The sequence below is a fragment of the Rosa chinensis genome, chromosome 3 (assembly GCF_002994745.2).
Source record: "Rosa chinensis cultivar Old Blush chromosome 3, RchiOBHm-V2, whole genome shotgun sequence".
NCBI classification, from domain to species: domain Eukaryota; kingdom Viridiplantae; phylum Streptophyta; class Magnoliopsida; order Rosales; family Rosaceae; genus Rosa; species Rosa chinensis.
Window position 1 is genome coordinate 44,239,970 of NC_037090.1, and position 71,862 is coordinate 44,311,831.

Sequence of the window (71,862 nt, forward strand, 5' to 3'; positions counted from 1 at the left end):
GAAGAAGAGGAGGAGCAGAGCTCGGAGAGGGAGAGAGAGATAGTGAGATACCTGGAGCCTGGAGGCGAAGCTCGGAGACTGCAGAGGCGAACTGGAGGAGACGGGTTCCTGGTTGTAGCCTTGCAGGTTGCTATGTTCGGTGTTCCATCTTCCGTGTTCGGGTCGGGACTCAGGAATGCTCCAATTCTCCAACCGAGTTCGGTGGTGGGCCTTGAGTCCTACCCAGTCTGGGTTGAATCCTCCCCTGCTCTATGATTTAGTTCTTGGGAAGTGAAAGACTTATGGTGATGGACAGGTCCCCGTCCCCAAATAGAAGAAAAACCTAATCGAAATCAAACCCTAAAATCAAAACTAAGAAGAAGAGGGAGAGATTAAGAAGAAGAATCGAGAGAGCGAGAAGACGAAGGAGAAGGTGAGAATCGAGATCTGAGAGAGCTGAGTGAGAAGGAGAGAGGCTGGTTTTTGAGGTTTTTAGTTTCGCGAGTTCTAAGTTGAGCTGAGAGAGCTGATCGAGTGAGAAGGACAGAAAATGATTTAATTGCGAGGGATTTCTATCAAAAAGCAGAAGTCAAAATAACCTAGAATATTTTAAAACAAGCTCTACACTCGGACGACATTTAAATGCTGTTTGAATGTCACAACATTTTCTAGTCAACCAGAGCTTGGCTATTTGAGAGGCAAAAGTACTTGATCAAATTTGAGATAGGAAATCACTATCTTTTACAACAACAAAAATGTGTTGTTTAAATGCTGGCCATTTTTCCAAATTGAACTGGTATGGTTTTAGCCTATATTCAGACGACATAAAAAAAAATCATGTCATCAGAAAACAATACTTGTGTCTTCTAAAGGCCTTTTTGGCATAGTGAAGCACAAGAATGAATTTTAGTATTCTCTAGTCCATTAAACTTAATCTATGGCAAGCAATCAATCAAATGAAAGAATGATGAGATCATCAAAACATCGCCAAGAAAATAAGAATAATTTTTTTTTTATCACTCCAAGAAAAAGGGATATGGGCTCAAATATCTCACATAGGCTTTTATGAATCAAAACTCATCTTAACATGCTCATATTCTGTACCAAGGTCACGAATCCATATCCACTACTCAGGCACATGCTTTTCATATATCTCAATTAACCAAAGAATACCCTTTAAAATCATCCCAATATTGTGATCCCCTTTTAGCCATAATTTCAGAGATATAGACTCATCCTAAATAGTTAAAAGACATCCTACAACTCAAAAAACTAGAAACAAAAACATTTTACTTTTTGACATTTTTTTAATTTTTACTCTTTTTGACATTTTTCCTTCTTTTTTTTTTTTTTTTGTACTTTTCAATATATAGAACTCAAAATAAAAGACAAAAATTATAAATCTCATCCCCCACACTTAAATATTGCATTATCCTCAATGTAATCAATTATAAGCATGCAATAAAACAAATAAACATAGATAGAAGGCATTTATGAAAACAAATCCTAAAACAAAAGAGAAAAATTGAAAAATAAAAGAAATAAGGAAAGAGAAAGCAAATCTGCATTTGTAGGCTCCTTCATGACTACTTCTGAATTGGGTTTCCTCCCAAGCAGCGCTTGAATTTAATATCTTTCAGTCAAACAGTACCTCCACTAAATAAAATTAGTGACTATTATTAACAAAGAAATACAAAATATAAACAAGTTTAACTATGAATTATGAAATACAAGTATATTGTACATAATTTCACACACAAGGCACAAGTTAAGTACACAAGTGAGTATAAAACGTGAAAAGTATTTTTACGAGTGTACATTAATAGGTTTTTTTTTTTTAGAAAAGAGTTCAATTTATTTTCAAAACTTAGGCATGGGAACAGGGAGTCTCGATGTGCAATGGGACTGAAACAGATACCATTTTCAAGGCTATGTTTTATCCAATATACCTTAGTGTATCACAACATTTTCTTTTGTTATAAATATCATTGATATCGAATCTAATTCCAAGCGGTAAATCAAGTGGACATGCGGCCCAAGTATAGTCGTCTAGACACAAATTCCCTTCACATCCTTTGGGCAACCGTACTGAAATGGCCAGGTAGGGGAGGGCGAGCACGAGAGGCATAATCCATTTTGGCATGAGCTGCTCCCACATAGTGGTTTAGCCCCATTTGCAAGCACTTCTAGATCCAAAACCCATCATGAACGTTGTCCCCTTCATAGACACCAGCCCATATAGGCTATACTTACTTAGATGATAAAGGTCATAAGTGTGAAGACAGTTCAACAAGTGTTAATAAAGGCCGCTGACCTAAACAAAATTAGTGCACAATTTAAAACCCTATCAACGTAGTAAGAGTAAGTAGGGATCGTTCTCAACCGAGGATTAGGGCATAATTAATTCCTGAAAAATAAAACATTAGGAAAATAAAACTATATATTATAAACAATATTTACAAAAATTACAATGTAAAGGGAATTAGGATTTTTATTTTCTAATTTAACAACTAAGTAAATATATAAATGTGACACATCAAAACCAGAATCAAATAGAAATATATGAATGGAACGAAATTAGGTAGAATTAACTACTACAAACACGTTGGCAAGGTTTCAAACATCAAATCACGAATCAAAATATGTCAAGGCATAGAATCAATCAAGAATAGAGATGAATGCATACAAAGTTCTTTTTACTTCCCTTAATTAAATTAACTAGATGAACGCACCATAGTTAACCCTATTAATCATGCAATCACTAGTGGTAGCTAATCACTAACAAAAACACTTTCAACGCATTAAGAATCATGGAAGTTTGATCAATTCAAGTCAAGAATACAAGTTAGAACGCTAATCATGCATGCAAGACTCATTGTTAATTTACCTAAGTATTTATAGGTTTTCCATCGAAATTATCAAAGCCTAGAACACTAGTATCTTACTTGGATTCAATTACATGTTCATCAACCTAAGTATGCATGCAAAGATCAATTTACACATAAAAGATAGGATTGAAGCTCGAAATTAACAATCATGCAAGAACATACTCAAATCGCAATTTTTCAATTTAAAAACCTAAAACCTAAAACATACTTCATAGTATTCGAAAATCACATATCTAAAATCAATACTTCATCATCACAAGAAATCACAAATTAAAGAACCAAAACAGAAAACAAAATCGCAAATTCATAAGAAACCGAAATTATTTTACATTCAAAAACCGAAAACAAATTATGGGGTTCGTGGTTACACTTTTTGATCTTCAAGGACACAAGAAGCTTCAAAAGGTGGTGGAATGGATGAGGATCACGGAAAGGATGCTTAAATGGATGAATGGATGATGCTTCACGGCCTTGAACTTAGAACTTTTTAAAATTGCCGAAACTTGGAAGAGAAGGGGAAGTGTTTGTAGCTTTTGATTCTGAATTTTGTAGTGTGTAGAAGACCTTCACAAACCTCCTTTATATAGTGAACGGCAAGGGCTAGAGAATCTAGGTCGAAATCTACTTGCGACATCATCCAACCAATGAGAAAATTCCTTGAGAAGTAGAGAACAGGTCACCTTAGTCTTTGCCGAATTCTTCCATGTACTTAACCTAATTTCGGCCTCCTCTATATGTAGAGTCATAATTCAATACTTATTCCTTTATTTTATTCTCATAAAATCCCAAGCAAAATCCAAGAAAAATCCAATAATACATTTGCCAAAATCTTCTAGTATTCCTTGTATATGTCACGGAAAAAAACAATTAGAATGGCCAATGGACTTCTCTAAGACGTCAAGAAGGATCCAGAGTCTCATGTGTAAGTCACATGCTTCAAAATTCAGGCCAGACTCTCCCAAAATGGGCCAATTCGAAATCCATATTATGTATTGCCGAAATTCTTCATTATTCTAGAACAATCTTGAACTATCTTGAGTCATCTTCAAGACACAGCATCTCCTAGCCTCACCAGGTCTCCTAGCAGCATCAGGACTCCTAATGTCTTCGGGTTTCCTAGTCCAACTAGGACTCTGTCATTTCTTCATTTCCAAACATCATTTTTTCAAGCTCTTTCCTAGTTGCATTAGGATTCCTACTTCAACTTGGATTCATTTTCCTGGTAGGACTGGGAAAACTTCATTTCTCCATTTGTTTTCATTTCTACACATATAACTCCTTGCCTTCCATTTCCAGACTCAAAACTACCTAAAAACATAAAACAAGTTAAAAATGATTTTGTTAAGGAAATAACTAAGAAAAATGTAGAGAGAAATGCACTAAAAATGTAGTAGAAATTAGTCTCAACAACCGCCCTCAACCCTAAGGGACCTGAACTAGGTACCATTAAGGGGTTTAGGCCAATATTAACAAACGCAACTTCACCTATTCCCCTCAATTTACAACTTACAATTAAAATTCGTGTTCAATAATATAAATAACATCCTAGTTAATTTAAACTAAGTATCAAATAATTTATATACAACAATTATAAACAAAAACAAGTGATTTTTCAATCCCCGACAAAGGCGCCAAAAATTGATACGCTAAAAGTAAGCGTACAATTTAACCTTGCAAAATGTAGTTGTTAGTATAGAATAAGTAGGCATTGTTCTAGCTGGGGATTGAGGGTACACCTGTAATTGCAAAAATAAATAAATAATTAATAAAAATATAAAGTATTATTTACAAAAATAAAACAAAGAATGAAAATATATGCAAGTTAACGTAAAAAGGGGGTTTTAGGATTATTAAATCAAAAATTAAAATAAATAATACAAAGAAAATGTACAAACATATAAACAAGGGTGGAACGCAAGGAACAAAGATCAAAACCACATCCATATGCAAGAAATCCAATTACAATTCCTATAGTTGATTTTCTATATCATGAGAAAGAAGTTGACCATGTGAAACGTTAATAATAAGCAAACGATTTCCCATATTTTACTTTCCTTGAATAGTTAATCTAAGTGAAAGCACCTAAATTAATCCTATTGAACATGCAATCATATTCTAGAAAACTAGCTACTCAAGAACACATTTAACGCATTAAGAATAAAGAAAAGATGTCAACCAAAGTGCACAACCTAGTATGAGAAAGCTCATCTATTTGCAATCCTCCTTAATTGATTTCGACTTTTGTCCAAAGCCTTTACTACTTATGATTTAGGTTCACAAAACTATTAGGTGAATGGTTAACCAAAATCTAGCTCCAATTACAAGAATATATCCTAAGTTGGCCACAAAAGAACACAAACATGCAAAAGTTTTCTGTAATTCAAAATCAATTAAGCAATCTCACATAAGCAACATAGAAATCAACACATTAAAATCACAACTTTATTTCAAAACATATAAACAGGCTTTAAACTTGGCCCATAACGTCATGTTAACTAGAATTCAAAACTCTATGAATCAAACAAAAGAAAACAAAAAAAAGTATGAAATACACCGTGAAAGATGAATGACAAAGCCTTGAAATGAAGAACTTGAAGATCCTTGAAAGCAAGCAATCTTCTAGGGACCACACAAAGTGGATGGCGGGTAGGATCTTCATGTATTGCATAACTTCTTCTCCTCCTTGGTTGAGACGCAGAGCTTCTGAAGACTAGAGAATGGAGAGAATTTTTGGTGTGTAGAATTATGGGAGAGGTATGTGTAAAACATCCAAGGAGAGGGGGTATATATAGGGGGATGGCAAGGCTTCATAAATCTTCTTTTAATTTCCCCAAGAATTATCTAGTCATGCCACACAGCTTCAGCCAATCAAATAATGTCACGTAAGCCCTGCTGCTTCATCCAACCAATCAGAGGCTTCCAAAATTAAGTTAATTAAGTCCAAAATTCTTCAAAAAGATATTATTGCCGAATTTCTCAAGATTTTATCTGATTTTTCTCTTAATTTTCGGCCAAAATACTCTTAAGTGAAAATATGAATGAATCTGGACTTGTTTGAATCTTTTCTCCCTTAAATCTCTCCATGGCGTCATTATCCTTGATCCTCTCTTGATTTTCGACGTTAACTCCATGATTTCCATCCATTTTTCACGGTAGAATATATATTCTCCCCAAAAATATCTCTTTTACGTCCAAAAACTCTAAATCAATTGGGTTTTTTTTCCCATTTTGCCGAATTTCTCATTTAATCTAGAAGGATCTTGGGTCTTCATGCATCATCTTCAAGCCATGTGGTCTCCTAGTGCCTTCAGGACTCCTCACATTTCGCCATTTTTCTTCATTTTTCCGACAATGCTTCCTAGTTGACTCAGGAGTCTTGCTTTGACAAAGTTTCCTATTTTGAACAGGATTTCCTGGCTAGACTAGGAAAACTTCATTTCTTCGTTTTAGCTCATTTTTGCAGCCCTTGTGCCTTGCCCTAGCCAGTTCCAATGTTTTCTAGCTTTTCTTTCTCCTTTGAGCTCATTTCAGCTTCATTTACTCCATGAGACCTAAAAATAGAAACTTTTATTAAAATTACTAAAAATGGAAACTTTCTAAAAATGAAAACTTTCCTAAACAAGAATGATTTATTTAAGGAAATAACTAAGTAAAATATGAGGAAATAGGGAGAGGATCCTCTCCTAAGCTCATTCCCCTCCTAACCTTCCTAAGCTTTTTATTAGATGCCGACACGTGTTTTTCTCAGATCTAATGGTCTACCTCTTTTCCTTCCCATCCACTTTGTTTCTTTCCTCTCTCTCCAGTTCTTCTTTTCCTTGGCCATTTTTCTTTTCTTCCCCTTTCTCTCGCCTGTTCTTCTTTTCTTTATGTTCTCCCCTCCTTATCAGATGAATTGCACTTAATCAATCTCTCTCCTTGCCACATGGGTTTCCTTTCTCTCAAAATCAAAACGTTGCAATCCCATTCCTCCAAAAAAAAGCCACAAAAATTTTTGTTCTTTCAATTTTCCTGCAATACCCAATTAGCAAACCAGTTTTCCGACGGACCCAATTTACCAAACTACACTTGGAATTAGTTTGGTTTTAATTTAGTTTTCCATCGATGTAGCATTTGAAATCTCTTTGTAGTGCTATTCACAGCTGTAGTTTGCTGCAATTCCTCTAATGACTGCTTATCAACTTCTTTGAGGGCTTAATCAAATTGGGTTGAGATAGTTGTGGCAATAGAAGGGATGAGATTGGGTGGCGATGAATTATAAACAAAATCTACCTAAGCTAGATTTTGACTTGGAGTACCTTCATTTTCCAGGTGCATACAATTTTAATTATTGTTCATAGCTGAGAACAAAGGAAGGTGGAGACTGGAGATAGAGAGAGTTGGCATAGGAGAATAAGACAAAAATTATAAAGGGTTCTTTTGTAAAATCAGTAATTTTTTTATGTTAAGAAGAGATGTAGACCATTGGATATGAGACTTGACAAGTGTCTTAATCTCTATAAAAGCTTAGGTAGGTTAGGAGGGGAATGAGCTTAGGAGAGGATCCTCTCCCGATGAAATAACAATTAAAACGTCGCATTAAAATGCTCCTATCAGGATTAAGGATACATGTAACGAATTGAGCTTGAATTGTGGTGTATTAATTGTTTTCATAATTTCCATTCATTCATCTTTCAAATTAAAATCATTTTTAGGTTTCTTTATAATCTGAAAATTTTCGTTTTAAAATCTCAAAACCCCCTTCTTGTTTGCATTTTGAGTTCTTGTATAGGTGTAAATCATTTCAGGGTTTAGATTTTTAGAAATCGTAAATACTACTCTGAAATTCCCTTATTAAATCGTAAATAATCTGTTTTAGGTTTGTTAAATCGTAAACTTTGTGGTTTGGGATTTGTTTTTGACATTTTTGTTATGTATTTGTGTTAGTGTTGTGTTAGGTTTGGGTGTAGTTAGAGTTTGTTTAGGATTTGTGTTTGTTTTTATGTTTGATTTAATTTCTAATTTGTGTTTGTTTAGAATTTGTTTTCTATTTTTATTTGGTTTCCTACTTTGTATATAATTAGTATTACTTTGCATATAATTAGTATTCCTTGTGTGAATAGGATTCCTAGTTTGGCTGTGGGTTTGTATTCCTTATCTGCTTTAGTTTAGGATTCCTAATTTGTGTGTAATTTGGGTTCTGTGTTTGACTTGGATTCTAACTCTGGTAATTCAAAAACTTTGTCGATAAATACTTGTAAATTTCGTTATTTCTCTATATTTGTATAAATACTTGTTATTTTCATGATTTTATGTGAGCCCCATCAATCTCCAGCTTGAACGATCCCTATTTATTCTATACTAACATTTGACATTTTTCAGGGTTTAAATTGGCACTCATTTCGAGCATATCAATCCTAGCTGGGGTCATGGCCTGTAACGCTAGAATGCCACTCTCTATGACATCGGTGTCATGCCTACCTCCGTTACACTATGTCCTCTCATAAGAACCTCCATCCTTGCAGGCATGTTTGCATCAGATATGTGTGATCTCGTCACTTTAGCTGGGATCGAGATGAGACAAAATGGGGACAGACCACGACAATTCTTATCATTCCTGTTGAACATCCGTGTTCTTATCTCCCCCTAACGACGGGAAGACTGTCTCATCAAAGTGACAATCCACAAATTTAGCGGTAAAGAGATCGCCTAGCAAGGGTATTAAGTGGCGGACGATTGTTGGAATCTCAAATTCAACGTATTTGCCCATTTGTTTGTGAGGACTCATCTTAGTGTGTTGTAGCAGCGCAAGAGGCACGTAAATGGCACACTCAAATACGTGTAAGTATGAGATACTTGTACCCAGTCACTAGTTGTAACGCATAGATAGATTGAGTGGTTGTGAGTTATAAACAAATTAGCATACCTGCAAGCGATATTGCATAAGCCCAAGTGGATATAAAGGGATTGAAGTGCATTACCAATGTCCGGGCAATCATTGTAGTAGTGATAGGAGCAAAAAGTGCGACAATATTATTGAGTATATGCCCTATTTTAGCCTTGTTTCTCCCTTAGTTTCGTGTTTTGACTCATTGAGTCATTTTCAGAGTCTTGTTGAGTGTTTGGCTTGAAATAGGCGGAAAAAGCAAAATTCATGAAAAATCCTAGTTGGATCAGGATTCCTCACCGTTGATGTTTTTGTGGTCTTTACATTTTAATTCCCTTTTAATTTCTCTCAAAAAAATCTGATATTCTCCTTGTTGTTGTAGGAAACCTTACCTGGTGGAACTCTTGGAAACAGGAATGATGGAGTCATAAAATAAAGCATTTAAGACATTTGACCAAGCAATGAAGAAGGGAAATAAAGGAGAAAGACATTTTCAGTTAGAGAATAAAGGAGAAAGACGTTTTTCAGTTGGGGAATAATGGAGAAAGATGTTTCAACTGGAAAATAAATAAGAGAAAGACGTTTCAGCTTGTGAAAAGACCCAATTATGAGTGAAATTAAGGCCATAAAGGAGACGTTTCAGCTGGGAAATTAAAAGAATTATGATGCAATCCCATCCGTCCAAATGATGAAGGGTATGATGGACAAAAGCCAACCAATGCTCCCCAATAAATAGGCAACGTCCAGACCAGAATTATCATCACTTCCTTGCCTATCACTTCCTTGCCTATCACTTCCTGGCCAAAAACTATTCTAAGACTCTGCCCAATTCACTCCTCAAACCTCCAAGACCTACAAGACCGTGACCACCATCCATCCATCAATCTACGAAGTTCTTAGGCGATGAGTCAAGGACGCTCCACCACCATAGTAGAGACGAGTTCATCACCTTGTTGCCAAGTTGCTGAGGAAAGCTTCAAAGTGTAACTATGCTCTACTTACAATTTTTGTTTCTGTTTTGTGTGTTTGGATTTGCGAGTTGTGTAATTGGAGACATGAAATTTTCAGAATATTTTTATTAATATTTTTGAGATTTTCAGTTTATTATTGACTTGATTTTGAGAATTGTTTGATGATGCATGTTACAATCTTGTGCCCTTTTACATGTTTAGGTAATTTTCAGAGTTAGGTTCATAAGTTTGCATGCTAGAATAACGGTGAGAGTTCTTGTGTGTTTGCTTTCCCAAGAGTAATTGTTATTTGTTAAGACATTGAGTAAAATAATTAGTAATTAGTTCTAACGAGTGGTAAAAATCATGCTTTAATGATTAAACGATTTTGGAAATTACATGTTAAATTCTATGTGTAATGGTTAATTTGCACGTGTGAGTTGATTCGAGGGTTAGATAATACTACTAGTTAAGAGAATTACGCTGAGTGTTTTCGAAAATTAGTAGTATTAAGCTTGGTAAGGACTTTTCCGATCCAAGCCTACATTAGAACGAATTAGATAAATGGATTGATCCGCTGAGGCTTTTCATTTGAGCTCTTATCTAGGCATTTAAGATGGGCACATTTTTGTAGCATGTTGAAATGAATTTTCTATTTTTACACTTAGTAATTTCCGAGTGGTATTGGTCTAGGTTAGGGAAGTCGATCATTGTATATATGTTTATTTGTTTTGTTTTTATTTTAAGTAGATTAGGAACCAACTTTCAAAACCCCTATTTTATTCTTTTATTTGTTAATTGACCTTTTTGTGTATGTGTACTCTAAAATCCCCGGACTGAACGATCCTTGCTTATCCTATACTGACAACTACATTTTGCAGGGTTAAATTCACTACTAAAATAATGTTAATAGACATCATGTCATAGACATCGGTCAGGAATTCACGTGATGTAAAAGAGATTTCTAACATCAGTTCTTGGAAATCCGATTTCTATTTGTATAATTAACATCAGTTATCATTTTTGACCGATGTCTATGTTTTTTTACAAAATTTTGAGAAAGCGCGGAAACGACTAAGTTAAAAAAATTGATGAGGCGGGGGAACAAAATTTCATTTGCCTCCAACACCTAGTCAGTTTCCCACGTGACAATTCTCTCTCAAACCCTAGACACCACGACACCCGACGAACACCCGTCCTCCTCTTCCTCATCCTCCACCTCCGACCAACACCCGACTGCTCTCTGCTGCAGCCACCGCCTCCACTCTCCTCCTTCTCCGCCTCCGCCTCCGCCTCCGCTATCCTCCTCCTCCTCTTCCTTTGGCACACCTATTCTCTCATCTCTCTTCTCAAATTCACCAGATCCACCAAAGACGCAGTCCACGCCGGAGCTCCGCCTTGCCCCTCCTCCTTCTCTTTTCTCCTTCCACCTTGACGGTATCACTTTCATTTTTATCCTCTCAATTTTGCTTGAAATTCTCTTCATGTTCAGTGCGTTTTAGATTCCTTCATTGTTGGATTTCGATATTACAATGGGTGTTTGTGTAATTTGGAGGTGATGGAGTGATGGGTATTGGGTAGTCGATGATTTGCTGATAATCTGGTAGTTGTTGATGGAGTGATGGGTATTTCGTTTCTGGATTGTGTTTTTTGGTTTTGGGGGTTGTGTTTAAGGTATATGTAATGGGTTTTGAGGTAGCTGTAATGTGTTTGAGAAGCTAAGTGCCTTCTTCTTCTTCACAGAGAACTAGAAAGAGAACGGGAAGCTCTCAAGGCCTCAATCATCTTCTCCAGGTAATAATCAAGCCTCTCTTTCAGTTTTTCTATTCAATTGGAATTGATTTTCTTGCAACAATTGCAACCAGAAACCGTCATTGTTTTAGTCACTGATATTATCTCTGCAACCTCTTTTTACTCAATATGGTTTGGTTTGTAGGTCTCTTTACTCAATGTGAAATTTTAGGATGTCAATTTTATGTGCATTAGTTGAAAACATAATACATGCAGATGACAAGATTTTTCTGCAGTAAATATATTTGCAGATCACAAGGTTTCCCTTCAAGTAGATACTGATAAACAAATACATTTGGACAATCTTTTCAGGAAACGTTTCCTGATTGTCCTAAAAATCATCATACAGTTGTTAGAATGGGCTAATTCTCATATCCCTGGTTACATTTCATAGGCCAATATTTTGTTCCATGATCATCAATCCTGAAATGGATGGAAGATTTGAGAATGAAGCTCTGAATTAGGCTTCTATTAAAGAATCTGATGGAAGATCTATTGGACATACATTTGTAAGAAACTAAGAATACAAGACTACGGTGACTTAAGATCCATCATATGATGCTATTATGACATTTATTTCTTCCATATTCTTGACAGGTTTGGGCTTCAAAATGGAATCAAAGAGCTTTTATTAAATGTAGTAAAGCTAAACTAGATCATGAGAATATATCCATGGATGTATTGATTCAAGAAATCATCTGTGCTGATTATGCTTTTATTATTTCCATAAAGAATCCCTTATCAGGGATACCGCAGAAATTTACATGGAGGTATGACTTGTCTCTGAGTTTGATATCTCTCCCACCCCCATCAAATGTGACCAACTGACCATCAATCTTATTTTTTTCATGCAAATACAGAGTTAAAGGGAGGAGTAAAATACAGTCCTTTTGTAAATCTGGAGTAGCTCAATCATGTGGGTGTGATTGTCAGGACCCACCCCGGAATTACCCTCCTAACTCCAAGATGGACCTGCGGGGCCCACTTTTCGGGAAAATTTGACAAAACTTCCCCTAAAAGTGGACAACCCTAAACCTGCTGAAACCACTTCTAAGTATAGTAAATTTCTATGCTTGAAGCCACCCTGCTTCCTAGCAACAATCCGCAAATTTCCAAGTATAAACATCATACTACACAAACATACCCTTTATATAAATTACAACCCAGCAAATCAAATCTTTCAACTTCCTCCAATGTTATACAACTCTCATACACTCATAATTATACAAATGTATAAATCAAACCTTTTAAGGTAATCAGAGCAATCTATAGAACACACTCGAAATATAATACAAATGGTAGGTTAATAAATAACCTACTGAGGATAGATGGCAAAGGTGGTGCTAGCCTCCACTCCTAAGTCGGTCAACAACGCTGCGATCTAGGCAATTGAAACCAAAGGGCCTAGGGGGAAAGTACATAAAAACGTTAGTGTGAGTGGACAAAATAAATAAGTATAAAGGAAGAAAAGTTTATACTTTCCCACAAATTTCAATTATAAAATCTCGATGCATGCAACGTTTATAAAACGTATTTCTTTAAATTCAAAAACTCGTGAAAAACATACCAGCCCCGCTGGTTAAAAGAAATCGGACTAGCCCCGCTAGTCAAGTAATGATAAAATATGGGGAAGAAATTTCACCATACAAAAGAAGGGAGCCTCCCAGGCTCGGGTCGGAGTGTCCCACACTCTGGAGCATCTCATGCTCTACTCATACTCACCCACAAACACATAGTAAGCAGGGAGGAGTGCTAATAGGCTAGCTAGCAATAAAATATAGCGACCCAGGTATGGTGGGTAAAAACTATTAAAATCCAATAAATCCTTAAGGCTTCCCCATGTCCCACGAATAAAGAAAACGCGGGTACGATTCCCAACCGTACCCGGAAATTCTCGTAAAAAGTCATATAAACCCACAGCGTATCCCACACGCTAAAAGGATAAATAAATTATCAATAAGGCATTCCCAATGCCAAAAATCGTAGGTCGATAAATAAATATGAAAATTTACTCCAACAAAACTCAATTCGCAAATAAGGTCTCAAATCGACGAATATAAATATAATATAAATAGTATAAATCCGGAAATCACATCGAAAACAATTCGTCGAAAAATCAACATCAATTATAAATTCGAATCCGAGCATAACAACTTAATAACTGAAACTCACAACCAGTATAAATCATAAATATTTCATGAGAATCATTATTGAAAGCAAATCCACGAGATAAATCGCAATGATATTCATATGCTCGGAAAATAATATGTTAATTAAATAGAACATACTTTAGTAAATAAATGCATGCATCACTTATTTAAAAACAAAAGTCCACTCACAGTGTACAGCTAAGCTTGCTGTCGATCCGAACCCTCCTCGAGGGAATCCTCCTCACGTCCTGTACAATATAACGTCCGTAAACCCATAATTACAGGATGGAAACTAAATTACGATAAGTAAAACCAAACCCTAACATTATCTTTATATGCCTAAAACCTCCCACTCTTATTCACCAATGTCATTCCCTTAAGGTATAGGCTTTAAGGCCGAATCAAGGAAATCCGATGGGTGGATTTCTCGCAATTCAATTAACAATTTCCACCTTTGAACAAACATCAAATTCATATTCATTCCATCTCCAATTCTATCCCAAAGATGCAATTATGAAACTAGATGTATAATTGACTAATTATCTCAACAACAGAAGTCAAAGTCCGGCCAAATACAGTCTCACGCGCCACCAACAGTGGAGGCGCGTGGCACCCACGCGCCAGTACCAACCTCCACCACCGGCTACCAAATTCCATGTATAGCTACAATTCTACCCACTAATTAATTTTCTCAACTACAACACATCCCAATTTTACCTGGAAATGGTCGAATTCGGCCGGCGAAGATAACCCAGAAATTCAAGAACCCTAGGTTGTCGATTCGGCCTCTACACAGCAAATCTTGGCTCGACGCTAGGGGCGAAATGATCTCCGTCGAAAACCGAGCCTTCGATGCCGGTTTGGTGACCAGAGATGGCCGGAATCGCCGGAAATCGACAATAATGGCGAACTGCTACAGTAACCTTCCCCGATCAAAATCGAGCTCCTCCGGCCAAATCTTGACAAAATACCACCACAGATGCGTCAAGGGGGAGGAGACGAGCTTAGGGATAGCCGGATTTCGTCGTGGGTCGGCTGGAGGGGGAAGAAATCAAAGGAAGAAAATTCGGGCCGAAAGGGAGGAAGGGTCGGGGAAGGAGAAGAGAGAGTTACCGGGGGCTAGGTAGATTTTCCGAAAATGGGAATCTACCAACAGTAACTTCCATATATATATATATATATATTAATTACCATGAACAGTAACTTTTACAATTTTGGCCATAACTCTCACATACTAAGTCCAATTTTTACACATCACATATGCACGCGCTTGGTTTAAAGTCCTCTACAACTTTCATGAAGAACATTTCCTCAAATTTTGGCCCGAACAAAAAGTCAACTTTTAGGGCCACTAAAATATCGATAAAAAGTAAAAATTGAAAGTATTCGACAATTACCGTCCAAATAGTGAGTAAATCGTTAATTCTAGGTTCGGGACGTAACAGTGATGACCAACAAAATACTGTCCTTTTGTAATCCTGATTTTTTTCTTTATCTTCGCTACCTTGTGATTCAAAATCAAAAGTCTGAGAATGGATTTACTATATATGCTATGCAGCGCATACATACCTGAATTCTGGTTTGATCTTTTTGCTTGACTGATTCCTAGTTATCTCTGTTTCTAGGCCTCAGAGCTTCAAAACAATTTAGAAAATTGTGGTGAAAGTAAAAGTTAAAGAACTTCAAGGTCAATGACATTCAGTGTGTAAGTGTATGCATCACTATTGAACTCCTGAACTGCTGTAATGAAGTGTCTGTCCTTAATTCATGCTACTCAGTTTTCAGGACATTGATAAGAAGAACACTGAGATTGACGAAGGTGATTGAAGAATCAAAGAATGGGATAGAAAATTGTGATATGGAAAGGAAATATTGTGTGCTAAATTTGAAGAGATAGAAGAGAAGGCATTTGTAGTTGAGGAGAACTATGAGGTACATGCAGAAGGTATACTTTCTTCACTGTGGTAAAAATTATACTGAGAAGATTCTGTATACCTACTATATGATTTGTTTTGTCTTTGTGCAACTAATGATAATGATGAGGGTCTTTTATCTTTCTGCAAACTGCCCTTATAAATCATATGGAATAGTATGTGTATTTGAGAAATATACTTGTCTTGGAACAGTGTATTGAAAATTATCACACTTTTAATACTCTAGTGTAAGGAACCAACCACATGCTTATTACCTGTTTAGATAGAAATTTATAGAATGTATGAGAACTGTTTTGTTTATCATCATGACAACACAGGTAGATCAAAAACAAAGCTGGGACTGTTAGTTATAAACGAGTATGCTGAAAATACAAGTGTTGGACTCCCTTTGAATTGCACAATATCGCGTTTTTGCAGTTGGATATAGAACTCAATTTGAGTAAAGCTCAATCTTACTATTAACTAAACATCAACCATAAACCTTGTTGATTGTCCAATGGTACTGCTAGATCTTAGCTTATAATCATTTCTAGGAATTATGTTTGCTCTTGTTGTGAGATTGGAGTTTGCACTGCTCTATCCTTTTTAAAAATGTTAATTGTAACCAACACTAACCCTTTCTTTCATTATATCCAACTTTTCTTTATCCAGCAAATTTTTTAACCAAATAGATGACCTGGGATTTTAGTCAAAGTATTATGTTGTGACTAGTTCACTTTCATTTATGCCAATATGCCTTGGTACAACCTTGCAGGTTGAGGAGTTGTATTCATTGGACATTGATTCTCTTAACAATCTGAGGTATGTCAGTAGCTGTTTAAGCTTTTGCCATCCTATTAGATATATTTATATAATCTGTTTTAAGTTTATATCTTACTGCCACTGATTTAGTTTTTACCCTTGCAATATTATCAATATGGATTGAAAAATTATGTTTCATTCATTGTAGTATTTTATATTTGTTTCTTCAACTTCAACCTTTTGTTGAAAAAAAAAAATAGTGATTTTGATATATGGTGATTTACTGTGAGTTTTGCTATTTGAACTAATTGTGGATTTCCACGTTCTTGATATTCTTGATGTTGTGATTTTTAATTTGGTTATGCAGTTTTTGAGCCCTACAAGGACAGCAAAGTGGATCTTCTTGGCCCAAAGTTGCCAATTTGGGGACTTGGCACTTGGTGTGTGGAAGGTGAATTATTCTTCAGCTTTCTTAATTGCTTTATCCCTAATGATATCTATAAAGGAATCTAGTTTGTTAAATATTCATTGTTCCTGGCAGCTTAACACATTGGGGTTGCTTCCTACACATGCATCCGACTGGTTTTCATCCTTACCCCCTGCTCAGGTACTGTTTATCCTTCCCTAGACAATTAAATTTCTTTTGGAATGTGTTCTTTGTTCCATTCCTGAGGGATGTGAACTAAATATTAGGTAATACCTCCTGGAATGGAATTTCATCATATTATTCCACCTGCAGATGGTGATGCAGATCGGAAAGGGGAAAGAAATGATGATAGTAATGTTAATCCTGACCTGCCAATTTGGTCAAGAAATGATGATAGCACTGCTAATCCTGACCTGCCAATTTGTAAGTTAATCTTTGTTGAGTTTTTATTCTAAATAAATTGTTTGAATTTTCATCGCTTTATTTAATTATGCGTAAGATAATTACATGTCTGGATGTGTTGAACGTAGCTTAGTTTGCTGCTTTTATTGCTTACCAAGTTTTTGATTCTGTGCTCTTCATCCAGGATATAGAACTTAGGGGACTATAAAACTGGCCTCTTTCTTATATGTTTGAAGTTTTGCACCAAGTTATTGCATGTCTATTTGGTTTTGGTTTTGGTTTTGAAATTTGAAATTGGCCTCTTTGACAGTGCCTTGGTATTGATAACATAGAGTTGAGTTCACCAAATGTTACTTGTACCGAGTCCACTCTTTGTCAAAATTCTGATTTTTTTGAGTGACCATTAAAGTACTCTATGGGTAGTATGAGCTTAGACAATGCATTTCTGGTAGTTAATTTCCTCAATGCAGCTTTAGTCCTCATAGCTTAGTTAAATGATGATTAATGTCAAGGTTGAGTCAGTGGAATTTCAAACTTTCTAGTTTTCAATTGTGATCCAATATTACAGGACCTTTTATAGTTAAATTTTGCGATCCAATATTGCAGGACCTTTTATATACCAAGTCAGAAGCCAACTGACGCCAACCAAGTCAAGACCAATGTAACGTCTCGAACCTGAATTTACCGGTTCACTAGTCATTTGGACGGTAGACGACCTTTACTTTCACTTTTACTGTCGTTTAAGTACTTTTAGTGGCCTTAAAGGTTGACTTTTTGTTCGGGTCAAAATTTGAGAAAATTTTCTTCATGGAAGTTGTAGAGGACGTTAAACCGAGCACGTGGATATGTGGTATGTAAAAATCGGAGTTCGTATGCGAAAGTTATAAGCAAAATACTAAAGTTACTGTTCATGTGGTAAGTTTCTATAAATAACCAAGTTACTGTGGTAAGTTTCCATTTTTGGAAACCTACCGGCTTTTCTCTCTCCTCTCCCCCGATCCATTCTCCTCTTCGGCCCGATTTCTTCTTCCTCCGATTTCTTCCTCCTCCGGCCACCCCACGATGGAATCCGGGCACCGGCAAGCTCGCCTTTTCATCCTTGTCACTCCTGTGGTGGTGTTTTGCAGCGATTCGACCAGTGGAGCTTGGATTTGAGCTGTGAAGTTCATTGTAGCAATTTGGGAGTTTTGTCGATTTCAGGCGATTCCGACCGTCTCCGGCCACCAAACTGGCGTCGAAGGTTCGGTTTTTGCCAATGATCATTTCCCCTAAGGTTTTTCATTTCAATTTGCAGTGTGGAGGTCGAATTAACGATTTCAATTTCTAGGGTTCTTGGGTTTTTCTGGAAAACTTCACCTGCCAAATTGGAGCCCTTCAAGGTAAAATTGGAACTTCTTGTAGTTGTGAAAACTGTTGGGTCTGTTGTGTAGGTGGTGCTGCCAAAATTTGGTGGCCATCGGAGGTGATGGCCGCCGGCGCGTGGGGCCCACGCGCTGCCACTGTTGGCGGCGCGTGGAGGTGTGTAGGGCAGTGTTTTAATTCCAGTTTTTAGCCCAATAAATTATATAAATGTTGTAGTGCTTGTATGTGAAGTTTGGTGAATTTTGGAGGAGTTTGGAATTGTTTGTGAATTTCCGAAGTTCGGAGTTGTGTGATTGAATTGTGGGAAATCCGGCCGTTGGATTTCCCTCGTTTTCATTGGGGAATATGTCAATTGAGGAATTGGTGTTGTGGGAGAGATTTGGGTTGAATCCGAGAAGCAATGAAGATAGGGATTTTCGAGGTTTCATTTAGGTTCGTATTAATTTTATCGGATTGCCGTTTACGGAAATATAATTGTCTACAGGGCAATGTCGCGAGCTACGGCTAGATGAAGGAACTCGTTTGCGTGGTCGCCCAATAGTACTGTGAGTGGACCTTTGCTTTTAAATATGGATGCATGCAAATGTTTTTCTTGAATTAATGCTTTATTTAATTATCATATTACATTTCGAGCATATGATTTGATTTCGGAATTTGATTTCGATTTGGGATTTCGATGAAGTTATTTCTTATTTATCTATCGACTTTCGATTTTGGCATTGGGAATGCCTTAATGATGATCTAATTATTCTTTTAGCGTGTGGGACATGCTGTTAATTTATGTGACCTTCTACGAGAATTTCAGGGTACGGTTGGGAATCGTACCTGTGTTTTCTTTATTTGTGGGACTTATGGGGAAGCCTTACAGTTTTTTTCGATTTTCGTATGATTTTAACCCACCATACCTGGGTCGTCATATTTATTGCTAGCTAGCCTATTAGTACTCCTCCCTGCTTACTATGTGTTCGTGGGTGAGTAAGAGCAGAGCATGGGATGCTCCAGAGTGTGGGACACTCCGACCCGAGCCTGGGAGGCTCCCTTCTTTCGTATGGTGATATCTCTTCCCCATATCTTATCGTTGTTGACCTTATTTTCACTGTAGCCAGCAAGGCTGGTCTTATCTTTTTGAGAAACGAGATTTCGGTTTTACAATATATTTTTCGAATGTTGTGACTAGCGAGGCTAGTCTGTTTATCGTTTTGAAATTCTTGAATTTAGAGCTAAATGTGTTGCATGCATCGGTTTTTAATGAAATAAATGTGGGAAAGTATGAAATCCTTTTTCTTTTAAATTGTTTATTTTTGTCCACTCACGCTAACGTTTTTCGTCTACTTTCCCCTGGGCATTTCAGTTTCAAATGCCCAGTTTGCAGGCGTTATTAGTTGAGGTCGGGCGTACATGGCATTTGAGGCATAGTTGTCACTACTTCCGTAGTGTAGGATCCCTTGATCCTTTCCTCTTCTTTTTATATCCCTGTGTATAGTAGTATTGCTCTGATAACCTTTGGGATTAGTATTGTTGAGTTTTATGAAAGCGGAGTTGTTGGTAATTGGGAGCAGGGTGGCTCCAGGAGTATAAGGTTGGTTTGTTTGTAGTGTTTTTGTGTGTTTTACAGGTTTTTGGGTAGTCCATTTTAGGGGTGACCCTGCCAAATTTTTGGTAGAGCTATCCTTAAGGTGGGCCCCACAGGGCCACCTCGGATTTCAGGGTGAAATTCGGGGCGGGTCCTGTCAACCAAATTTTGAGATGCATTGCAGTACCTCTCTTACGACTTCAAGTTTTCAATTGTACCCTTTATTTTCTTCATAACTACCATAAGAAAAAAATATTAGTTTACGGCCTTTTTGGTTGGGAGTTGATGCAATAGACATGATCACATGAATATAGTTTGGAACACCTGTAAAAAGGAAAATGGAGCACTAGAAATTGTTAGTTTCTGGTACCGTGATAATCAACTCAAGCAAACTAGGATAATTTTTGTGCTGAAAATGATTATTTCCATGTTTCAACTTTCAAGGTAAAGAAAGTTGGTTGTTCTGTTTTATTCCAAATGAAGTAAACTATGTAGCTGAATTTGATAATATAAGATGGAAATCCAAATGTTCTGTTTAGGCTAATTCTTGACGATGATCAGGTCTAAACTATCCTTTGGAATGTGCTAACATATAAGATGAAGTGCATGTTTATGCAAGCGGCATTTCTCTTTTTGCTGACAGCCATGATTTTATATGTTACCCCGATCAGAATGACAAGGATTTGGATCGGGCGAGTGAGAGGCAAGATCTTGAAGGAAAGGAGCTAAAGCAAGAAACTACTTTGCATGAACTGGAGCCGGTTGCCGTCCATGCTCTTCATGAACTTGTTTCTTTAGTTCATAGTCATGTCAATGCTGCAGATCTAGCAATATGATTTTGAGTAAGGCTAGATTTTGCTGACCATTTTGTAGTAGATGTAGTGATATCAGGATGAATTATGAACAAATTATACTGCATGTAGTTATTGCAGTAGTGGTATCTTCTAGACTAGCCTTCAAGTAGGTTAGGGTTTATTGTGCAAAACTTTTGAAGCTACCTCAAGCTCTAATTTTGGATAGAAATTAATGCAATTCCCTAATATTTGAATTTCATTTGAATTTCATGTTATTTGTGGATCAGCTTTCTAGTACCAAATACAGCACGAAAGGGATATAACAGTAGTTTGAATTCACAGACTGATGTCAAGAAAAGAAAAAAACATCAGTTACTGATGAAGAATTGATGTCAAAAAACAGAAATTACATCAGTTTGAAAATAAAAACCGATGTCAGAAAAGAGAAAATACATCAGTTTGGAAACAAAAACCGATGTCAAGAAAGAGAAAATACATCAGTTACTAAATAAAAACCGATGTCAAGAAAGAGAATGGACATCAGTTCTTAAACAAAAACCGATGTCTAGCATTACTATGGACATCGATATATAAACAAAAACCGATGTCTAGCATAAATATAGACATCGATATAGACCAAGGAACGATGTCCAACATAGCATTGGACATCGTTCTTCTTGAGGAACTGATGTGTAAAATATTATCAGACATCGTTTCTAAATCAATAACGATGTTAAAATGGATAATTGTGTTGTTAGACCTATATTTCATTAAGCATCTAATGCCAAAATATGAAGGTTTGACAATAGCTAAACACACCAAAATGGTGATCATATTAACGTTCTTACATTACTTCTGAACCTTAAATTGATGTCTCGTTGTAAACTAGACATCAGTTATGAACCGATGTCTTAGTTTTGGCGATCTTTAACATCACCCACTAAGACATCGGGGGTTTTTTTTTTTTTTTTTAACTTCAGTTGTGGACTGATGTCTATGAACTTTATCCTAGTAGTGATTGTGAGGCTATTTTAGCCGCATCAAGTAGTTTTCGCGAGACTATTTGGGTGTGTACATGGGAATATGATGTCCAACATCAGTTCCAATGCAATAATTATCGAAAGTCTTTGATGTAAACTTTCTAGCATTGTCAAGTCGAATTGACTGAATGGGATGATCCGGGAAGTGAGTCCGTTCCCATATGATCTGTGCTAGGAGTATAGAATAAGCAGCATTACAAGTGGACAATGACACAACACGTGGCCAGCGTGTTTGCACGTCAACAAACATCATGAAATATTTAAACGTCTGCAAGTTGGTTGAATCAGTCCTTAGAATCCCCTCAAATTCTATGTGAGAACAAAATTAGTATTTTCATATTATTTGCGTAGGATGGTCTGAGTCCTAATTTCCCTAAGGAACAGGGTTTGTAGAACGAGCGAGAAGCCTTAGAAGCAACCAATGATGATTTTGGTTGGGCCGGAGTGTTTGAAATGCTATTGCAAGTAAAGTTGGTGATTGCAGCATCACCTGAGGCGCTATCACCATGATGGATCCATGACGTCATGGATATGGACTGCCCCAGCCCTAGGCTGGTAGTAGACGGCGACAGTGCCAAGGGCAGCGGCGGTGATCATACTTAGTCCATGATTCAACCTTTGATTCTTGCTTCGCTTCGCTCGAAAGAATGGATATCGTGTGAAGTTTTTAGTATACGAATCATCATATTATGACAATGATAACCTATCCTATCGTGGCAAAGCCAATATGTGTCTAAATTCAAGAGATCTTCTCTTATAACTTTATTGGATTTAATAGTTAGAATATTGGTGACATAAAATCCACTAGAGAGACACATAAGTTTTTTTAAGATGCGCGTTTATTCGCAATCATTAAAGGTAGTGCAAATGAACTCTTTTTCAGGATTTTAAAAACCGCATAGTCCCCGCTTAGGAATAAAAACAGTCTAGTCCCCGCCTTAGTGTTTGGGAGCTAGTCCTCTGACCATCGCCCGACTAGCACCTAACGATTTTTTTAATCTTACTTTTAACATTGGGAAATTTGGTATTTTGTATGGGTCTTACATACTGTTGCCAGGCCAGCCTTACTTTGGACGGGTTTTGGGTTTATTTTGGGCCAGCCTCGCTCTACTGCTCTGGTGAATCAGGAGAGAAGTTGCAGTCGCAAATGTTACGTCAGCAATGCAATTGTAAAAGTCAACGAATTGATTTAGTCGATTGTTTTGATATATTCCAATTTCCAAAACTGCGGTCTGTCACCAAAAAAAAAAAAAAACAAAAAAGGTTGGTGAGAAGATGGTAGACCCCTCAATCCGGATAGGCAAAGACAGACAGACTACAGTTCTCACCAACCTTTGATTCCTTGCAATACACTCGTCCATTTTTTGCTTAAAAGTCGCCATCGCCAGTGGTTCTAATCTCACCCACCCCATAAAGAGTAGAAAAGGCTTTCCCCATCACGCACTCACCGGAAATGGTACAGCACGCGCCACCCTTATATACTAAAAGACGACTATAAGTGGCATCGCGTTAGTGGTTGGGACATTCCAATTGCGCAACCCAGCTCCAAAATCATTACCGTCCGCACTCACCAACCCCCTCCATCCATCCCTCAATCCCTTTCCTTATATATTTTATATATATTACTCGTCATGCACCAACTCCTTTTTTTTTTTGGTCATGGGTCATGCACCATGCACCAAGTCACCAACTCCTTTATTTTATATATTTAAAGCTGGCTCCTTCCGGCCTCTGCCAATTTCGAATATGACAATGGCTCTTCCTCCTCTCCCAGTTTCCATCTCATTCTCTGTTGTGATCCTGATCGTTGCATACAAGCTGTATCAGTGGCTCAGATTCAAGCTCCCCCCGGGTCCGCGTCCATGGCCGGTCGTCGGCAACCTCTACCACATTAAGCCGGTTCGGTTCCGGTGCTACGCCGAGTGGGCTCAGTCCTACGGACCCATCATATCGGTCTGGACCGGATCCACGCTGAACGTGGTCGTTTCCAACACAGAACTGGCAAGACAAGTGCTCAAAGACCATGACCAGAAACTGGCCGACCGGCATCGCAACCGATCAGCCGCAAAGTTCAGCAAGGACGGTCAAGACCTCATCTGGGCCGACTATGGGCCCCACTATGTCAAGGTCAGGAAGGTCTGCACTCTTGAGCTTTTCTCTCCCAAGAGGATTGAGGCTCTCAGACCTATTCGGGAAGACGAGGTCACCGCCATGGTCGAGTCCATTTACAAATACTGTACCGATGCTGGTATGTCCATTTTTATGTGTTGATTCTTTTCCATGCACTTTCTTTACAACATTTCTCACTTTTCGTTTTTTTGCAATTAAGTTAATAATAACCCAACGCACATCGACAATTTTTAGCACTATGAGAAATAAGTGAATGTTCTAAACCCATAACCCCGCGGGTATCAAATTTCGGGTTTGGGAAATAAGTGGATGTTCTAAACCCATATCCCAGGATATCAAATTTCTGACGGTTCTTGACAATGAGGTGGGGCCCATATTTATTTCAATAATACTTGTATCAGTTAATAAACACATGGAAATTCTGAAATCATTTTCTTTAATTTCATTCACATTTTAAGTAAGTAAAATAAGATAAAGTTCCTAAATAAGCAGGACTGATCTGTAGCCCCAATCACTTCGTTATTGATATTATTGAAAATAATTCTAATTAGTGGTGTCAATTATAGCATGTGGCCACAAAGGGTAAGGGGGGAAAGGCTAATCAGAGATTTAGGGTAATGCTTTAATTTTGAAATTTTGAAATTTTGAGTATTAATGGTTTAGCCCAACTATTATTATCACCAAATTTTCTCTCATTAAATTGTGATATAAGCGTTTCCAGCTATTCATTTTAAACCCAAAATACCATTAACAAGTTTCCTTTCTCTTTTCTTTGACTTCTTATTTTTGCCAATATCCTCGTTTCTTTATTAGGTTTTACAACAATTAGGTAGATTTCGTAACAGATATGACTGCTTTGTTTGTTAGGTTTGAATTCTTTATCATTTCAACCAACATTTTTCTTTTTGTTTTTTTGTTCTTTTCTTTGGGGTCTGTTATTTCAAAAAAATTTGGTAAATGGAAATGAGGCAATAATCGGTGGCGGATATGAAACGACTCTTTTATCTGATTCTCCCACTTTTGATGTAAAGATGAAAGGCGATCCCACCCCAAAAAAACAAAAAACCAGAGAGATGATTATTCTCAAGTTAATTTCTTGGGTGAAGGAGCAGATAATGAATTACTGCTTTTAACTCCTATAATATGACACCTTTATTTACAAGATCATCATAAAAAATAATTTTCAAAAATTAATCATACTAGAAATGTATGTCTCACATATTTGAAAATTTTAATTGTTATCAAAATTGTCTATTTGTTTAATACACGCGCATAACTGATGATTTCCAATATAATTATTATGATTTTTAAACAACTATTTATAAAATTAAATTCAGTGCGATGTAAGGTGTGAATTTTTATTTAACATTACACGTGATGAGAAAAAAGAAGTGGAAAATTCTACAATGTGTTAACGTATGACATGCATACAATTGCCTTAAAAATGGTAAAATAAGTCATCAAAATAGTAATATTAGTCCTCAAAGTAGTAACATAAGTCCTTAAAGTGATAAATTTTCTTAATTACCACATGAGTCCTTAAAATAATAATAGTAGTCCTCAAAGTGGTAACGTGAGTCCTTAAAATGGTAAATTTTCTTAGTTTACCGTATGAGTCCTCAAAATAGTAATATTAGTCCTCAAAGTGGTAACACGAGTCCTTAAAGTGGTAAAAATAGTTGATGTATGAGAAATGTTAACATACCATAACTTTACCCAAAAGAAGTTACCTATCACTGTTTAAAAAAAAATCATATATACAATTGAAGTGGTGTTAGCTCAGTGGTTAGAGCACCCACTACCTAATGACGAAGTCATAGGTTCGAGTCACCATGGGGGTAGGAGTGAAATCTTTTGATCCTCTTTTTAAAAAGATGAAAAAAAAAAAAAAAACATGGAGGTTTAATTTGATTTTCTTCGGATCAAATGATGGAACATTAATTGCAGAGTAACCATACATTTTGGGAATGTCTGAAAATTCATAATGGAAATGTTACTTTAAATTTAATTAGTAATCATTTTGAGTTGGTACCAGTGTGGGCCTACTGCAAATTTCCACATAATGACTTCAAGGTTTACCTAAATCACTTGTACCTGAATTTGACTGTACCGTGCAGAAAACTATGGAAAGGCCTTGTCGGTGAGGAAGTATGCGGGAGCAGTGGCTTTCAACAACATAACAAGGTTAGCATTTGGGAAACGATTTGTAAACTCAGAGGGTGTGATAGATGAACAAGGGCTAGAATTCAAGGCCATTGTCGCCAATGGGCTCAAGCTCGGTGCATCGCTTGCCATGGCCGAGCATATTCCATGGCTGCGTTGGATGTTCCCACTGGAGGAGGAGGCATTTGCCCAGCATGGGGCACGGCGAGACCGACTCACTAGGGAAATCATGGAAGAGCACACAGAGGCACGCAACAAAAGCGGTGGTGTTGCCAAGCAGCATTTTGTGGATGCCTTGCTTACCTTGCAGGACAAGTACGACCTTTCTGAAGACACTATTATTGGACTGCTTTGGGTAAGTACCAAGGGATAATAATATATTCTGTAATTATTAGAGTTTTAACACTAAATGATGTATTGCATTTCGCAGGATATGATTACTGCAGGCATGGACACAACGGCGATTTCTCTTGAATGGGCCGTGGCAGAGTTGATTAAGAACCCAAGGGTGCAACAAAAAGCCCAAGAGGAGCTAGACCGGGTCGTAGGGTTCGAACGTGTCATGACAGAAACCGATTTCTCGAGCCTCCCGTATCTACAATGTGTAGCCAAGGAAGCGCTACGGATGCACCCTCCAACCCCATTGATGCTCCCCCACCGAGCCAATGCCAATGTCAAGATCGGCGGCTACGACATCCCCAAGGGTTCAAACGTACATGTGAACGTTTGGGCCGTTGCCCGTGACCCAGCGGTATGGAAGGATCCCCATGAGTTCAGACCCGAAAGGTTCCTAGAGGAGGATGTGGACATGAAGGGCCATGATTTTAGACTGCTTCCATTTGGAGCGGGACGACGGATATGTCCCGGAGCCCAACTTGGTATCCAATTGGTGGAGTCCATGTTGGGCCATCTATTGCACCATTTCTGTTGGGCTCCTGCTGAAGGGGTGAATCCACAAGAGATTGACATGTCAGAAAGTCCAGGGCTTGTGACTTACATGAGGACCACATTGCATGCTGTGCCTACGCCAAGGCTGCCATCGCACTTATACAAACGTGTGGAAGCTGAAATGTAATCACTCTTTGTTTCTTCTTACTCTTCTTATTTCCTTTAAGCCAAACTTGAGAGGTTATGTTTTATCGAGATTTACACCCATCACAACAATATTTGGAAATTGCAACATTGCATACACCATGCACAAGATATGATTCAAATTTGGGGAATGCAAATTATTTCCTTTTTTCTTTCATTAAAAAAAAAAAAAAAAATGAGAGAGCGTGCCATCCAACACAATGCTCTCACCATCATATTCATGCAAGGCAATCCAGCAAGAAAACTTAGACAAAATCCAGCAGAACCAATTTATTTGTACGGTATCAAATATACATGGTATGGACTAGTATGATTTTGTACAAGGGATTACAAAAATCAAGTCATAAGCAGTAAGCCTTACAATTCACATAAGAAACACCGGTCGCTTAACACGATCCCTTTTGGTATTAAGTGTAACATAATAGTAGATCGAACCATCAACCAACACATTGTTTTACCATGCAAGGATATAAACTAGATTCAGCGATCTCTTTCCATCCCACTCGAATAAAACCTTCCTTCAATGTTCTTATTTACTTCAACCCAGAGCTTCTGTTCTTGGATTCCCCTCTTCACCTTCAAAAGCAAATGAAATCTGGCATAATCTTCAATAACCTGAAATAAGACAACAGTTTCCTTTTAGCTAGCTAGCAGTCATGCTTCTAGAATATGAAGACAGACCCTGATTCAGTGTGACAATAGAACAACAATCTGTAGACAACGCCAACCTTAGCCTTAGCTAGGAGGATCTCAAGAAGTTCATATGGGTACAACGAATTTGATCGGAGCTGAAGGGACTGAACAGCATGAGTTGCTGCATCTTGGACCTCGGGATCATGAATTGGCACTGGTCGCCATCCTGGTCCATGGCCATCTGAGTTACAGATTGGGCAAGACGGTAACTAATTGTATTCATCTCAAACAAATAAACGAGATAGAAAAAAGAGCATTCCGGAATCTGAATATCCGAATTCCAGTTTTGGACAAGATGGTTCTAGGGGCAATGCAGGATGAGTGTGGCGGTGGCCTTACATGTTCCAATTACTTAGTAACACGGAATGGAAAAAATCATTGACCAAGAGTAAATGGACTGCTGATCCTAAATAAGTGTTCTCTGGAAAGTACTTCGAAAGTAGTAGCATTATAATGATCATTTGGTTCCACTAGTTCCCATTTTCCGAGATGGAAAAAGAAAAAGAACAATGAATGTTTAATTTCATGAAGAAAGGTTCCTAAAATTTTCTAATGAAGTTCCCAAAACTTGTGTTTGGTAGTATTATTTAGCACCACTTTTTGATTCAAGATTTTGGCAAGAGATGACTGCTTTTATTTAAAATATAAGAAACCGGAACCATATTTCATGACCACCTTTTCATAAAATGGACTATTTGACAATGGCATCAGTGATCACCTGGTCACGTGAGACCAAGAAAGTCATGGTGCGGGTGACCAAGAAAATGCTTCTGTTGACGATAAATGGTAAATACTACCTAGCAAGTCAATACCTAGATTAATAAAGCTTAACATCATTAATACTAGGAAAAAGGCCTAGATATAATAATTAATAAAACTTGATTGCATAAAAGTAAAAATTGGCCAAGCATGTCATTTTATAGGAAGAAATGAAATAGCATATCACTTTTGAATAATTTCCAGTTGTATATTAGAATTGTTGCTTTTCTCTTGAAGCAACAAAATTTGATACTACTGATTATGGATGCTTATCAGTGTGAAAAGTGTTACAATGGTAGCTTGCAAACAGGCATTTCAAATATAACTGTCAACAGAATGTCACTCATCATGCCAAAACCCAAAATGGAAGACAAACGGATAATCTATGTGTACACCAGGAAAAAACCTACAACACATTTATGAAATGAATCAGGCTTAAAAAACATAATCACTTTTTTTTTTTTTTTTTAACAAGAAACTGCCTGTTTTTGTACCTTTCATTCATGCATGAAACAGTAATATTCTCATTACCAGAAAAGAAACAAAAATGAGTACATTCTATTATGTTCAAAATCTAAATTATTGTAGATTCATTGCTGCATATTGTGACTGTAGACAAAACCAAGATTTTGAGGGTAATAGCATATCCATATCATCTACTTGACACTATCTTCTCTTGCAGGTTTTCTGGCTATTGGTGGGGATATAGACACCCAAAAGAGTGCACAAATTTGAAAACACAGTATGAGAGTGCAGTATGGTATAAAGCACAGCCTAGTAAGTTGTATTAACACATAAAACATTTTTAGATCAAATAATTAGAACAAGGCCAGAACATTTTTCTTATTTGTTCCCTATCTAGTAAAAGACTGAAAATAATTAAAATACTTCTATTGTTGCATGGTCCACATATTCCAATCACAGATGAAATGGGAAACAAGATCAGCTCAAATAGGTGCAAATAAAGCCTAGGTTTATGATTCACACATCCACGTCAAATAATATACTTCAACTATAGAGTTTTATAGCATATCAATGAAGACATAAACAAAAGCTCCAGGCTGATGACATAATAGTGTTGGGTTTCACTACACCTAAGAGATGTCATAAAAAAAAAAATTCCAACAGTATCATGTGAAGGGATATAGTACTACCAATATGATGATAGAGAGAGAGAAGGGTAGGGGGAAAATGGTGTCATTGGTATATAGGGCAAGCTAGTATCAGGAGGATGCTCTTGATAGGGAAAATGTAATGGACAGCTCCAACGATGAGTTTTTTTATCAGTTATATGGTAGATGGCTCCCTTTACGGTGTAGTTTATCAGACATATGTCCTAGGAAATAAGTCAGAGATAGTGGACAAATTTACTCCCATTAGTTTAAAAGCTAATAAGATGAAACAGGACATATTAGGTTTAGCAGATGCTTTGAGAGGTAAGTCTCCTATTTAGCTGCAGCTTCTAATAACTAAGATGTTACATCTAGTCTCTAAGCCAGATTATGGCTGTTCTAGTGTTGGAGGTAATTCTTCCAAATATGGTTGTTCTTTTTTCAACAACTAGATATGGTCATGTGAGATCGGCCTTAGTTGCGGAACAATTACTGGCATTTCCTATACGATAAACAAATTTTTAAACCTGTCCCAAGCAGAATTAGCCCATAAGCACGGTCAGAATTATACCGAGCTACACAGAAGGATAATAAAGTTGCGGACCATTCCAAAATTCGTTATTGTTAATATCATTAGGGAAAACATTCACTCTAGTTCAGGCTCACATGGTTAAGGTGGGCAACATAACATAACTAACCGTACCAAGTATATGATTGATGCACAGACTGCACCTAGTAAGTGAGTTTACCTGGTTTAAGGCCGAGGTCCGAAGAAGTAAAGGAAGGGACATGGTGTGCGAGCTTAAACTCCTGCAACTGCTTGAAGTTGATCCATGGTTTCACCCAGACCTTAGCTTCATATATCTTGTTGATACCAGCATCAACAGCTTCCAGCGTGAGATGGTAAATCTTACCAGCAACCACTTGTTCCCTTGAATTCAACACCCTCGCAAACTCAAGCACACCATTCTGCACCAGAGGGTAAAAGTTAAAAAAAAAAAATCACTAAAAATAAGATAAAACACAAACAAACAAAAAAACCAGATATAATTCTGGGGAGTATGAACCTGTTGCTTGTTGTGTTCTTGAACAGCAAAGAGAGCGATACTTTCCGCGCTGTTCTGAGAAGCGCGAGAATCTTTAAAACCACCCAGATTCATTTTGATGAGAGGGTCCTCCCTGCAAAGCCCCAACTCAAAGATCGCACAGAGGAAGACCACAAGGCCAGCAAGTGCTATACAAGACTTCATTGTATTTCTTAATCCGTTTGCTCTCTCGATCAGATTTGCGGGTGACGAGGTTTATATCGGGAGATTGCGTGACGCTCTACTTTTCAATCAAGACTATTTGTTGGGACCTTCTTGTCCCAGGATAAAAATAATAACGATAACAAATGACTATTAGTTGGGATCTTTTGTCGCGTATGGGGTCGGAGCCCATAGGAACGGCCCAATGGCAGTATTGACAGATTTTTCTTATTTCTTATTTTATCTATACTACATCCATATTTAATGGTGTTCACCTGATCGGTTGCTGAACAAAGAATTCATGCTTAATAACCCTTAGATTTACATTTAAGAGTGGAAAACATTCTCTCTGTTATTGGATTTACATCCAAGGGTGGTTGAACATTATTTTCTTGATCAATAACTGATCAAGTGAATATTTTAGTATCCATATTACAGGGTTCTTCTAGTGAGGGATTTCTATTTTTGGTCATTTGAAGGGATCACTCCTTAGACCCACTTTTCAATCACATATTCACATTTGAAAGGAGCACCAGAATCAAGAATAGAAGAAACAGAAAAATAGAAAGAAAAAAGAAAAAAAAGGGAGGGGGGGATCATTTATCAAGGGCATAAGATGGAAAAGGAAGAGAAAATTAGGGGAGGCGACGATATAAGCAGCCGACTCGCAGTTTTAAGCTCTCACTTGATCACTCCAAGCCCCAGCACTATGTCTGAGAAGGAGGCTGCTCTTGCTGCCGTACCCTCTGATTCCCCCACCATGTATGTAATTTCGTGGTTTTGATCTACTTCTTTTCTATCTACCAAAATATACGGAAAACCTAATTTTTTTTTTTTTTTTTCTGATTTAAAACTTTGCAGATTTGACAGGATCATCAACAAGGAAATACCGGCTAATGTGGTTTTTGAGGACGACAAGGTGCTCCTCTGTTTCTGTATATGTTTTTTTTAATTTTATTTTAATTTTTCATTTTGTTTTTGACAGTATATTTTTCATTTTTTGTTTCACCTTCGGTTTATTTAATATAATCTCTCTCTGTTCGTTCATGTTGAGATCTGTCTGCTAATCGCACTATCTGTGAAAATTTTTAAGATGAGAGCCTTCCGATTCCTGTTTCTATGAATCTAATTTTGTTCCACTAGTACAGTTGGCCCAACCTTAACACAAACTCATAGTTTGTCCTTGCAAATCGTTTGATTGGGGCTGGTTTACATAATTATATCTACTGCTACACTGTATGTCATCATTCGATGAGATATGTACTCAGTATGTTCTTGTTCATTTAAACCTGTGTATAACTTTTAATGTATTCTCCTTGGTGCTTGTCGTATGTTATTGATGTTTCCTCGTAATTCTCCTCCATCTGGGTTTTTATTTTGAACAGGTCCTTGCTTTTAGGGACATTAGTCCCCAGGCTCCAACACACATTTTGATCATTCCCAAAGTTAAAGATGGCTTAACTGGATTGTCGAAGGTACTTATAAGTGACTTCTTATGTTTGCCTTTTTCACTATTTTTTTTATTTTTTTTTTCCTTTATAAGCATTTGTAGTAAGAATGACACTTCTTTATCTTAAAATGGAGGGTTTATCAAGATTGAGAGCAATGAAGGTCCTCTCTCTTGATTAATGTAAAAGTCATGTTTTTATTCCGATTTCACTATTTGCAGTTCTGTTGAACGAGTTATATAACAGTAGAATTTAAGGCTGGCATTTTGGGCCAAGCAGGCCGAACCAGCCGGAATTCGAACCAGGCCATACCGAGATGGGCCAACAAAGTCGGTTTACCGATATTCGGCTCGGCTCAGCCGTACCGAGCTGGCAATTTCGGCTCGGCTATGGTATGAGTATTCTCATACCGTCGGCATACCGAATACCGAATAAATACGCAAAAAACCAATTAAATTCAGTAAGAGGGAGGATTCGAACCCCTCACCTCTTACTGTGAAGCACTGATCTAAACCATTAGATCACGAGTGCTTCTCATTATAACACACAAATTTTATACTTAACCTCTTACGCCATAGAAGTAAAAAAAGAAGAAGAAAAGATTGAACCCAGTCATTGTATTCCATCAAATCGAAGACACGATCCTCTCTTTCCTCTCTTCCGTATCTTTCCTCCTCATCTTCTTTCATCCTTATTTCTTCCAGTTCTTTCAATCTCCTCATCTATTTTCTCCACCATCAAATCATCATCATCTCCCCAGTTCTTTCAATCTACTCATCTATTTTCTCCACCATCAAATCATCATCATCATCTCCAACATCAGATCGAAGACACTCATCTTCAACATCATAATCATCTCCAAATCAGAATCTTCGATGAAGGAGGAAGAAGATTAACCCAAAACGGCAACGCCAAAATCTGAAATTTCTGGTCAGAAAACCTCTCAAAACTGACCGACACAAAACCGAAATCTTGGTTACCGACGGTATACTGACTATGTCGGAACGGTAACGGCTTGAGAATTCTGGGACAGAGGTCGGTCCGGCAGCGGTTTTGGTAAATGAGCCTCGGTTTAGTACCGAATCCAGCCATATTAAATAATAAAATATATATACATATATATATATATATATATATATATATAGGTGGGAATGCAATTCTAGTTCCATGTGCTCAGGCTTTTGATTGTTTGAACAAGAAAGCCATAAGATGGTTGTTGTGGACGTCTACACCTGATGTGTAAGTTCATATATTTTCATCAATATTTGTTTGTTAGATTTACTAGGATGTGATAGCACTCAAAGATAAGCCATAGGATTATGGCAAAAAATATATGGGGAGCTAATGTTCGTAGTTGCCATTCAATCATGTTTTGTTTCAGTATCCTGTTATAATTTACGGAGTTAAATGTGAACTCAAAGTATCCAGGCTCTTTTCATTGCCTAATGTGTGAGAGATATAAGCTCTTCGAGGAAGGAAAAAGGGCATGATTTTAGGGAGAAGTGCTGTGCAGGCTGTATTTTTGGTGGTTTGGATGGGGAGCAACAAAAGAATATTTGTGGAAGCTGAGGGTGAGGATATGGATCAACAATGGGATAGGGTTTCTTTTTGGTGCCTCTGTGGGTAACAGGACAAGTGTGTGCTTTAACAAACCTTCCTATGACCTACTATCTTTCTAGTTTCTCATGTCCTTGTTGTAATTTTAGATTTTTGTTTTCAAGTTTTGAATATTGATGCACTTTCATATTTAAGAGGAATTAATTAAGGTGTAATAGTCATGAAATCCCATATAGGGAACCTGTGACTTACTTTTGTTGTCCCGTACAATAAATCTTATATGTGAATAAAAACATTAATTCTTGCAGTTAGTTAGTCGTCGATCAAGAGCAGTTCATGATCTGTCTTTATTAACAGATTGCACTTAGAGCTGGATATTTAATCTTTTTTCAAAATCTTTCTTGTTTCCCAGGCTGAAGAGAGGCACTGTGAGATTCTTGGTCAGCTTCTCTACACTGCCAAGGTTGTTGCTAAACAGGAAGGCCTGGAGGATGGGTTCAGGATTGTGATTAATGATGGGCCAAAAGCATGTGCGTATTCTTTAACTACTTTAAATGCATGGAAGTGATGATATCATATAATCTTTATCTTGGAATTGTGCTATTTTGTTGATATAATCTTCATGCAGGTCAATCGGTCTATCACATTCATGTCCACCTCATTGGAGGAAGGCAAATGAACTGGCCCCCGGGCTAACAAGATCTAGTCAGAGAATCTCTATGAAACTCATACTTGGCCTGTACGTTGTAGCTTTTTATATCATTGGAGATCTAAAACCAGAACTTTTTTAAATTATAAGTGCCACATGATAAACTGGCTAGCCATTGATGGCATTGCTTCTGACATTTTAGGCTTTGTGTGAGTTTGATATATATTCTAGTGAATGTCAAAATTGGTTGGTTTGCAGACAGTAGGGTGAAACTATTTCCTGAGTATATTTATTATACTTGATCTAGACCGGAAAAAAAGAGTAATTGTGTAAAATTTATGTAGTATACATAAAAATGGGTGTTTAATATCAAAGCATGCATTTTGTTTAATAATACAATATGATAATGATATTCATCAACATTTGACAAATCACAGTAGTTTATTAGCAATAGCACCGACTATTTACCTAGTCAAAAACATTTCTTTTAATGAAGCTGAATGCACTTACCTGTCCATTAACTTCTGATAATGGACGGCTATTCTGAAATCCTATAATATGACTATGGTATTTGCTCATCAGCATCCTGAACAGTTGTGATCAATACATCCCACATATGTTTTGCTAACAGAATCAGAAAAACAGAAGGGATTATAACAGAAACCTCCCTTGCTTCTGCAGTATAAACTGTAAATTTCATGGGAATGCGTCTTACCTTAATCATCGTGTTTCTTGCTATTCAAGGTTTAGAGCAACTCTAACAGCTTCTTTATAATTTTTGTATCATAGGGAAGCAAAAGTCAAAGCTTTAGCTATTTTTTCTTCTCAAACTCCAACAGATTTTCTATTTTGCAGCAATCTCTAAAATCTCCATAATTCTTCTTTAAATTTTAGAGATTGTTGTAAATTTAGGGAATTTGGTTTTCTCTCTCTTCATTATCTCTAAAATACGGATGGTTATAGGGAATCTGTTGGAGCAAAAGAGGCTCATTCTTCCCTAAAATAGAGTAAAATTAAAATATGGGGAAGCTGTTGGAGTTGCTCTTAGTACATAATCTTTTACTAAGATTTTCACAGCTCAATTTTGCTTCTGGCCATGCTTCAACTAGGTGTGTCATTTCAATGCCAATGAGCATATAAGCCGGTCCAACTCTTGGATTGAAAAAATAGCTCAATATTTATACAACAAAATCTCTTTCAGTAGAAAAGAATACTTCAATTCAGGGTTAATTCGATAATTTTATTAATCCCACAACGAGGGTATATATACAAGTACAAAGGAGTAGTCTAACTCTAATAGGAAACAATCTTTCCATAATTACATGATATCCTAATTAAATAAAATCATAATTACATACAGATTTATAGCGATTCTACACTCCCCCTCAAGTTGGTGCATAGATGTCTATCATGCCCAACTTGTCAACTGAGCTGTCAAATACCTTTTTGCACACTCCTTTAGTAAGAATATCAGCTAATTGCTCCTCTGAGTTTACAAATGGAAAGCGAATAACCTTTCTGTCAAGATTTTCTTTAATAAAATGACGGTCAACCTCCACATGCTTTGTTCTATCATGCTGAACTGGATTATGTGCAATCTCAATGGCAGCTGTTTTATCACAATGCAAATCCATAGGCTTTTAAGCTTGTAACCCAGGTCTTTCAAGACATTACGAATCCACAACATTTCACAGACTCCGTGTGCCATACTTCGGAACTCAGCTTCTGCACTTGATCTGGCAACAACTTTTTGCTTTTTGCTACGCCAAGTGACAAGGTTCCCTCCAACAAAAGTGAAGTACCCAGATGTAGAACGTCTGTCAGTTTTATCACCAGCCCAATCTGCATCTGTGTACCCAACAACTTCCAATTCATCTTTTTTCTGAAACAGTAACCCTTTACCTAGCGCCATCTTCAAGTACTTCAAAATACGAAAGATTGCATCCATATGCTCTTCACTAGGACAATGCATAAATTGACTAACAACACTCACAGCATAAGCAATATCAGGTCTAGTATGTGAAAGATAAATCAACCTTCCTACAAGACATTGATACCTCCCTTTATCAGTTGGAACTTGATCAGGATAAATAGCAAGTCCGTGATTCATCTCAATGGGTGTCTCTATTGGTTTGCAGTCCAGCATCCCCGTTTCAGCAAGTAAATCAAGGACATACTTCCTTTGTGAAAGCAAAATCCCCTTCTTAGACCTTGCAACTTCAATACCCAGAAAATACTTCAGCTGTCCCAGATCCTTCATTTCAAACTCCTTTGATAGATACTTTTGCAATTCATTCATCTCTTTCGGATCATCCCCTGTAACAATCATGTCATCAACATACACAATAAGAGCTGTAATCTTACCATTCTTGCGTTTGACAAACAAAGTATGGTCAGAATTGCTCTGTTTGTACCCAAAAGCTTTCATGGACTTTGAAAATCTTCCAAACCAAGCTCTTGGAGACTGCTTCAGGCCATACAAAGACTTCTTCAATTTACACACCTTGCCAACGTCACTTGGGTAATTCTTAACACCTGGGGGCACATCCATGTACACTTCTTCCTCCAAATTCCCATTAAGAAATGCATTCTTCACATCAAACTGGTGCAAGGGCCAATCTTTGTGCTGCAAGTGAGATTAGAATCCGGACAGTATTAATCTTTGCCACAGGTGCAAAAGTCTCCTCATAATCAATCCCATAGCGTTGTGTATATCCTTTGGAAACCAACCTTGCCTTTGTAGTAAATATGCACCTTTTACCCAGAACCTTGTTTCTCTTTATAGGCTTATGACTGTGCAAACAATAATAGGATGATGATGCAAAATATCACAGCAGAAAACCACAGCACACGAACACAGAATTTTATAGAGGTTCGACAAAAACTTTGTCTACGTCCTCTGTGTGATCTCTCTTGAGAATCACTAGCACTATGGAGAATAACAACTTGATTACAAGTACTTATTGAAATCCCTATGCTAATCCCCAACCCCTTTGCTAGATATCTCTATCACCCTTGGCTCTCCCTGCCCCTGTGTTTGTATGTTAACTGAGAACTCTCTGAGATCTCTCTTTGATCTCTTCTCTGATCTGAGGACACATTATATGAGCTCCCTGCAGCCCTATTTATAAATTATAGGTGCTGGTTACAAACATATCACATTAGGATTCCTAAAACTATTAGAACAAGGAAAGAGAGCTAGCTTTCCTATTCCTAACTAGAATAGAACTTACTTTCCAGGTCTAAATCAATAGGAATAACTCTTCCTATTCCAAAACCCATTATGATACTAGAAGAATTCCTGTGCGCACTAATCTTCATTTACCCATCTGGTTTTGCCTTGAATCCTAATCAATTTAGGCATATCAACGAGCCAAATTCACAACAATCTCCACCTTGGTGAGTTGATACCAAACTGATTACTGCAACCTCCAGGATATCTTGTACTTCTTGAAGTAATCCTGAAACCTTCAAGAACCTTCACCTTGGCAAAAGTCTCTTCTTGCCTCAACACACCTCAAGTGAGGAGGTGCTCCACCTCAATCTCAACATGCTGTAAGATCGAGCCGATTCAAGTAACACTTGAACTCCTCCATGGCAATGGTCCTGGTCAAACAATCTGAGACACTCTCCCTTGAATGAACTTTCTCATTTGTTATCTTCCTTGAGTTGACCCAACCTTCGTTGCGATGACTACGAACATCAACGTGTTTCGTCTCTGCTTGAAACACTTGATTCCTTGTCAAATTGATGACGCCATTCTTCATCACAGCTTCTTGTTGAATTCCAAACTCACTCATTAATCCATTAAGCCATAATGCCTCTGCGGAAGCTTCTGTTAGTGCCATGCAATCTACTTCAGTGGTAGACAACATCGTAGCTGATTCCATAGTTGATCTACAGCTCACTAAACCTTCATTACAAGTATAGATATAACTTGTTGCAGGTCTTGTCTTGTCTATGTCTCCTACCAAATCTGAACCCTTAGGACCAGCAATGCATGCTTGTTCTTGTTGTCTTTCAAACACAAATCCATGCTCCTTGGTGTCTCTCAAGTAATACAAAATCCACTTTACTGCTTGCCAGTGCCGTCTACCCGGATTCACCATATACTTTGACACAATGCTCAATGCTTGAGCTAAACCTGGTCTTGTGCAGATTCTAGCATAGATAAGACATCCCACTACTCTTGCATAAGACACATTCATCATCTCATCTAACTCCTTCGTAGATGATCTCTGCACACTCAACTGGAAGTGTGCTACCGGTGGAGTAGACACGGGTTCATAAAACAACCATATTTTTCCCGCTTCTCTGTCCCTCCTTATCTTCACTCCTAGGATCTGTTGTGCAGTTTCTAGATCCTTTATGTCGAATTCCTTCCCTAGTTGTGTCTTTAACTTTGAAATTCTAGACATATCCTGACATGTAGTTAACACGTCACCTAAATAAAGTAGCAATAGTAAAACCATACTATCCTTGAACACATGATGATAAACGCAGCTATCCACTAGTGAGATTTGGTCAAAATCGACCTTTACTTTCTGCGAATACTCCTTGGCCAATACCCAAGCTTTGAATCTCATGGCTTCCTTATCACGCATTCCTTCATTTTTCCTATAAACCCACTTACAGCCAACCTGATTTCTTTCTTTGGGCTTAGGAACCGACTCCTGAACCAAGTCCTTCTGTATGGACTTCTTCATCTGTTCTAACATAGCTCCCCTCCAACTTTCCCATACATCATTTGCTATAGCTTCCTGATACGTGGTTGGATCTTCTGGACTGAAACTTAGAGCATACTTGTCCAATGTTATGCTTCTCTGGAACTCCTGCCCAAGTGACTGACGAACCGAGTCGTAGGTTCGCAGTGCTAATTGCTCCACCTGAGCTTGTATTAATGACTGTTGTTGTTGCTCTAAGACTTCTTCCTCGATAACCCTTTTATCATGCTCCACCTGAGCTGGAGTTTCTTCCATGATCCCTTTGGTTAGAGGAACTTCGGTTGCTTTCTCTACAACATCAGTCTTCTTCTTCACCACACTTGTCTTGACTTCATTGAACGGCATTGTCTCATCAAAAATGACGTGTCTACTTAGAACCCTCTTCTTGCTGACAATATCCCATAACTTGTAGCCCTCTACTCCTTTCTCAATACCGAGAAATATGCACTTGCGTGACTTTGGCCTGAGTTTGGTTTGCTCATTGTTGGAAATATGAGCATATGCGCTGCAACCAAACACCCTTAAGTTAGAATAGTCAACTGGTTCTCCAGACCATACCTCCTCTGCACACTTGAAGTCCAAGACTTTTGATGGTGACCGATTAACCAAGTAACACGCATGGTTAACTGCATTTGCCCAAAACGTGTCCTGTAATCCTGCATGCAGCCGCATGCTTCTTTCTCTCTTCAAGAGAGTTTTATTCATCCTTCTAGCAGCCCCGTTTTGTTGGAGATTCTCTTTCACCGTGAAGTGTCTTGTGATTCCTTCATCCTTGCAAAATTGTAAGAACCTTTTCATTCTATATTCACTGCCACTGTTACTTCTCAAATACTTGATTTTTCTGCCTGTTAGATTTTCTACTTCTGTTTTCCACTCCTTAAACTTGGTGAAAACCTCGGATTTCTCTCTCATAAAGTAGACCCAAATCTTCCTCGAAAAATCATCTAGAAAAGTAACAAAGTACTTGAAGCCTCCCATAGACCTTACTGGTGCCGGGCCCCAGACATCTGAGTGAATATAATCCAGCAATCCTTTGCTTTTGTTCTCACAATTTGCTAACTTGAATGCCACCTTCTGCTTCCCAAGAGTACAATCCTTGCAGAAGTTCAGTTTGCAAACACTGACACCTTCTAGCTTACCTTTCTTGTCGAGTTCCTGCATTCCTCTTTGACTCATGTGCCCAAGGCGATGATGCCATAGCTCAGTCTTGTCTTTTACCTCAGTAGACATTGCAACTCCACCTATTATTGTAGTCCCTTGAAGCTTGTATAAGTTGTTAGGTTGAATGTCGCCCTTCATCACAACAAGTGATCCCTTGAGAACTTTGAGTCTTCCCTCTTCAGAGCGATACCTATATCCGGCCTTGTCCAAAGTACCCAAAGATATCAAGTTCTTCCTTAACTTAGGAATATATCTGACATTCTCCAGCGTTCTAACAACTCCATCATGCATTCTGATTTTCACTGATCCAATACCTAGGATCCTACACGGTGAGTGATCTCCCCTAAAAACCTCTTCGCTGCTACTCTCCTCATATGTGTCAAACCATTCTCGGATTGCACACATGTGGAATGTACAACCGGTATCCAAAATCCAATTTCAGCACTGGAGCTGGATGTTACCACAAGGAGTTCACCGTCATCTTTATCTGGTTTGATGACTACATTGGCTGTGTTTGAACTCCCTGCCATCGCCTCTGCTCTCATCTTCCCTTCTTTGCAGTTTCTTTTCAAGTGGTCGGCAGCACCACATTTGAAGCAACCTATCTTGTATTTTTCCTTGGATTTTGATGTACCCCTGTTACCAGATTTATCCTTCTTACTCGTCAACTGACCTGTCTCCTTGCCCTTGACATGAAGGCCTCCTTCTTGAGAGCTTTTGGTCTCCCTACTCATCTTAAAATAAGATTGAATAGCTTCGGTAATCTCATCGTGCTTGAGAGAATCCTTACCGGAAACGAGTCTGGTGATGAAGTGCTCGAATGAAGCTGGTAAAGATCTTAGCAACATAAGTGCTTTCTCCTTATCTTTATATCTCACATCCACCTTTGATAAATTGGCAACACAAATCTGAAATTTATTCAGATGATCCTGCAGATCCCCGCCTTCTTCCATTCGAAGACTATAGAGTTCATCTTTCAAGAAGAGTTTATCCGCATCAACCTCTTTGACATTGTCCAATGTCTTACTGCTGTCCATATTCTCACCAATATGAACCTTACCTGCATAAACCTTCTCGAGATAATCCCAGGTCTCTTTGCTGTTCATATTGTTATCGGCACTAGCCAATACATGAACCAATACATGATCAGCAAGATGTAGCTCTATAAAGCTCTTTGCCTTCTTGTCCATCTTCTGCCAAACCTTGTCTGCCATATCAGCTGCCTTATTCTCTATCCCGAGAATAGCCTCGTACAGACCTTGTAGAATCAGGACACTTTTCATCTTCCTCTGCCATAATGTGAAGTTATCCTTCCCATTCAACATAATGGGCATCACATTGCTGCCTGTGTCTGCCTTGTCATCTGCCATCTCAGAAACACCTTGAGCCTAAGCTCTGATACCACTTTGTAGTAAATATGCACCTTTTACCCAGAACCTTGTTTCTCTTTATAGGCTTATGACTGTGCAAACAATAATAGGATGATGATGCAAAATATCACAGCAGAAAACCACAGCACACGAACACAGAATTTTATAGAGGTTCGACAAAAACTTTGTCTACGTCCTCTGTGTGATCTCTCTTGAGAATCACTAGCACTATGGAGAATAACAACTTGATTACAAGTACTTATTGAAATCCCTATGCTAATCCCCAACCCCTTTGCTAGATATCTCTATCACCCTTGGCTCTCCCTGCCCCTGTGTTTGTATGTTAACTGAGAACTCTCTGAGATCTCTCTTTGATCTCTTCTCTGATCTGAGGACACATTATATGAGCTCCCTGCAGCCCTATTTATAGATTATAGGTGCTGGTTACAAACATATCACATTAGGATTCCTAAAACTATTAGAACAAGGAAAGAGAGCTAGCTTTCCTATTCCTAACTAGAATAGAACTTACTTTCCAGGTCTAAATCAATAGGAATAACTCTTCCTATTCCAAAACCCATTATGATACTAGAAGAATTCCTGTGCGCACTAATCTTCATTTACCCATCTGGTTTTGCCTTGAATCCTAATCAATTTAGGCATATCAACGAGCCAAATTCACAACAGCCTTGTATCTATTAATAGTTCCATCTGCATGAAGCTTCACAGTAAATACCCAATGACATCCTACAGTCTTCTTTCCAACCGGCATAGGTATTAGCTCCCATGTTGCATTCTTTTGAAGAGCTTCCAATTCTTCATTCATCACCTTTGTCCATTTTGGATCCGTCAATGCTTCCTGCACGTTACTAGGAATAGATACAGTAGATAATTGATCAACAACAAGTGCATGTGACCCAGAAATCCTATGGTTAGACATAAAATTAGCTATAGGGTATTTAGCTTTGGCTTTGATATTTGGTTCATATTATTTCTTAGGAATTCCCTTGGTAACCCTTTGTGATTTCCTAGGTTCGACACTTTCTAACCCAGAAGATTCATTAAAGTTTAAGGGTACCTAAGGAGGATCATTCTGACCAGGATCTTTAGTTGGTGATGCAAAAGGGGGAATATCTTGTGTGTGAGCTTCAGATACATCTTGATTTTGATTCAAGCTATCCAGAAAAGTCGTCTCTTCTGTCTTGGAATTCACAACACTCTGTTCGGCAATTACATTTTCTGTTTCGGAATTCACAACACTCTGTTCGGCAGTCGCGTTTTCTGTTTCGGAATTCGCAACACTTCGTTCGGCAGTGGCATTTTGTTCGGCAATCGTATTTTCAGTTTCAGAATTCGCAACACTTCGTTCGGCAGTCGCATTGTCTGTTTCGGAATTCACAATGCTCTGTTCGGCAACTGCATTTTCTGTTTCCGAATTTCTACCCTCAAATCTATCCACCAAATTTTCCAAGTCTTCAAAGACATCAAAATCGACATCAAAATCAATAATAGAACGAGGATTCCCTTCACAACCTCTTTCCCCCTGAAGGGAAGATTGAGAAACTCCTCATGAGTAATAAGGCTCGGATTCACGAAAAGCAACATCAAGAGAGACATGTATAGTACCAGTAAGGGGATCATAACATCGATAACCCTTCTGGAAGTCAGCATAACCAACAAAGATACACTTACGGGCACGGGGATCAAGCTTGCTGCGTTGAGGCTTGGGAATATGAACATAGGCTGTGCACCCAAACACCCAGGGCTCCAAATTAGGCATAGAAAGGATGGTCAAAAGTGTATGAAGCTTCTGATGAGGATTCTGAAACTCAATCACCCGTGAAGGAGTATGGTTGATAAGATATGCTGCTGATTTTACTGCTTCTCCCCAATAGGACCGAGGTACATTCATGCCAAACTAGGAAGCACGAACAACTTCCATCAACTGCCTGTTTTGCCGTTCTGCTAGACCATTCTGTTGAGGAGTATAAGAATTGGAGGTTTGATGACGAATTCCATGTGACCGGCAAAACTCAATCATAGGGCCATTCACAAACTCTCCACCATTGTCAGACTGAAACACTCTGATGGATTGTTGATACTGAGTTGCCACCATTTTGTGAAATTCGGTAAACATTCCAAATACATCACTCTTATTCTTCAGTAATGACACCAATGTCATGCGAGTGCAATCATCAAGAAACGTTACAAAATACCGAGCTCCAGAGAGAGAAGGAATTTTCACAGGACCCCAGACATCGGAGTGAATCTTCATAAAAGGAACAGGACTTTTATTAAGACTTGGTGAATATGAAATACGGTGACTCTTGGCCAGTTCGCAGATGTCACAGTGGAAATCCAAATCACTAACAACTTAAAACAATTGAGGTTGCAGCTTCTTAAGATAACGAAAGGATAGATGACCTAAACAGCGATGCCATAACCATATAGCTTCCTTCGCATTCTCTACCCCGTTGATCTGATTAGCCTATCCCGAAAGATGCTTCTATTTCTTTCCAGTCTCTGTCAGATCCAGATAGTATAATTTCCCCCTTCTAACACCATAACCAAGAATCCGTCGAGTCAGAATGTCTTGAAACACACAGAAAGATGGATAGAAGGTCACAATACATGCAAGAGCTAAAATAACTTGACCAACAGACAGGAGATTATAAGCTAGTGATGGAACAACTAAGACAGATTCAAGGGTTAAGGTATCAGATAAAGCAATAGAACCTTCTCCGGTGACCGGAGTTGAAGTACCATCAGTAGTAGAGACAACGTCTTGAGGGGAACGTCTAAGGTTTTTCACAAGACTTGGGTCATTGGTCATATGGTCAGATGCACCTGTGTCAATTATCCATGTACTATTAAAAGTAACCTTACCCTTCATACCTGACTGCGCTACATTAGCGGAGGCATTGTCTAGGTAAACTTCCTCTTTAGTAGCAACAGCGGCCTTGCCCAGATTCTTTCGAGGTTTCTTGGTGAAGTTCCACCAATCAGGGTAACCAATCACTTCATAGCACCGCTCCTTGCTATGACCTAATTCCCCACAGATAATGCACCTTTTGTTTGCATATGGATTTGGTTTACCTAGAGGATGGTGTGGAAAAGGTCCTGAGAAGCTTGGAGGAGGACCCTGTTTGCATTGAGCCATAACAGAAAATTCGGTAGTTACCGAATGCCCCATAGCCTGTTTCTCTGATTGCATTATTGAGGAATTCATGATTTTCGCAGGATTGGATTTTCAAGGGTTTCAAGATGGATATGAATGTTTTGGAAAAGAAATTTTTTTTTTTGTTTTTTTTGTCTGAAAAAAAGGTAGGGTGATAGTGGTTTGAAATTCAGGATGGTTTGATTTCAATGGTGGTGGTACGCAGCGGTTTGTGGTGTTCTTCGGGATTCAGGATTCAGGATTCAGGATTCAAAGGATGCAACGCAAGTTCAAAGGATTGAACTTGCTCTAATACCAAGTAGAAAAGAATACTTCAATTCAGGGTTAATTCGATAATTCTATTAATCCCACAACGAGGGTATATATACAAGTACAAAGGAATAGTCTAACTCTAATAGGAAACAATCTTTCCATAATTACAGGATATCCTAATTAAATAAAATCCTAATTACATACAGATTTACAGCGATTCTACACTTTCCTGCAAACATTTTAAGTACGTTATCCATCTTAACCACTTCAAATTTATCTACTCTCACTCTACATCCAAAGCTAATGCTTCTCCTCAAAATTTCACCTTCCAATAGTGAGTTAATAGCTCAGTAGTTTCATTACTATTTCCTCTTTTTTGGTAGTCATTGCAATCCAAAACTGAGCATGTATTGTAGGTAAAATCTCACTCAATCATACTGTGCTGAATCAAATATTATGAAAATAGAAGTTAAGCAACCATATCAAATTTCTAACTGAATTATTCAAGCTCAAAATTTCATCTACAAATCAACACCAAACGGACCAAGCAAGCCCAATATAAGAATATTCAAGGCACTTATAACTGAGCAAAACGCAAAATTTGATGAATTCTTGTGGAATTTTATTTGGGTCAAACTCAATTGTGCACCGAGACATGATTATAAACACTCAAACTAAAACGAAATTAAACAATTCCACAGCTTTAGATGTATGAATTGAAATCAATGGCAATCAACTAAAGTAGTAAAAGCCCCAGACTCAACTCTATTAGGTCAAGAAGGGAGCCATTTGGATGGCTTCGGTGGGAAAAGGAGAAAAAGAGAACTCACCAGAACTTATGAGAAGCCTCTTAGACACGGTATTGATTTCTGGAGTTTTAGAGCTTCACCATCAAATCAATCTATGTTATACCCCACATCCGATTCAACCCTTTTACTGAGTTACACGAATCACTGTATGTTTTACCATTCGCAGTTATAGTTTTATCTTTTAGGGGGGTGGCTAGAAGTTGATTTTTTTTTTGTTAACAATTTGAGAAAATTTCCTTCATGAAAGTTGTAGAGGACGTTAAACCGAGCGCGTGCATATGTGGTACGTAAAAATTGGAGTTCGTATGTGAAAGTTATAGCTTAAAATGTGGAAGTTACTGTTCATGGTAAAAAATATATATATGAAAAGTTACCACTGTAGGTTTCCATTTTCGGAAACCCGGTAACTCTCCCTCTCTTCTCCCCCGACATTTCCTTCCTCTTCGGCCCGATTCTTCCTCCTCCGATTTCTCCCTCCTCCAGCCGACCCACGGCGAAATCCGGCTATCCCCAAGCTCGTCTCCTCCCCCTTGACGCATCTGTGGTGGTATTTTGGAGAGATTTGGCCGGAGGAGCACAATTTCTTGCTGGGAAGGTTACTGTATCAACTTGCGAGTTTTGTCGATTTCCGACGATTCCGGCCATCTTCGGTCACCAAACCGGCGTCGAAGGTCGGGTTTTTGCTGGAGATCATTTCCCCTAAGGCCTTGCATTCCAATTTGCAGTGTGGAGGTCGAATCGATCAAACCCGATCCTAGGGTTCTTGAATTTTTCTGGAAAATTTTCACCGGCTTAATTGGAGCTCTTCCAGGTAAAATTGGCACTTGTTGTTGTAACGTCCCGAACCTAAGTCCACGTGGTTACTAGTCATTTGGACGGTAAACGACCTTTACTTTCACTTTTACTTTCGGTTTAGTACTTTTAGTGGCCCTAAAAGTTGACTTTTTGTTCGGGTCAAAAATTTGAGAAAATGTTCTTCATGGAAGTTGTAGAGGACGTTAAACCGAGCGCGTGCATATGTGGTACGTAAAAATCGGACTTCGTATGCGAGAGTTATGGCCAAAAATGTGAAGTTACTGTTCATGGTAATTTTTGATTAAAATAGAAATTTACCCCGGGTAGGTTTCCATTTCCGGAAACCCACCCCAGCTCTTTCTCTCTCCTCTCCCCCGACCTCTCTCTTCTCCGGTTCGACCATTTTCCCTCTCCCTCCTATTTCCGGCGATTCCGGCCACCAACCGGCGTGCCACAGGTCACCAGAGGAGCGCCTCCTCCCTCCGAGCACCCTAGCAACCTTGGTTTTCCACGATTTGGCCGGAAAACCACGGATCGAAGGAAAAACTCCTCCGGCTGCAGTTTGAAGCTTTTGCCGATTTCCGGCGATTCCGGCCACCTCCGGTCCTCATTCCGGCGTCGAAGGTTCGGTTTTCATCACTGATCATTTCCCCTATGGCCTTGTATCACGATTTGTTGTGTAGACGCCGAATCAACGAATTGAAATTCTAGGGTTCTTGAGGATTTCTGGGTTTATGTTCATTGATCGATTTCGGCCATTTTTAATTGTTATTTGGGAATGTTGTAGTTGAGAAGTTGAATCAGTGTGTTGAGAAGGTGCTACTGTCAAATTTTGGTGGCCATCGGAGATGGTGGCGGCGGCGCCGCCACTGTGGGCGGCGGTAGCGGCGGCTAGGGTAGTTTATAAATTTCAATTTTTAGCCAGTTAAATTCTATAATTATCATAGAGCTTATATATGAAGTTTGGTGAATTTTGGAGGAGTTTGGAATTGTTTGTGAATTTTCGAAGTTAGAGTTTTGTGGTGGAATTATGGGAAATCCGGCCGTCGGATTTCCCTCGTTTTCATTATGGAATATGTAAATTGAGGAATTAGAATTGTGGAAGAGATTTGGGTTGAATTTGAGAAGTATTGGAGATAGGGATTTTCGGATTTCGTTTAAGTTCGTAATTATTTTATCGGATTGCCGTTTACGGAAATATAATTGTGTACAGGGCAATGTCACGAGCTACGGTTAGATGAAGGAACTCGTTTGCGTGGTTGCCCAATAGTACTGTGAGTGGACTTTTATTTTTAAATATTGATGCATGCATTTATTTTCTTAAATAATGCTCTAGTTTTAATCATATTACTTATTGAGCAAATGATTTGATTTTCGGAAATTCGATCTCGGTTTATCTCGTGGATTGGCTGTCGATAATGAGTTTCAAAGGTTGATTATGATTTATAATATTATTTGACAAATTGCTTATTTTCGAGGTAATTTTCCGGAATTAAGTATATTTCTAATCACCGAGTTAAGATCCTGGAAGATTTTTAAGATGAGTTTCAATGGAATTGGATATTCTCAATTGTTTATTGACTTTCGGTTTTGGCATTAGGAATGCCTAATTAAGGATTTTGGATTTGGTTGGCTTCTTGGAGACTTTGTGAGATTTTTGGAAATGGGATTTACCTATTCTAATTTCCGGTTTAGGTTACGGATTTGAGAATATCTGGGCGTGTGGGACACGCCGTCGATTTATTCCTATTTCTCACTTATCCATTTTGAGATTTAGAGTAATCTTGGCGTGCGGGGTCACGTCGTTGGATACATGGTTTCTATCTCGTGAGAAATATGGGGAAGCTACATGGATTTACTAGTTTTCGATGATTTTTCCTCACCATACGCGGGTTATGTTATTAGGTCTCCTCCTCACTGACTTTGTGTTGGTGAGTGGCAGTTGAGGTAGCTTGTTCTCCTCCTCACCTACTTTGTGTTGGTGAGTGGCAGTAGAGGTGATTTATTCTCCTCCTCACGTGGGTGGCAGTCGAGGTCATTTGGTCTCCTCCTCGCACAATCTATGTGTGAGTGGAAGTTGAGGTTATTAGTTCTCCTCCTCGCACAATCTATGTGTGAGTGGCAGTTGAGGGTAGGTAGAGCCTGAGAGGCTCCATTTCCCGTATGGTGATATCTCTTCCTTATATCTTACCATTTCTCGACTAGTGGGGCCTAGTCTGATTTCCGTGTAACCAGCGGGGCTGGTTTTATCCTGTCGAGTATCGGAGTTTCGATCTTTCCTCTCGGTTGTTTGTGACTAGCGGGGCTAATCGGTTTTTCTTGAGCAGGGCTTCTCGTGAATTGTTTTCTGAATCGTTTCATGCATCGAGAGTTTTTAAGGAAATATATATATGGGAAAGTATAGAATCCACTTGGTTTAAAAATTGTTTATTTTTGTCCACTCACGCTAACGTATTTTATGTACTTTCCCCTGGGCCCTTCGGTTTCAAATGCCCAGTTTGCAGGCGAATTGGTTGAGGTCGGGCGTACACGGAGTTGAGGCATAGTCAACAGCATGGCTTCCGCATCTGTCGTTGAACTAGGTTTTCCTCTTATACCTTTCTGTTAGAATTGCTCTGATTACTTATGGGATTTATGATATTTGAGTTGGGATGCGTGTTTTGTGAATTGGAGACTGATGTTGATTTGGGGAGCAGGGTGGCTCCAGGAGCATAAGGATGAATTGATTGAGGAGTGTAAATGTTTTCTACAGGTTTGGGTAGCCCATTTTAGGGGAAGTTCCGCCAAATTTTTGGGTAGAATTTCTTCTAAGGTGGGCCCCGCAGGGTCACTTCAGATTTCACCTTGAAATCCGGGGCAGGTCCTGTCAGTTGTAGTTGAGAAAGAGATTGGATCTGTTGAGTAGGTGGTACTGCCAAAATTTGGTGGCCATTGGTGGTGGTTTGCCGGTGGCGCGTGGGCCTCACGCGCGGCCACTTTGGGTGGCGCGTGGAGCTGCAATTTATTTTCTGTTTTGGCTCCATAAATCCCTTAACGATTGTAGAATTTTTATACATGAAGTTTGGTAGAAATTGGAGGAATTACGAATTGAGTATAAATGGATAATTATCGATTTACGTGAATTCGATCGCCGAAATTCTTTTGAATTCACTTTAGAATTTATATATCGATGAATGAATATTGTTGGAATATTGTGGACGGATTCGTTGTGAATTAAGGAGTTGGATTTTGAAGGGGGACGTTATGAATTTCAATTTCTAATTATCGTAAAGTTAATTTCCGTCCTGTAAATATATTTTTATGAGTGTTATTCGTACAGGACGAGAGGAGTCTTCGTACGAGGAAAATACCGAGCGACGTCAGGATTGACTATATACTGTGAGTGGACTTTTATTTTTCAAAGAATGATGCATGCATTTATTTAATCGGTTCCGAGGTTATAATTTATTTATCATATTACTTTCCCGAGCATATGGTTAAGTTTAGAAATGGTTTTGGATATTTGGTTATTTGAAGGTTTTATGGCGTGCGGGGTCACATCATTGGATTACGCTTATCTTCTCTTATTTATTTATTTCCGATATGATTTCCGGATTTATACTATTTATATTATATTTATATTCGGCGATTTGAGATTTTTATGAGATTTCGATGGAGTTAATCTTTATACTTATTTATCTCCTATTTATTTTGAACTTGAGATTATCTTGGCGTGTGGGACACGTCGTTGGAAATTCATATACGAGAGTTGGGGAAGTTTTATGGATTTATGAGGTTTTCAGATTTTCTTTTGCCATACTTTGGGTGACTTATCATTGCTAGCATTGATTTTCCGCCTTTGTGGCGTGGTGATGGGATCACCGTAGCCCTCCGCCTTTGTGGCGCAGGTTACTGTCTCTGTTACAGTAATTCTGTAGCTCGGTATCCTATCGCTACACTTAGTGGCGTAAGGGTATATTACGGGAGTAATGGGAGTATTTTAGCCTGGGAGGCTATCACCCGAGCCTGGGAGGCTCACTCGTATGGCTATCCCCTTCCCCTACTCACTTTACTACTTAAGCTAGCGGGGCTAGCTCGATTTTCTTTTAACCAGCGGGGCTGGTCTTATTTTTCATTGAGTATCAGAGTTCCAACTTTTTCTTTTAAATCGTATGTGACTAGCGGGGCTAGTCGGTTTTCATGAGCGGAACTCCTCTTATTTTATTTTCGTTAATCTCTGCATGCATCGGGAATTTTAAAGAAATAAATGTGGGAAAGTATAAAATCCATTTGGTTTAAATTTGTTTATTTTTGTCCACTCACGCTAACGTTTTTCGATACTTTCCCCTGGGCCCTTCGGTTTCAAATGCCCAGTTTTCAGTGTTGCTGCTCGGCGTTCAGGAGTGAGCCATAGTGACCGCATCTGCTTCCGTCATCATATTTTGTAGGTTACCTGTTTAGCCTACTGTACTCTATGTTAATTTACGTTCCTAGATTGCTCTGATTACTATGGGATTTGTGACCCAGACTTGCATGAAATTTATATTTGAGGTCTACAACCTAACTTTGTGAATTGTAGTATCTTAAACCTTGGAGTTTCTTAGACTTTAAATACTTGATACACTGTTATTAATTTTGGGCTTGAGTTGGTTGAATGTTGGGAGCAGGGTGGCTCCAGGAGTTTGTGGTTGGATTATTAGAAATGAAATTTGTTTTCCACAGGTTTTGGGTTATCCATTTTTAAGGGAGGTTATGCCGAAATTTTTGGTAAACCTTCTTTAAAAGTGGGTCCCGCAGGGCAACTTCGGATTCCAGGGTGGGTCCTGTCAATCTACTTGCCTCTCTCTGCTGGGCGCAACCCAATATTTGGTTTTCAAGTTTCCAATGAAGCAGAGCACTGAGGAAGCTTCTAGAGAGAGTCTGAAGCGATAGATAGTGAGAGAGAAGGAAAAAAATCAGGCATAGGCTGATGTCTGATGATGGGTTTATATACCTAGGTAAATGGCAGGGACATAATTTAAAAGAAAAGAAGAGCAGGACAGTCTTTTCACGAATCGGCTCGGCTCGAGCTGGCATTTTTACTAAGCCAATGATGAACAGTGGTAGTGGCGATTAGCATGGGTCACCATTTATGAGAAAGTCTTCCATACAATCGATGTGCCATACACTTGGCCAATCAAAACCCACTAACCTTTAATTGTATTATGGAATAACCCCTATTTTATAAAGTAAAATACATAATGGAGAGTGTAGAGATCACCATAGAGTGTCTGGGTAGGGGTGGGTTCGGTTCTGAGCCTAAACCGAAATTAGAATCGGTGTGGTTTTTGTATTTTCAGAAGTTGACAGCAAAAACTGAACCGAACCAAATGGTTCCGGTCGGTTTGGCCCAGTTTCTTTTTTTTTATTTTTTTTATTTTTTTATAAACAGATTTTTACCATATATACTTCTTTGATATTGTAACTCGAGAAGTTTTTCTTTCTTCAAACCTGTAATAATAATCTATCACAATGTGTTTACAAGTTTACTAATGCATGCTTTGTACTTCAATAGACAATAATCTATAATTCCATACTCCATAGTCCATATAATTCAATTCATATGGTCTAATAGTCCATCAAGTTCTAGCATCAAGTCATCAACATATGAAATGGTCAAAAAATATAGAGTCCAAAGTTTATAACAGTCCATCATTACATCAACACTAAGTCACTAACCTCACAAATTAAAAATGTATAAGTTCACTAAAAGATTAAACATCACAAAAAGAATCAACCAACATCAACATATGAAGGAGAGCAATGGCATGATCTCAAGCTCGGAAAGATGAAGTCTTCGACTTTGGAGGTAACATTCCGCTCCGACTACTCCCCACTGCAGCTCCACATGGTATCTTAAGCATCTCTACATTAATATAATAATAAAAAGAACAACATTAGAAAAGAAATACATACAATCATATATAACATAAATATTACAACTTTATTAACCCAAAAAACTTTAACTAAGAAAATAGAAACTATTACCTCTTTCCGCTTCTTCACACAACTCCATCTCCTCAACAGTAGGCATATGATGTAGATACACATTTTCACTCCTAAGCCAATTTTGTGTACATATCAAGGCCTCCACCATTCTAGGACTTAAGGAGCTACGGTATGGATCAATAATCCTCCCACTTGTGCTAAAGGAAGATTCCGAAGCTATGGTTGACACCGGAATAGCTAGAACATCCTTTGCAATGCGGGCCAATATAGGATATTTACAAACTCCATTCACCCTCCACCAATTCAACAAGTCAAAGCCTTCACCATCACTTTCAATAAAATCCCCAAGATATTTATCCACATCGTTGTTTACGATCTTGGCTTTCTTTGCTCTTCTTATTACACCCCACATCCGATTTACCCCTTTTACTGAGTTACACGAATCACTGTATGTTTTACCATTCGCGATTATAGTTTTATCTTTTGGGGGGGTGGCTAGAAGTTGACTTTTTATGGGTTAACAATTTGAGAAAATTCCCTTCATGAAAGTTGTAGAGGACGTTAAACCGAGCGCGTGCATATGTGGTACGTAAAAATTAGAGTTCGTATGTGGAAGTTATAGCTTAAAATGTGGAAGTTACTGTTCATGGTAATAAAAATATATATATAAAAAGTTACCACTGTAGGTTTCCATTTTCGGAAACCCACGGTAACTCTCTTTCTCCTCTCCCCCGACCCTTCCTCCCTTTCGGCCCGATTTTTCTCCCTTCGATTTCTTCCCTCTCCGGCCTACCCACGACGAAATTCGGCCATCCCCAAGCTCGTCTCCTCCCCCTTGACGCATCTGTGGTGGTATTTTGTGGAGATTTGGCCGAAGGAGCTCGATTTTGAGCTGGGAAGCTAACTGTAGCAGTTCGCTATTTTTGCCGATTTCCGGCGATTTCGGCCACCTCCGGTCACCAAACCGGCGTCGAAGGCTCGATTTTTGACGGAGATCATTTCGCCCCTAGCGTCGAGCCAAGATTTGCTGTGTAGAGGCCGAATCGACAACCTAGGGTTCTTGAATTTCTGGGTTATCTTTACCAGCCGGATTCGACTGTTTAAAGGTAAAATTGGAACTAGTTGTAGTTGAGAAAGAGGTTGGGTCTGTTGAGTAGGTGGTGCTGCCAAATTTTGGTGGCCATTGGTGGTGGTTGCCGGTGGCGCGTGGGCCCCACGCGCGGCCACTGTGGGTGGCGTGTAGAGCTGAGTTTTAATTACTGTTTTGTCTCCAAAAAATCCGATATTGATTGTAGAATTTTATACATGAAGTTTGGTGGAAATTGGAGGAATTACGAATTGAGTATAAATGGTTAATTATCGATTTATGTGAATTCGATCGCCGAATTTCTTTCGAATTCACTTTAGAACTTATATATCGATGAATGATTAATGTTGGAGTATTATGGATGGATTCGATGTGAATTAAGGAGTTGGATTTTGAAGGGGGACGTTATGAATTTCAATTTCTAATTATCGTAAAGTTAATTTCCGTCCTGTAAATATATTTTTACGAGTGCTATTCGTATAGGACGAGAGGAGTCTTCGTACGAGGAAAATACCGAGCGACGTCAGGATTGACTATATACTGTGAGTGGACTTTGTTTTAAATTTTGATGCATGCACTTATTTTTTTCCGGAATGACGAATGATTATCTTATTTTTTTATATCGTATTCTTGTTCGAATATAACCTTCAATTTGGATCATAAATTTTAGCATCATTCCATATGGTTTCGAATATGAATGGTCATGCTTAGACCTAAACTTTGAATTGTTTGGAGAACATGATTTTGGATTTGGTTTGTTTCTTGGAGATTTTGAGAGATTCTTTGGATATGGGATTTGTTTATACTAATTTCCGGTTCTGGTTACGGATTTGAGAATATTTTGGCGTGCGGGGTCACGTCATTGGAACATTTTATTTTCTCGTGAGATTTTGGGGAAGCCTTATAGGTTTACTGTTTTTGGATATTTTCCTCACCATACTCGGGTCATTCGATTAGGTCTCCTCCTCACTTACTTTGTGTTTGTGAGTGGTAGTTGAGGTAGCTTATTCTCCTCCTCACGTGGGTGGTAGTCGAGGTTATTAGTTCTCCTCCTCACACAATCTATGTGTGAGTGGCAGTCGAGGGTAGGTTGAGCCTAAGGGGCTCGTTTACCCGTATGGTGACATTCCTTCCTCATATCCTTTTATTTGTTACTTGACTAGCGGGGCTAGTCCGAATTCTTTTAGCCAGCGGGGACTGGTATTTTTTCACGAGATTCTGAGTTTTAAAGACATGCGTTTTTTTTTTAACGTTGCATGCATCAAGTTTTACGAATTTAAATTCGTGGGAAAGTAATACAACCTCTTTTCTTTTAAATTATTTATTTAGTTGTTTATTTTGTCCACTCACTCTAACGCGTTTTTCAATTACTTTCCCCTGGGCCCTTCGGTTTCAATTGCCCAGTTCTCAGAGTTGCTGCTTGGCGTACTAGGAGCGAGCCATAGTGACCGCACTAGTTTCCCGCTATCTCACATTGTAGGTTACCTGTTTAACCTACTAAACTTTATATTAATTTCGGTGTTAGTCTGCTCTGATTACTATGGGATTTGTGACCCGGACTTGTAATGAATTGTATTTGAGGTCTACGACCTAACTTTCGGGAATTGTTGTATTTAAAGTTATGAAGCTTTAGTGGACTTGGGCTTTTGAATTATTATTTCCATCGTTAAGTTTGAGTTGGTTGGATTATGGGAGCAGGGTGGCTCCAGAAGTACATGGTTGGGTTTTTAGAAGTGTATTCGTTTTTCTTACAGGTTTGGGTTGCCTACTTTTAAGGAAGGTTTTGCCGAAATTTCGGTAAAATTTTCTTTAAAAGTGGGTCCTGTAGGGCCACTTCAGATTTCAGGGGGAAATCAGGGGCGGACCCTGTCACTTCTCCTTTGCTCCTTCTCTTTCAATCTCTTTTCTAACTCCGTTAGACCCTTATTTGAACTAGATATCCCCTCACTTGATACTTGAGAACCCACCAACACCACTTTCCCTTCCCTCTTCCTCATACACCTTGTAAAGGTCATACAAGAGATCCTTCACACTCTTTGTGTGAGCTTCCATCTTTTCATCCATATCCCCATCATCAAGAATCTCAAAATAGTCAACAACTTTCTCAAGTTTATGACGTGGATAAAGAACAATAGCAATGAATAGATAGTGATTCAACTTATCAAAGCTACCCCAATACTTGAGAAACTTGTCTTGCATGGGTGATGCAATCTCAGACAAACATGGGTTCTTTTGTTCTTGCAAGAGACCATAAATAGAGAGTATATCACCAAAAGTACTATGAACGGTAGGAGAATTAGAACAACATACCTTCAAAGTGATTTCATAAAATGGTCTCAAGAAATCCACAAATTGCTCCCCATATTACCAATCAACATTTGCTTGTGGCCCTTCTTTTAGCTTTTCACCCTTGTCACCTTGGAGCCATGCCCAAAAATTACCCGCATCTTCTTCCACCATTCTATCAAAAGCTTTTTGGAATTTCAAAGTCCGTTCCAATATCAAGAATGTGGAATTCCACCTAGTAGGGACATCCAAATCACAAGCCCTTTGCACTCTAGTTTCACGCTTTCAACACATTCCTTAAAAAAATCAAGCCTTTGTGGGGAGGATCTAACATACATCACCGCATTGCGAATGACACCAATGAATATCTTCATCACACTCAACCCATCATTGACAATCAAGTTAAGAATATGGGCGACACACCTCATTTGCAAATTCTTCCCTCCATGCAAAAGTGCATTAGGGACACCCCAATCACCTATCCTCCTACTCAACTCCTTCAATGCAACATCATTTGACGAAGCATTATCAACGGTGACTGTGAGAATCTTCTCTATACCCCATTCCAACAAACAATCCTCTAATAGCTTAGCTATAGCCTCTCCCTTATGACTTGGAATCACACAAAAATTTAAAATTCTCTTATGCAACACCCAATTATCATCAATAAAATGTGCAAGGAGGACCATATAATTAATGTTTTGAATAGAAGTCCAAGTATCGGTTGTAAGAGATAACCTATATCTACTCAACTGATCCATTAATTTTTTCATTTCCCCCAAATAAAGCTTAAGGACATCCTTTGCTATTGTCTTACGGGAAGGAATTCTCCAATAAGAAAGAGCTCTACCCATAAAACGCCTAAACCCCTCTCCCTCCACATGAGGAAATGGTAGCTCATCTAATATAATGTACTCCACACATAACATAGATAGCTCTTCTTGAGTGCATTCTACAGTACACAACTCAGTAGTTGGTTTTTTAAAAGAGAAAATCTTTTACCTTTTAGCTTTCATCATCTCAATATTAGGGGGATACTTTGGACATTTGTCCATATGATTTATAAGGGAGGTTGTACCATTCTTCCTAGGATCGGCATAGTACTCTTTTCCACAATAATTACATTTGCCCTTAATTCTACCATCCACCACATCCCTCCTAAAATGATACCAAATATCTGACCTTTCTTTCCGTTTCAACGCCTCAAGGATGCTTTCCACACTTCCATCATTTTCAAGCTCGGTTGCTTGACTTCCTCTTTCTTCCTCCGGATTTGCAACTTTTTTCGTCAACTGGTATTGGTGTTGTCGATTCACCAACACTAGTGTTGATCTGCAGTTTATAGAATTTGATTATTAGAGTATATCGAAACATAGACATAAAAACAGAAGAGTAGAAAAGAATATAAAGCAAAACAGAAACTGCAGTAAGAAAGTGCAAAAATCAAATTGCAAATTTGCAATACAAAACAGAAAACAGAAACTGCTGTGTATATAGACCAAACAGAAACTGCAATAAGAAACTGCAAAAATAAAACTGTAAACAGAACAAAATACATAAACTGCAATACAAATTACAAAATAGAAAACAGAAACTGCTGTGTATATAGACCAAATAGAAACTGCAATAAGAAACCAAAATAGAAACAATATATAGACCAAACAGAAACAATATGCAAGCTCCTTGCCTTTTTCATTAAAGTTCATTTGTCCTCAAATTCCAGAATGAAGTATTAATGTCCGAAAATTCCAGGTTCTATAGACCAAAAGAATTAATTTCATGTAAAGTTCATTTGTCATCAAAAAGAAAATGAAGAATTCATTTGTAAGAGACAACCTGAGATGATGAAGACGATTTATGTTTCGGGGCTAAGGTTGAACTTGTACCACATGACTTAGATTTCTCCATTTGCCTCTTCATTTTCAGCAATATCAAATCTAGAACTAGCCCAAATCTGCAAGTCTATTCCAAGCTAATCTACAACAATAATAACAAAAAATTAGCAATAATAAAAGTAAATCAATGAAATCTGTTAAACAAAAGCATAAAAGCACACCTCATTACTTACCTTTCAATCGGAACACAGTCAACAAAAAGCCTCTTCTTAACTTCTTCCTCCCTTGCTAAAGCACGCTCCAAATTACTCAAGTGGACAATTTCTGAAACAAAACACAGGTACACTCAATACTAGTAGAAACTGATTACATATTGAAAGAGAAGGAAACATTACTCAACAGTAGTGTCCCAAGGCATAAATATATAATTAATTAAACACTGTGAATTGCGAAGAAGAGTGTCTCATCGATAAGTCAAATTTAGAGAACACCACTCCATACAGCCAACTTGAACCGTAGAAGAAAGAAATTGACCATTTCCCAATATTAATGCAAACTTCTTAATTTTGTTTCTATGTAACAGCTAGCTTATAGTCTTCTGGAAGTAAACAAACAGTCCATCCAAACTTAATCACACGTCAAGTTTTCACACCAAAAAGAAAAAACAAAGATAGAAGAGAAATAGATACACCTCCAGGTAATTAAACAACCAAATCATTCTAATCCAAACTCAAAAGCAAGTTACTAAAGAATAAATAGAAAAATACATTACTCAACCTTAAGCTAACAAATGCATGCAATAGGCTGGTTTCTGGTTCTACGTCATGGTTGAGAGCTTCATTTTATCTAACATAAATCAGTTAGTTTCTTAATTAATTTCTGCCCAGTTTTTCTTTCATCAATTTGACTCACAAATGAAACTCACGGCTATTATCAGTTGCTGTATAGAATCCCATTTGCTACCATCCACATCTAGTAACATTATTCCAAAAATGCAGCAATTCACAAACTAGCAAACAGAAAATGCAACAATTCGCAAACCAGCAAAGTCACGTTCATACATGCTCAACACATCCAAATATCCAATACCCAGAACATCTAAAACTCATAGCACTAAAAAGAAACAAAATTGCTACCTGAGATGATGAGGTCGATTTCGGATCACCACCAGAACTTGTAGCAGCTAATTTGTGTTGCCTTATGCTAGCATTGATATGCAGATTAGATAGAAGAACAAAAAATTAGCAAGATTAAAAGTAAAACAATGAAATCTCTTAAACAAAAGCACAATGAAAGCTCTTAAATTAGCAAGACCTAACATGGATCGTCGACGCTGAGTAGTGAGTACGTCAGTACGGTGACTCGGTGAGCGGGTGAGGAGTGAGGACTTGAGGAGTTACGGTTGAGGAGAAGCTTCTTGAATCGGGAACTCAGGTTTATTAAGGTTCGAAGTGGCAGTGGACGGTAGGAGCTCCGACAGCTATGCACAGACAAAGATTTTAAACATTAGATCGGTGAAAATCAAATGGATGGAAAATTGCCGGAGAAGAACTTACCTTTCAAAGATTGAAAGATGGAAGGCTACTGAATTCCACAGGCTTCCTGAGTTCGTGTCTTCGTGGCTTCCGATTGAGTGGCGGTGGACGGTCCGGCCTCTGGCAGCGGCGATTCCCACGAAGAGGATAACGAAGAGGGGGAAATAGTAGGGACTCGGGAAATGTCGTCAGGGTTGAGGGCCTGAGGCGGTGTCGTTCAGTCGTTGTGATGTGAGGAACTGAGGAATGAAGATTCGATGCATCCGAGGCTGCTTGGTTAATCTCCAAACCCTAAAACAAAACGACGCCATTTTGAATATTATGAACAGTGTTTCAGTTTGCTATTCGGTTTTCACCAGGCCAAAACTGAAAACTGAACCGAACAGAATCAGTTTCGGTGCGGTTTGTTCGGGTTTCGGTGCGGTTTTTTTCGGTTTTCAGTTTCACAAGCTCACCCCTATGTCTGGGTGTGCTTGCAACACCTAGAGTGGGCTTTCCCAACCCACACACATGTGAGACTTCAGCCCTTGTTATTGGGCTACACTTCTGTATCCAGGCCGAGTTCCAACATATAGAGTTGGAAGGAGATACCATAAATGTTTTTTTAAGCCTTGGAAATTGATCATGAGGAGTTTAGTACAGATGGGGTGTGGATGAATGAAGCAAAGTTGCTATTAAGTCATTTTCAGTCAGTCGATAGGGGATCTGTCCCTAGAAGTTGTAATAAAGCAGTCTATTGTGTTGGAAAATGGGCACTTTCTCTACCTTTTCCTACTTATTGGTGGATGATGATGCCGGTTTGGCTCAATTAGATTATAGTTGAAGAGCAAAGTATTTGAGTTTAAAGATTGTAATGGAGTGTGGTCCTCTTCTCTACTTGGTTGTGGTAGGATTTAATAAGGCCACTATGTACTCTTTGATGTAAATTTCTCAAAGTTATGAATGAATTTCTCAAGGATAAACTTAAAAAAATAAAAAAAAATACACAAAACACCTTTCACTACCACCTCTATGTGCAATGATTTACTAGTCGTACCACATACTAAAGAGTTTATTGTGACGTCCCGAACCCGAATTCACCGGTTTACTAGTCACTTGGACGGTGAACGATCTTTACTTTCACTTTTACTATCATTTTAGTGTTTTTAGTGGCCCTAAGCTTTTTATTTGGGTCAAAATTTGAGAAAATATTCTTCATGAAAGTTGTAGAGGACGTTAAACGGAGCCCGTGCATATGTGGTACGTAAAAATCAGAGTTCGTATGTAAAAGTTATAAGCGAAATACTAAAGTTACTGTTCATGTGGTAAGTTTCTATAAATAGCCAAGTTACTCTGGTAAGTTTCCATTTTTGGAAACCTACCGGCTTTTTCTCTCTCCTCTCCCCCGATCCTTTCTCCTCTTCGGCCCGATTTCTTCTTCCTCTGATTTCTTCCTCCTTCTGCCACCCCACGAAGGAATCCGGGCACCGGCAAGCTCGCCTCTTCATCCTTATCACGCATGTGGTGGTGTTTTGCCGTGGCTTGGCCGGTGGAGCTCGAAATTGAGCCGTGAAGTTCACTGTAGCAGTTTGGGAGTTTTGTCGATTTCCGGCGATTCCGGCCATCTCCAGCCACCAAACTGGCATCGAAGGTTCGGTTTTTGCCATGGATCATTTCGCCCCTATCCTTGAGCCACGATTTGCAGTGTGGAGGTCGAATCGACGATTTCAAATTCTTGGGTTCTTAGGTTTTTCTAGAAAAATTTCACCAGCCAATTTGGAGCCCTTCAAGGTAAAATTGGAACTTGTTGTAGTTATGAAAAATGTTGGGTCTGTTGTGTAGGTGGTGCTGCCAAAATTTGGTGGCCATCGGAGGTGGTGGTCGCCGGTGCGTGGGGCCCACGCGCTGCCACTGCTGGTGGCTCGTGGAGGCCTGTAGGGCAGTGTTTTAATTTCAGTTTTTAGCCCATTAAATTGTAGAAATGTTGTAGAGCTTGTATGTGAAGTTTGGTGAATTTTGGAGGAATTTGGAATTGTTTGTGATTTTCTGAAGTTTGGAGTTTTGTGATTGAATTGTGGGAAATCCGGCCGTCGGATTTCTCTCGTTTTCATTGTGGAATATTTAAATCGAGGAATTGGTGTTAATGGTGAAGTTTGGATTAAATTGGAGAAGAAATGAAAATGTTGATTTATGGGAATAGGACATTGGAATCGTATTTAATTCCGGATTGTTATTCACGAATTATAATTGTGTACAGGGTGATATACCGAGCTATTGCTCGATGAAGGAACTCGTATACGTGATCGCCTAAATAGTACAGTGAGTGGACATTTATTTAAATTAATTGTGCATGCAGTATATTAGCATTTTCTGATTGAGATTTAATTTATAATTTGAATTATTGAGTTTTATGGTTTTATGAGATTTAATTTATTGAGTTTTATTTATGAATTACGAGGTTAGTATTGAAATTCCTTCCCGAGGGCTTTTAGTAGATTTTTGAGATAGTTATCTATGAGTTATTGAGTTGGGAAATGATTTTCAGGAAGTGACTGATTCAGAAAATATTATGAGAATTATTGATTTTCAGAGTATTTGATTTATGCTTTCGAGGATTTATTGAGATATTGAGGTTTGAGTTAGCGAGATAATTCTGAGTTATGCTTTCGGTGAATTATTGATGATTTATTGAAGTAATATCGAGTTTCTTTCCGAAAGCAAGTAATTGAAAGAGGTTGTTTCCAGTTTATTGAGGAGGCTATCAGTCAGCGCATGCATGTATTACCTAGTTGGCAGTCCCTTCTAGGTAATAGTCTGGTTGGCAGTCCCTTCCAGACTACAGCCCGGTTGGCAGTCCCATCTGATGCATCATCTGATTGGCAGTCCCTTCCAGATGACATGAGGTAGTTAGTTGGCAGTCCCTTCTAACTACCTGTGATTAGTTGGCAGTCCCTTCTATCCACTGCCTCCTGTTCCGGTTTGTAGTCCCTTCCGATACGTCTTCTGGGTGGCAGTCCCTCCCAAATGGCATGAGATGACTAGACAGCAGTCCTTTCTAGTCATCAAACGAACCTCTTGAAAATGATATTTTAAAAAGGATTGAGGATAAGATTTTAAGAGATTGCAGTAAAGATGATGATTAAAAGTATTTTCCAAGATTGTTACTGCATGCGAGATTTTAGAGAATAACTTGTGAAAGCATTAAGTTTTACTTATATATTCGAAAGTACTTATTTTTCGTCCACTCACTCTAACGGTTTTTAAATGTTTTCCCCTGGGCCCTTCGGTTTTAAATGCCCAGTTTGCAGGCCAGTTTAGCTTGAGGTCGAGCGTACTTGGGGTTGAGGCATAGCTGTCATAGCTTCCGCAATATAAAACTATTGATCGTTTATCTTGTATTCTACCTTCTTGTACACCGAAGAAATAGATTGCTCTAATAACTCTTGAGATTAATATTCTTAAGTTCAGAATTGGTTGTGAATTGGGAGATGTTGTGATATAGGGAGCAGGGTGGCTCCAGGAGAATAAGGATTGATGATTTAGAAGTGTAAATGTTTTTCTACAGGTTTTGGGTTGTCCATTTTTAGGAGAAGTTCTGTTAAATTTTTGGTAGAATTTCTTCTAAGGTGGGCCCCGCAGGGTCTCTTCGGATTTCATCCTGAAATCCGGGGCGGGTCCTGTCATTTATCCACCATTCTTTGCCCTTTACTTCTCTTTCTTGGTGTGCTTATAAAAGACAAATTTTCAATTAGGTCAATAAATTTAAAAAATCTTCTTAATGAGATTTAGATTTCTTTACCAATAAGGTCAAAAATTTGCCAACATGGTCGAATATTTTCCAATAAGTGCTCTAAGTTCAATTTCATTAACAATTTTGCTCCTACTTCAATTTTAATTACAAGATTAATTGTCAACAATGTCAATTGTGTTTCTATCGAGTGCTTAGACTTGAAATTGAGATTTGTCACAGTTATGAAAGATGCTTAGAATGTTGAGATGATGCTGTTGGTGAAATTTGGTGACCGGAATCAGAGTTGGCCGGCGGCAAGTGGAGCCCACGCGCCGCCACTGTTGGCAATGCGTGGAGGCGCGTAGGGCAGGTTTCTAATTCCTGTTTTTGGCTAAATAATTCAATTGTGAGTTGTAGAACAGATGTGTTTTCGGTGGAAATCAAAGGAGTTTTGTATCGATTGTGAATTTTCCGGAATTTGGGATTTCGGTTAACAAGTTACGAGAATCCGACCATAGGATTTCTCTCGGTTCTTCCCTAGAACCTTTAAATTAATGAATTGGTGTTAATGGTGAAGTTTGGGTTAAATCAGAGAAGAAATGGAGAAGTTAGTTTACGAAGATTTGATTTTAGAATCGTATTTAATTAATTTGCGAACATTTATGTACAGGGCGATGTACTGAGCTACTGCTTGACAAAGAAACCTGTATGCGTGGTCGCTAAAATAGTACTGTGAGTGCACACTTTATTTTTAAAGAATATGCATGCAATATTGTTTCGTAATTAATTATTACGTTTATTTATTTGAGAATATAAATTGGTTTATTGATTTGGATTTCGGATTTTGAATTTGATTATGGTTTATCTCGGTTATAATTTCGGAATGATTTTGGCTCTACGTTTTAAAAGGATATTGCGAATTTCGAAATAAAGTATGGTTTACGATTTATTAATGATTTTCAACGAATTCTTTTCTGAGGTGGTTTGTGGAATTAAATATATTTCTATTTGTTGATTTGTGATTTTTGAAAGATTTTTGAAATGGGATTTCGATGGAGTTATATTTCTCATTTATTTGTCGACTTTTGGTTTTGGCATTAGGAATGCCTTAATGATGATTTTGGATTTGGTTTTGTTTCTTATTTATGATTTATAATTTGATCTCCCCTATTTGCGATTAATTTGAGATTATCTTAACGTGTGGGATACGTCGTCGATTTTAGTGGAATTATCACGAGATTTACCGAGTACGGTTGGGAATCGTACTCGTGCTTTCTTTGGCGAGATTTTGGAGAAGCTTTATGGATTTACTGGTTTTTGAATGATTTTCTTCGCCATACTTAGGTTGATATAAGTTGTTCGTTTAGTTCTCCTCCTCAAATATTGCATGCATCGAGATTTTATAAGTTTAACTACGTGGGAAGATATTAAAGTTTTGCGTCATTTAAATTATCTTGTTTATTTATTTTTATCCACACACACTAACGTGTTTTTCAATTACTTTCCCCTGAGCCATTTGGTTTCAAATGCTCAGTTTGCAGGCTAGGTTAGTTGAGGTCGGGCGTACATGGAGTCGAGGCATAGTCAACAGCATAGCTTCTAGGTATTCATTCTATTTCTGTTTTCCTTGTTACCAAGTGGATTAGATTTCCTCTAATAATCTGTGGGATTAATGTTATCAAGTTGATACTTGTACTTGTGAAATGGAAGATGTTGTAACTTGAGGAGCAGGGTGGCTCCAGGAGTTGAGGATGGTATTTGATATTAGAAGTATAAATGTTTTTCTACAGGTTTTGGGTAGTCCACTTTTATGGGAAGTTCCGCCAAATTTTTGGAAGAATTTCTTCTAAGGTGAGCCCCGCTGGGCCACTTCTGATTTCAGTGTGAAATTCGGAGCGGGTCCTGTCAGAAAACATTTACTTTAATTCGGTCACCACTGAATAAATAACCATGTCACTACGTTCTTATTGCACAGGCCTCATGGTGATTCTAGGTTTATGATTGTACATTTGCACATTTTAGCTTTCCTTTGGGTTAACATCCTAACTAGTAAAAGGTATTCAATCATCGTGAGTTTGACAACCTTAATTTTTCTTAAATCTCTAACTATTAGTTGTATCCCTTATAGAGGGTGCCTATTTGACTAACAATATACCGCGGTGTAATTAAAGGCATGCAACTATAAACTTTTTATTAGTATACAATAACATTTTCTTTAAATGACAAGAAGATATCAACAATAACATATTTATTTTTTCTTGTTTTTGTTTTTAGATTTGTTTATGACTTCTGTCTACAAAGTACTATATTGTTATAACTATACTATTATATTGCTAAACTAGGATCTGATACCAAATTCGAGGCCGTTGCTGTCAATTATTGTTAAATAATCAATTTAACTATTAAAGATTGAGTCTTGAATATACACAAGGACTTAAAACTGCCTAATAGCCAACTAACCTATCAGTTTCCTTATACTGTGAGTATGTGACACGTAGTGCCAAACAACTTTTCAGCAAGTTGGCATTTTCCTGCAAGTTGTTACCCCCTCTATGATGTACTTAACGAACATTTTGCCTGGAAAATAATACATAACAAACAAACAGATCGTATTATATATATTTGCAAAATCTGCACAAGGTTTTGGCTAACATTAAATGGCTTCCAGAACTCTTACTTGCAAAGCTAACGTAAACTTATGCAGGAGTGGGCGATCGAGTATATATGTCTTGTGTCAGGAAATAAATTATAATAGAGCAAATGGTATCATTTTAATTGCGCTATGATTGCTCGATGATCACATATCTATTTCAAGTTTTGTACTGGAGCGTGAGTTGTAGGCCTGATGGCTATGTATAAATATTGATATGCTTGGTGGAGTTAAATCCCAATATATTTTTGGTGGTCAGGAGGTAGGAAGCGTTCTGACAAGATCCCCCGAGCACGGATTAGTCTCTGGGCCTAGGAAAGCCTTTGAGGTCAAAAAAAAAAAAATATTGATATGCTGTTGCAGCATCAATAAGTACTGAAAGTGACGGGCCATTCAATACCATTCAGATATCCAATCTTTCCTTCGGTCGAGGCAAAAAAGAAAAGAGGAAAACAAAAAAAAATTGGAGGAATAAGGGGAATAGACGAGAGAATAATGGAGAGATCAAAAGGTGTCAGCAGTGGCAGCAGCAGCAACAGCAACAGCAACAGCAACAGCATATCTCAGAAAGAGTGCATCCTTGGAGACAGAAATGTATCATTCTCTGCTTATCGCAGACCAGATCACGAAAAGGATGGCCTTGCGGCAGGTGATGACTCCACTGAAATAAGCATTTTTGAGGCCCAGAAGTACTTCAACGAAAGCATCATTGATGCCCACAAGGTGAGCAACAACAACAATAATGGTGCTATTAATATTAATAACAGAGCAATATCTTCTCCTTTGGCCAACAATGTCAGCATCGACAACATGGAACAGCCTTCGAGATTCTCGTGGGCGGCTTCCTCATCCGTTCATGATGAATACTCCAGTATTAACATGGCAAGGAATAACTACAGAGCTCGGTCTTTTCATGCGGCTGCAACGCCAACGGCTTCATCTGAAGCCAGTTGGAACAGCCAGACTGGATTGTTATCCCATCCTCCTGGTAAAGTTGCAGTTTCACTGCGGAGTCCTACTCATCATCATCATCAACATCATCATGATCACAAGAAAAGTAGAGGAATGGCCGCATTGCCATCGTCTTCGTCTTCTCCGAGAGTGAGATGGTTTAGTTTTCCAAGAAGATGTCCATGCTCTGGCAAGAAATCAGTTCGAGTTGAGGACAGAATGTCATCACAGCAACCGGCTAAGACCTCATCATCACATTACACAGCAGCAGCAGCAGCCGCCCCGAGGATTGTATCCTTGGATCTCAGAAATCAAACACCCAAGTCAAAGTCAGTGGTGGCAGCGAGTGGCGACCAGCATTTGATGTGGGATGAAGAACATCGTCGTCGTTGGGAGGGGCAGATGACTGTTAAGATACCATCAGCTGGAAACCCCCACAATCGATTATTCAGACCTCTTCCTGCTGCTGCGGAGATGCAAGCACAACATACTAACGCCTTTAGCTTTCCCGTATTGAAACTGAATGGGAGGGGCACATCGTGGTCCTCGTCGTCACCAATGTTGAAGTTGCAGCAGCAGCCTGCTACTGTAAAACAAGAACCAACTCTGGGACGGGAAGGTCATCTGGAACCCTTGACTACTAGTACTGATGAACAATCATCCACAACTATTTCAATCCACAAGCCTGCTACTACTAGTACTGATCACTCGAGTACTGGTTTCACATTCCCTGCAAGTCCCAAATCCCGAGTAATTATAAGCAATGATGACGATTTGGGAAGCGATGCAAGCTCTGATTTATTCGAGATTGAAAGCTTCTCTACTAGTACTCAAACAACAGCTACTGCCAACAACTACCCATCAGTGTTGTACCAATACAACAACTACCGCAGGGATTCAATGGAAGATGATGCCTCCAGCTTTAATGCTATTAGAGGTTTGTATCGCCGGCGAAGCAGCTTAGATAATGAGCCAATGACGACTTCATCAGCCGAGTACTGCTACGAGCCTAGTGAAGCAAGCATAGACTGGAGTGTAACCACCGCAGAGGGGTTGGACCGGCCCAGCACATCATCGGAAGCAGATTACCATCAAGATGAGCTGGAAAAGATGAGCAGACGACGCCCGTCATCCGTAGGGAGTTATGGGTTGTTGAGCTGTCGATGGGAGAAGGCGGTGAGCGTGGGGCCGAACCCAGTGAGACTAGTGAGTAGTATGCCTGCTGGTGCTGTTGGTGAGGTGATGAAGCATGTGGGGAGTAGGCCACCCTTACCCTATAAACCACGCTGCTCTCACTTGTCTATTCCTTCTGCAACATCATTCCATTCATAGATGCAACAGCGGCAGCAGCCTCCTGTTCACGCCAGCACCCATCTCTCGTCTTATTCTCCCATCCTTGCTTTTCTTTCCAGTGGATAATCGTGTGATATGTTTTCTTTCATTCAAAATTGTGTCTGTCGATTTGCATCAATGATTGAAATGTCAAATAGCTCTTTGAATTTTATGCGTTCTACTTCATCTTCCAAGTATTCGATCCCATCCGCGCGCTCCTTAGCTCGTTTCCTGTGTCCCAATTGAGAACTTCAGTTACAATGAGTTCTAATTGCTTCAGCAAAAACATCAATCAATGAGAATAAGATGTTAGAAGTCCATGCTTTAAGAACCAAAGCGTATGAGAATTATCTCGACTTCAGATCCAAAAAGAGGATACAACCAAGTAAATGCATTTAGATGTATACAGCGCATGCAAAATCCGTCTCATAGCATCTAAGAGGAGTTGGAAAATACATGCTACTACTTACACCAAAAGTGGGAGACAAAAGAAATAGTGCATACTTTGTATAATTACAAATGGATTGCAGATATTTATACGTGTATACATAGCATGGTTTATAATTGCTGGCACAAGCTTCGTCAAACACTACCAACTGGAATTTCTATTGTTCTGAATCACACAAGGGACGTAGCTCCAGAGGCCCTTTCTGTGTAGCACCACCACCTTCTGCCTCTTTCAACTCTGTTTGCAAGTTGAAACCAAATCCACCATCACTAGGGTACATGTCCCGATCCCACTGACCAACAAATTCATTCTTTTGGTCACCTTTTGGAGGCAGATCAGACGTGGTGCAATCACTCGGTAACCCATCATCCATCCTGTGTTTCTTTCGGGGAGATGACAACCCCGTAGATGCATCACCAGGTGTCTCCAACTGGGATAGCTTTTGCTTATCCTCAGATGATGGTAATGCATCAGACCCTTTGAGGACGCCACCAAGTTTCTGTTGCTCCTCAATGATCTTCTGCAAGTACTTTCCCTGAGCCTCTATTCTCATTTGTAGTTGTCTTTGAACCTGAACATGCATCCAACCTTATGAGTAAAGTTTATCGCATAGCCATAAGGTATACCAGCCAAGAACCAAAAGAAAAAACTTCTCAGAGAGCCAACACGCGTATTCATGACAGAACCAAAAGGGAACGAAAAAGCCAGTGAAAGGAACACATATGAGTACAATCCATTACAAGCTTTGATGATATGTTATGAGCTTTCATCTGATTGTCAAAGGATATGGTCCAGGAAACAGTTCCATATTCTCGCACTACACTAGAAATGAACAAGCAACATAACAAAGTGGTCATGTGCTTGCATGAACAGTCATTTACAATTATCATAGGCAGTCCACAGATTTGGATACAATTTCACAAATGATAACAATTGCATTAATATGCAAAATATCAATTAAGCAATCAGTGAAACTTGTACCACCTCCATGCTGCTCACCCACCAATCCCATAGAATAAATAAATAAATAAAAAACATCTCTTCTAAAAGACCATATGATTCAACCAACCCACAAACATTCCCAGAACACACCTATAACAACCATATCCTTTTTTATTTCCTTTCAAAGCTAGAGATGGTGCTATTGTGGCCAGCAGTGCTGACTTCTAGAGTAGCCACTGACACCCAGGACATGACTGCTCTCTGACCATCCTTTATTTGTTGTCTTTTAAAGTATATCCCATAAAAGGGTAAAATTGTAATAAAATAGGCATTTACAGATGGAGCCACTGCTGGGGTTGAGTAAAACGAAGGGTCGCAATAGAGGAAGCCTTAGGTAATACACATTTATGCAACCTATTTTCTTGGTTCTCTTTGCTGTAGAACTATGATTCAATAATAAAACAAAGTTGGTACATGACAAAACAAGAAAATAAAGGTTTCACAAATTGAGGCCCCACAGCTAAGATAAAATTTAACACCTATACAGCTTTTCCAACTCAAATACCAAGCTCAAATTGTAGTTGTTGCTTTCAAATAGGATGAATTTGTTGGCTACGAGACTGAATTAACAGGGATTGCTCGTCTCATGTGGGGAGTTTCAATCCAATGTATGTGGCCTTGGATCAATTAATGAAGAAGATGAAGAGATCTATATATGTTTATACACATACATATAATATATATATATATATATATGCAACCTTGCTCAGGTGTGGATATCCGCACCTAAGCAAAACGTACGGATTTCCCATTTTTACCCACTTTCCGATCATATTTTCACATCTTAAACGTTCAGTTTTTAGATCCTAATGTGTAGATCATCTCTACAAATTTTCAGCCAATTTCATGATCGTTAAGGAATCCAAAACTGCAATTTACACGAACGAACCGAATCTGTCGAACCGGAACCGTTCGTGTTTATAATGGTAAATTGCAATTTTAGATGCCTTAACGATCATCAAATTGGCTGAAAATTTGTAGAAATGATCTAAACATTAGGATCTAAAAACTGAACGGTTAAGATGTGAAAATATGATCGGAAAGTGGGGGAAAACTGGAAATCCGCACCTTTTGCTTAGGTGCGGATATCAGAATCTAAAAACTGAAAGGTTAAGATGTGAAAATAAGATCGGAAAGTGGGGAAAAACTGGAAATCCGCACCTTTTGCTTAGGTGCGGATATAATATATATATATATATATATATATATATATTTATATATTACATGAGTATTAATTAAATAACCAATGCTTTAGGTTAAATTTTTGAGGCCCTTGCTTATTAATATTCTAGGAATAGGTGATCTTATATATACGATTTAAAATGCTTATTCTTTTTATTATTTTTTAGCAGCCTTAACTTGTATGTTTTCAAGAATTAAAAACAGAAAACTAATAAATTTCATTCCATCATTAAATGTAGAAAGCATATAAAGCTCGAGAGACTGACAAATTTAATTTTAACCTAACTACTTTAATTTTGTGTCACAAACCAACCCAACCTGGCCAAAAGTGTGTGGGTTGGGTGGTTGACCGCAAAGATGGCCACCCCTACATATATGCCACTCGTCAGATGTTTTACTTTCCTTAGATGCCAATTGCAAGTTTGTATATCTGGTTTGGCTTAATCAAATTTGAATCAACGGTGCATCTTTCGATATAGAAAACTAAATCCAGAGAAGAACAACTCAAGAGAAAAAGACATGTCAGGTTTACGCAACACCATCAATGGAGTACAAGCCAGAAAAGAAAACCATGCTTCATACATGGAAAACTATATCCAGAGAAGTAAGACCAAAACTTGAGAAAAAGAAGACCTGCCAGATTTATGCAAGACTATCAATGGATTAGAAGATCTGGAAAGAAAACCATGATTTTTTATCTGGGTCAAGGAATGAAAGAATAAAAAAAATAAGGAATGAAGACTTGTCAGATTTATGCAAGATTGTGAAAAGTAAGGGATGAAAGAATAAATAAAAAAATTATAAAAAAATAGGACTGCTAGTGGTTGAAAGGGAAAATGTAA

The 71,862-nt window shown here is 38.4% G+C and overlaps 5 protein-coding genes and 2 long non-coding RNA genes across 9 annotated transcripts in view; 4 read left to right on the plus strand and 3 right to left on the minus strand.

Moving 5' to 3' along the window:
* Positions 1-16,239: 16,239 nt before the first annotated feature.
* On the plus strand, positions 16,240-16,906 carry LOC112191577. The gene is made up of 3 exons (XR_002933015.2): positions 16,240-16,359; positions 16,667-16,750; positions 16,841-16,906. It is a non-coding gene; the product is annotated as an uncharacterized LOC112191577 (long non-coding RNA).
* A 6,653-nt stretch (positions 16,907-23,559) lies between these two features.
* LOC112191575 (cytochrome P450 98A2) lies at positions 23,560-27,404 on the plus strand. The gene is made up of 3 exons (XM_024330936.2): positions 23,560-24,145; positions 26,145-26,545; positions 26,621-27,404. Exons 1-3 carry the CDS (start codon positions 23,644-23,646, stop codon positions 27,263-27,265), a joined length of 1,548 nt encoding a protein of 515 aa, XP_024186704.1. The 5' UTR covers positions 23,560-23,643; the 3' UTR covers positions 27,266-27,404.
* Positions 27,405-27,527: 123 nt separating this feature from the next.
* On the minus strand, positions 27,528-31,208 carry LOC112191576 (cysteine proteinase inhibitor 12). Of its 2 annotated transcripts, none has more exons than XM_024330938.2 (4): positions 30,914-31,208; positions 30,596-30,815; positions 28,011-28,141; positions 27,528-27,897 (listed from the first exon to the last, which is right to left on the minus strand). In XM_024330938.2, the coding sequence occupies exons 1-4, from the start codon at positions 31,094-31,096 to the stop codon at positions 27,763-27,765; spliced, it is 669 nt and encodes a 222-aa protein (XP_024186706.1). In that variant the 5' UTR covers positions 31,097-31,208; the 3' UTR covers positions 27,528-27,762. The 2 variants fall into 2 exon arrangements, with proteins under 2 accessions (XP_024186706.1, XP_024186705.1); XM_024330937.2 differs by having other exon boundaries at positions 28,011-28,156; positions 30,914-31,207.
* Positions 31,209-31,653: 445 nt separating this feature from the next.
* LOC112193687 (14 kDa zinc-binding protein) lies at positions 31,654-35,093 on the plus strand. Its single transcript, XM_024333911.2, has 5 exons — positions 31,654-31,855; positions 31,955-32,012; positions 32,479-32,568; positions 34,511-34,628; positions 34,727-35,093. The coding sequence occupies exons 1-5, from the start codon at positions 31,710-31,712 to the stop codon at positions 34,792-34,794; spliced, it is 480 nt and encodes a 159-aa protein (XP_024189679.1). The 5' UTR covers positions 31,654-31,709; the 3' UTR covers positions 34,795-35,093.
* A 17,569-nt stretch (positions 35,094-52,662) lies between these two features.
* LOC121052154 lies at positions 52,663-53,189 on the minus strand. The gene is made up of 2 exons (XR_005808200.1): positions 53,043-53,189; positions 52,663-52,920 (listed from the first exon to the last, which is right to left on the minus strand). It is a non-coding gene; the product is annotated as an uncharacterized LOC121052154 (long non-coding RNA).
* Positions 53,190-66,600: 13,411 nt separating this feature from the next.
* LOC112194624 (protein PHYTOCHROME KINASE SUBSTRATE 4) lies at positions 66,601-68,388 on the plus strand. The gene has a single exon (XM_024334839.1). The coding sequence runs from the start codon at positions 66,601-66,603 to the stop codon at positions 68,386-68,388; it is 1,788 nt and encodes a 595-aa protein (XP_024190607.1).
* A 339-nt stretch (positions 68,389-68,727) lies between these two features.
* The window catches only part of LOC112192019 (myb family transcription factor PHL7), a 7,494-nt gene continuing 4,359 nt past the window's right edge, over positions 68,728-71,862 (minus strand). For both annotated transcript variants that reach the window (XM_024331526.2, XM_024331527.2), the window contains one exon: positions 68,728-69,407. In XM_024331526.2, the coding sequence (XP_024187294.1) occupies positions 68,994-69,407 (414 nt within the window). In that variant the 3' untranslated portion in view covers positions 68,728-68,993. The remainder of the gene's footprint in view (positions 69,408-71,862) is intronic.

Excerpts from the sequence above, each read along its gene's own strand:
- LOC112193687 (XM_024333911.2), top strand. The coding sequence starts at position 31,710 with ATGGAAAAGGAAGAGAAAATTAGGGGAGGCGACGATATAAGCAGCCGA. Across the intron at positions 32,013-32,478 it reads TGGTTTTTGAGGACGACAAG|GTCCTTGCTTTTAGGGACAT; the intron begins GTGCTCCTCTGT and ends TATTTTGAACAG. Across the intron at positions 34,629-34,726 it reads TAATGATGGGCCAAAAGCAT|GTCAATCGGTCTATCACATT; the intron begins GTGCGTATTCTT and ends ATCTTCATGCAG.
- LOC112191575 (XM_024330936.2), top strand. The coding sequence starts at position 23,644 with ATGACAATGGCTCTTCCTCCTCTCCCAGTTTCCATCTCATTCTCTGTT. Across the intron at positions 24,146-26,144 it reads CAAATACTGTACCGATGCTG|AAAACTATGGAAAGGCCTTG; the intron begins GTATGTCCATTT and ends TGTACCGTGCAG. Across the intron at positions 26,546-26,620 it reads CTATTATTGGACTGCTTTGG|GATATGATTACTGCAGGCAT; the intron begins GTAAGTACCAAG and ends TGCATTTCGCAG.
- LOC112191576 (XM_024330937.2), bottom strand. The coding sequence starts at position 31,096 with ATGAAGTCTTGTATAGCACTTGCTGGCCTTGTGGTCTTCCTCTGTGCG. Across the intron at positions 30,816-30,913 it reads AAGAACACAACAAGCAACAG|AATGGTGTGCTTGAGTTTGC; the intron begins GTTCATACTCCC and ends CCTCTGGTGCAG. Across the intron at positions 28,157-30,595 it reads GGACCTCGGCCTTAAACCAG|ATGGCCATGGACCAGGATGG; the intron begins GTAAACTCACTT and ends TCTGTAACTCAG.
- LOC112194624 (XM_024334839.1), top strand. The coding sequence starts at position 66,601 with ATGGAGAGATCAAAAGGTGTCAGCAGTGGCAGCAGCAGCAACAGCAAC.